General features: G+C 47.3%; 6 protein-coding genes across 7 annotated transcripts; all 6 read right to left on the bottom strand.

The window, feature by feature from the left end:
• Window positions 1-11,383: 11,383 nt before the first annotated feature.
• On the bottom strand, window positions 11,384-14,952 carry LOC123128958 (alcohol dehydrogenase class-3). Its single transcript, XM_044549081.1, has 9 exons — window positions 14,821-14,952; window positions 14,574-14,710; window positions 14,035-14,081; window positions 13,618-13,943; window positions 13,211-13,293; window positions 13,058-13,133; window positions 12,290-12,447; window positions 11,795-11,956; window positions 11,384-11,697 (listed from the first exon to the last, which is right to left on the bottom strand). Exons 1-9 carry the CDS (start codon window positions 14,858-14,860, stop codon window positions 11,581-11,583), a joined length of 1,146 nt encoding a protein of 381 aa, XP_044405016.1. The 5' UTR covers window positions 14,861-14,952; the 3' UTR covers window positions 11,384-11,580.
• A 668-nt stretch (window positions 14,953-15,620) lies between these two features.
• LOC123128956 (uncharacterized) lies at window positions 15,621-18,485 on the bottom strand. 2 transcript variants are annotated; one of them, XM_044549079.1, is made up of 9 exons: window positions 18,199-18,485; window positions 18,028-18,087; window positions 17,649-17,696; window positions 17,417-17,549; window positions 17,241-17,317; window positions 16,743-16,838; window positions 16,585-16,655; window positions 16,009-16,063; window positions 15,621-15,935 (listed from the first exon to the last, which is right to left on the bottom strand). In XM_044549079.1, the coding sequence occupies exons 1-9, from the start codon at window positions 18,436-18,438 to the stop codon at window positions 15,795-15,797; spliced, it is 921 nt and encodes a 306-aa protein (XP_044405014.1). In that variant the 5' UTR covers window positions 18,439-18,485; the 3' UTR covers window positions 15,621-15,794. The 2 variants fall into 2 exon arrangements, with proteins under 2 accessions (XP_044405014.1, XP_044405015.1); XM_044549080.1 differs by having other exon boundaries at window positions 15,621-15,911.
• A 2,858-nt stretch (window positions 18,486-21,343) lies between these two features.
• LOC123131326 (uncharacterized) lies at window positions 21,344-22,192 on the bottom strand. The gene has a single exon (XM_044551023.1). The coding sequence runs from the start codon at window positions 22,043-22,045 to the stop codon at window positions 21,587-21,589; it is 459 nt and encodes a 152-aa protein (XP_044406958.1). The 5' UTR covers window positions 22,046-22,192; the 3' UTR covers window positions 21,344-21,586.
• A 3,289-nt stretch (window positions 22,193-25,481) lies between these two features.
• Window positions 25,482-27,375, bottom strand: LOC123128955 (28 kDa ribonucleoprotein, chloroplastic). Its single transcript, XM_044549078.1, has 4 exons — window positions 26,798-27,375; window positions 26,547-26,648; window positions 26,184-26,456; window positions 25,482-25,901 (listed from the first exon to the last, which is right to left on the bottom strand). The coding sequence occupies exons 1-4, from the start codon at window positions 27,281-27,283 to the stop codon at window positions 25,848-25,850; spliced, it is 915 nt and encodes a 304-aa protein (XP_044405013.1). The 5' UTR covers window positions 27,284-27,375; the 3' UTR covers window positions 25,482-25,847.
• A 16,364-nt stretch (window positions 27,376-43,739) lies between these two features.
• LOC123131325 (probable nicotianamine synthase 4) lies at window positions 43,740-44,732 on the bottom strand. Its single transcript, XM_044551021.1, has one exon. It carries the CDS (start codon window positions 44,730-44,732, stop codon window positions 43,740-43,742), a length of 993 nt encoding a protein of 330 aa, XP_044406956.1.
• A 5,344-nt stretch (window positions 44,733-50,076) lies between these two features.
• On the bottom strand, window positions 50,077-51,172 carry LOC123131324 (uncharacterized). Its single transcript, XM_044551020.1, has one exon. It carries the CDS (start codon window positions 51,103-51,105, stop codon window positions 50,257-50,259), a length of 849 nt encoding a protein of 282 aa, XP_044406955.1. The 5' UTR covers window positions 51,106-51,172; the 3' UTR covers window positions 50,077-50,256.
• Between the last annotated feature and the right edge of the window lie 19,511 nt (window positions 51,173-70,683).

Here is a 70,683-nt window from a genome sequence, read left to right as displayed (position 1 = left end):
CCACGGCTGTCAGCATAGCAAACGGCAACAAGCGTGTCGCCGTAAAGTATGTTCCGCTCATGCTCCAGGGCACGGCCCGGACATGGCTGAATAGCCTAAAGCCCCGCAGCATCAACAGCTGGGTCGACTTCACCGAAGCATTCGTCTGCAACTTCACCAGCACGTACAAGCGCCCTCCCAAACCTCGTCAGCTCTCCTTGTGCGTGCAAGGCCCCGACGAGTCGACTCGTGACTACCTCACGCATTGGGCCGAGCTTCGGAACTCCTGCAAGGGCGTGCACGAGGTGCAGGCCATCGAGTACTTCACAGCTGGGTGCAGAGAAGGCACCCTCCTCAAGCACAAACTCTTTTGCGACGAGCCAGAAACCCTCGACGAGCTGCTGATCATAGCGGACAAGTACGCCACGGCCGACTCCTCCATGAAGGCGGAGATTCAAATTAGCACAACTGGCAAAGTGGTCCCTCAAGCTCCAAGAACTCCAGCGGCAGACGCCGGCTGGCGACAACAGCAGGGCGACCACAAGCGCAAGGCCCCGGAGCCGGCAGGTCGCGACCGTTGAAGCCCAACAGGCAGATGAGCAGCCCCCGCCCAAGCGACAGAAAGGCGGCAAGCCAAACTGGTTGCCGGCCTTCTCCTATGAGCAGACCTTGGATGGACCTTGCAAGTTCCACAGTGGCGCAAAGCCATCGAATCACACCACCCAGAAGTGCCACTGGCTCACCAGGATCGCCAAGGGAGACGGCCTCCTGCCTCCCCCGCCTGCTGGGCAGCCGCCTCCGCCGCCGCCCCAGTAGCCGGCTGTCAGGCCAGTCGGCGCAGTACAAGACGAATACCCTGAAGAGCACGAAGCCTACGTGGTGTTTACCAGTGTGGCTGATGATCGACGCAGCAGGCGGCTGCAGCGACAAGAGGTGAACGCAGTAGCGTCGGAGACGCCAGAGTTAATGCACTGGTCTGAGAAGCCCATCAGCTGGAGCAGGGCTGACCACCCAGAAGTGATGCCGAGTTCGGGCTCCTATGCCTTGGTCCTGGATGCCACCTTTGCTACAGAAAGACGAGCCGCGCGTTTCTCGCGAGTTCTGATAGACGGTGGCAGCAGCATCAATATCCTGTACAAGGACACCATGGAGAAGTTAGAAATCAAGCAAAGACAGCTTCAGAACAGCCGAACTGCGTTCCATGGCATAGTTCCTGGGCTTTCCTGCTCGCCGATCGGCAAGATCCTGATGGACGTCCTCTTTGGGGACAAAGATCACTTCCGTAGAGAGTCTGTTTGGTTTAAGGTGGTGGACCTTGAGAGCCCATACCATGCGCTGCTTGGCCGACCCGCCTTGGCCAAGTTCATGGCGGTCCCCCACTACGCCTACCTCAAGATGAAGATGCCCAGTTCCAGGGGAATTCTGACTGTGGTTGGCGACTACCGGAAGTCGTCTGCTTGCGCGGCTGAGAGCAGTCGGCTGGCCGAGTCCCTGGTAATCGCGGCCGAGAAGCGGCTCCTCGAGCGAGTTGTGGCGATGGCCGGCAAACAGCCTGAGGTATCGCCCAACCCAAAAGAGTCGGAGGCTGAGGGTTCGTTCAAGCCGGCCAAAGAGACAAAGAAGATACCCTTGGATCCGGAGCACCCAGAGAGGTACGCCGTCGTAGGTGCAAACCTCGACGGCAAATAGGAAGGCGAGCTCGTCGATTTCCTCCATGAGAATCGGGACATCTTCGCATGGCCCCCCAAAGACATGCCAGGTGTACCGATGGAATTCGCCGAGCACAAGTTACATGTCCAATCTGATGCAAAGCCGGCCAGGCAGCCCCTGCGCCGCCTATCAGAAGAGAAGAGAAGAGTTGTCGGGGAAGAGATGGCCCGACTCTTAGCAGCCAGCTTCATTATGGAAGTGTTCTTTCCAGAATGGCTAGCAAATCCGGTCCTGGTACTGAAGAAGAACAAGCAGTGGCGAATGTGTATTGACTACACAAGCCTCAACAAGGCCTGCCCCAAGGACCCATTTGCTCTACGAAGAATCGATCAGGTGATAGACTCCACAGCCGAATGCGAGCTGTTGAGTTTTTTGGATGCATACTCAGGATATCACCAGATCAAGCTGAACCCGGCTGACAGACTGAAGACCGCCTTCATCACGCCGTTTGGAGCCTTCTGCTACCTCACCATGACGTTCGGCTTAAGGAATGCCGGCGCCACCTTTCAGCGTTGCATGCAGAAGTGCCTCCTTAAGAAGCTCGGCATGAACGCCCAAGTCTACGTAGACGACGTGGTGGTGAAGACGGAAAAGCGTGGAACACTGCTGGAAGACCTCAAGGAGACCTTTGAGAACCTGCACCGATTCCAGATCAAGCTCAACGCCGAGAAGTGTGTCTTCGGAGTACCAGCCGGCCAGCTCCTAGGCTTCCTGGTCTCTGAACGCGGCATAGAATGCAACCCAGTAAAAATCAAGGCCATTGAGAGAATGGAGGTACCCAGCCGACTGCTGGATGTGCAGAAGTTCACCGGCTGCTTGGCGTCCATCAGCCGATTCATCAGCCAGCTGGGCGAGAAAGCTCTCCCCTTATACCAACTCATGAAGAAGACCACTTTTTTCGAGTGGAACCATAAGGCGGACGAAGCTTTTCTCCAGTTGAAGAAGATGCTGACTACTCCACTGGTCCTGGCGGCTCCGACTCCAAAGGAACCTATACTCCTGTACATCGCCGCCACCAGCCGAGTAGTCAGCACGGTCATTGTAGTGGAACGCAACGAGATAGGCAAGGCGCTACCTGTCCAGAGACCGGTATATTACCTGAGCGAGGTACTGTAGACCTCCAAGCAGAACTACCCCCACTACCAGAAGATGTGCTATGGCGTACACTTTGCTGCCAAGAAATTGAAGCCTTACTTTCAAGAGCATCCAATCACGGTGGTCTGCACGGCCCCACTTGCCGAGATCATCGGTAGCCGAGATGCTTCTGGTCGAGTGGCCAAGTGGGCCATAGAGCTGGCTCCTTACACCATCCACTACCAGCCCCGCACCGCTATCAAGTCACAAGCACTGGCCGACTTCCTCGTCGACTGGGCCGAGACCCAGTACCTACCTCCAGCACCTGACTCCACCCATTGGCGGATGCATTTCGACGGCCCCAAGATGCGCACCGGCTTGGGAGCCGGTGTCGTCCTCACCTCTCCCAAAGGCAATAAGCTCAAATACGCGCTGCAAATCCACTTTGCCGCCTCCAACAATGTCACCGAGTACGAGGCGCTCATTCACGGGCTCCGGCTTGCCAAAGAACTTGGCATCCGTCGGATCTTGTGTTATGGTGACTCGGATTTAGTGGTCCAGCAATCATCTAGCGACTGGGACGCTAAAGATGCAAACATGGCGAGTTACCGTTTCCTCGTGCAGCAACTCAGCGGGTACTTCGAAGGGTGCGAGTTTCTCCATGTGCCAAGAAACGACAACGACCAAGCAGATGCCTTGGCGCGAATCGGCTCTACCCGCCAAGCAATACCATCTGGCATCGCCCTTCAACGCCTCCTCAAGCCGTCTGTCAAGCCTTCATCAGAATCAGACTCCATTTTTGTGCCGGCTCCTCCCGAAGATGTCGGATCCGACTCCAGAGCTCCAGCAGTCGGTACGGGGATTTTGGCAGATGACTCCAAAGCCGCCACAGTCGAACCCGGCCCGGGGACTGCGGTGGAGGACTCGAAGACTCCAGAACTTGGCCCAAGGACCGCGCCAGTCGGCCTGGGGACTTCATCAACCTAGCAAGCGGCTGTTGAATCCAACCCGCCGCCTCCCAGCCCAACCGCCCTCGTCCAAGTCGTAGTTCTGGCAGTCGAAGAAATAGCAGCACCCTCATGGGCCCAGCCCATCCTCAAATTCCTGGTGAACAAAGAGCTGCCGACTGATGAAACCTCAGCTCGGCAAATACAAGCCGGGCGGCAGCCTACACCATAGTCAACAGAGAGCTGGTCAGGCGCAGCATCACTGGTGTCTACCAGCGCTGCGTAGAGCCAGAGCAAGGCCAAGCGATTCTCAAAGACATCCATCAAGGCGAGTGCGGCCACCATGCGGCTTCAAGAGCACTCGTCGCCAAAGCCCTTCGACACGGCTTCTTCTGGACAACTGCCTTGGAAGAGGCCAAGGAGTTGGTCCAAAAATGCAAAGGCTGCCAGAAGTTCAGCTCCAAGCCGCACCAGCCAGTTTCTGCACTCAAGACCATCCCCATTGCCTGGCCTTTCGTAGTTTGGGGTCTAGACATGGTGGGACCATTCAAGACAGCACGAGGTGGTTTAACTCACTTACTTGTCGCAGTGGACAAGTTCACCAACTGGATAGAAGCAAAGCCAATCAAGAAGCTGAACGGTCCAACTGCCGTGACTTTCATCGCCGATATCACAATTCGGTACGGCATACCACACAGCATCATCACCGACAACGGCACAAATTTTGCCAAAGGCGCCTTGGCCCGTTTCTGCGCAACACAGGGCATCCGACTGGACCTAGCGTCCGTCGCCCATCCGCAGTCAAACGGCCAAGTGGAGCGAGCAAACGGCCTCATCCTGTCCGGCATCAAGCCTCGGCTGATCGAACCTCTGGAGCGCTCGGCTGGCTACTGGCTCGACGAGCTGCCAGTCGTCCTCTGGAGTCTGCGCATGACTCCAAACAAGTCAACTGGCTTCACGCCCTTCTTCCTCATCTACGGTGCCGAAGCCGTCATCCCAACGGACATAGAGTTTGACTCCCCACGAGTCACCATGTACACCGAGGAGGAAGCAGAAGAAGCACGACAAGACGGCGTCGATCTGCTGGAAGAGGGCCGGCTGTTGGCACTCAGCCGGTCCAGCATCTACCAACAGAGCCTGCGCCGATACCACAACAGGAAGGTCAGGCCAAGATCTTTCCAAGAAGGCGACCTTGTGCTCCGGCTGATCCAGCGAACAGCCGGCCAGCACAAGCTGTCGGCGCCTTGGGAAGGCCCTTTCATCATCAGCAAAGTACCGGGCAACGACTCCTACTACCTGATTGACGCTCAGAAGCCCCGAGCACGCAAGAGGGACGACTCCGGCAAGGAGACAGAGCGGCCATGGAATGCAAATCTCCTCCAAATTTTTTACAGTTGATGCAGTATGTACCATGCTACCTTTTGTATTAAAGTACCAAGACTTCGGGCCCCCCGAGACGAGCTCGGGGACTGCCCTCTTTTGTCTGTATGATAAAAATTATGCCTACAAGTATGTTACTCTTTGTCATGCCATTTGGCACCGGGCTCGACAAGTCGGCCCGGGGACTTGCCACCTTGCACTATGAAATGCTTCCTGCAGTCGGACAAGTAGTGTGTAAACGCCTAAACCGTCTCCTGTCAGAAGCCGCAGCTCGCAGAGCGACTGTACGGTGGGCAGCAGTAAGGTAGAATGGGCATTCGCATGAAAAATGGCTAAGGACTTAAAGCATAAAACATAGCTCAAGATAGCTTCTAGCCTTTTTCGCAAAACCGACTCTCGAATAGTCGGATTGCCGTCTTCTATCCAACTTGCTCAAAAAACTCTTGAAAACGGCTAAGTACTTGCTTTCCCAAAGTAGCCAAGCACTTGATCCAGCAACAGTCCGCAGAGCGGCTGTCCGATTGACAAGGAAGGCAACTAAGAGAAAGCGGCAAAGGAAAAAAGCCAAAAGAGCAATGAGCACGAAAAAGATAGAACTCGGATAAATATATTTACATAACATAGGCCCTTGGCCGAAATTTCGAGCAGAGGTTCAAAATACACCCCGCGGGTGGAATTGTGCGAATTAACGAGTTCTTCAAAGACTACTGAAGCAGACAAAACAAAGATACAGCGGTAGCTTAGGAAGCAGCAGACGGATTCGGAGGGTTGGAGGAGGCGCCAGCGCCAGGCGTCGGGGCAGCCGGCTGGCTAGTCTCGGCTTGATCGCCTCCGGCGGCAGTCGGGTCGGTCGCACGCGGCTCGTTGCTGGAGGCACGATCGAGCTAAGGCTGGCCGTCTGCTCCGTCTTCTGGTGCCTCCGCCTCGCCTCCGTCCTCCGCCTCGCCCTCTTCCTCGACGCTGGAGCCAATCACCTCTGCCGAGTCCTCGCCGTAGTCTGGGTTCATCCCAAACCACTCCGGCGGTACCTCCTCGCCGTCTTCAGACCGCTCGGGGACGAAGATGCTGGTGTCGGTGTACTCAGCGATCGCCGTAGCACGCTTGACGAGGGCATCTTTCGCGGCTGCCAGCTCCAGCTGGGCTCCCGACCGAAGCATGGCCAGCCGGTCTAGGTCCAACCCCGGATACCATGCCTTGACGAACTCCAAGGCCCGGCGCACTCCAGCTCGGGCCGAAGAGCCCTTCCAGGCCTCAAGACGACCAGCCGCGACCTCCAGCCAGTCGGCCGTCAGGCTGGGGGTGCGCGGAGCCTGCATATCCGGCCACAGGGCGGCAATCGCCTGGGCACCGACATGCTGAAGCCGGTGCAGCATCCGATGAGCCGGCCGAGGGCGAGCCTCGATGCTCAGGATGTGCTCGTCAAGAGTTCGGGGGGCGTCGGCGGCAATCTCTGCGACGTCCGACCTCCGACCTTCATGGTCAGCCTCGATGGCTTAGATGGCGGCCTGCGACTGCCCAGGAAAGAAGTCTGCAAAGACAGGAAGAAACAAAGAAGCAAGTCAAAAACTGGGAGTCGGCACGACTTAAATCGGAAGCCCGAAGAAAGAAAGTAAACAAACTCACCATCAACGATGTCTTCAATCTCGTGGAAGCCGGAGGCCAGGAGCGCCTCCTTGTCGGACCAGGAGGAGCGCTCGCTCGCGAATTCGGCCAGGAGGGCGGTCTCCGTGTCCTCCGCCTCCCTCTGCGTCTTCAGAAGCAGCTCCTTCTGCTATGCCAATTGAGTGGCCAGCAGATCGCGCTCCATGGCGAGCTTGCTGCACTCCTCCTCTTTGGCGCGCAAAGTGGAGTTGGTGTCGCTCAGCTGCTGCTGAAGAGCAGCGTTGGCCCCTAAGAAGAAGAAAGAAAGAAGGCGTCAAGTCATCAGTAAAGAAGGTCGCCAGGGAGATCCGGCCCGACTGCTCAGCAGTCGGCCCGAATCTCGTGGACTACAGCCCGCGGGTGCGCCAGCGCGCCCCCGCGAAGAAGGAAAAAGACTTACTCCGGCTCTCCGACAAATCGGCGGTCCGCTTTCCCAGCTCTTCAACGTTACGGTTGAAGGCAGTGACACGGAGGTTGTGGTAATCCTGTGACAAGCATTTCACACAAAAAGTCAATACCGAGAGTTCATCAATTGGAGTTCCGGGCCGCCTGCTCAGCAGCCCGCCCGAAACTCGGAGACTACACCCAATGGGTGCGCTGGCGCGCCCCGCCAGAGAGGAACAAGAAAACAAAGGCCAAAGGAGAAAAACATACCCGGACGGCTGCCCGTGACGGCAAGTACGCCTTGGTGCAATTCTGAAGAGCGTCGCCCTCGGCACGAAGCTTCGCCTGGATGTCCAGAAGCGCCTGGTTCAGCGGCCCTGTGTCGCCTCCTCGCACCCATCCAATGGGCGCAACGCTCGTCGCTTTGGCATCTGGGATCGCCGAGCTGGCGGTGCCGGCTTCCAGGGGGCGGGGTGTCGAAGTCGCCTTCTCCAAACGGCGGCGCGTTGGCGAGCCGACTTGGAGGAGTAGCCTCGCCACGGCCTCGTCTTCGGTCGGCGGCACCGGAGGGTCCGCTGGCTGCCTGCCTTGCGCACCTTCAGACGGCGGCGGAGGCGGCGGCGGAACGTTCACGTCCGGCGTGGAGGGGTCGCCGCCTTCCTTCTCCACGACGGGGTTCTCCCCGCCGGCCTCCCCAGTCTGCCCCGTGAACTCCGGAGGCGGCGGTGCAGAGTTCAGCGGGGTGACGAACACCGCCGACTGGCGGCACGCGGCTTCCTCAGCCTTTCGCTTCGTCGCGGCGGCGGCTTCGGCCTCCGCCAGTTTTTTCTTGGCGGAGGCCTCCGCCCTGTCGGCCTCCGCCTTCTTCAGGCGGAGGGCCTCTTCTTCGTTGCGCTTCTCCTGCGCATTCCGCTCCGTCGCCTCCCGGAGGTCAGCAGCGGGGTCAATCCACCAAGTGGTGGCGGACGTCTCCGCTGACCCCATAACGGAGGCGGTGGTGACCCTCTCAAGAGAGAGGGGAGCCTGAAGCAAGAGGGGCAAGCAGAGACTCGGACAAAGTCACAAAGAAAGAACAAAGTGTTAAGACAGAATACTTACGCGGAGACCAATGGCGGCTTCTTCACTTCCTTACGGAAGCGGATGGCCTTCGCGGCCGGGTCGCCGCAGCCGAACCCTTGGGCTTCTTCGGCCGACTGCCGAACAAGGTCGGCACGGCCCTGCGCTTCTTCCCGCCGCCTGGAGCGCCCGGCGCGGTAGAAGAGCCCGCGCCAGGCTGGCTGGCTCCTGGCCGATGGCGAGGGGCGACTTCTCCCTCGGCATCGTCGTCAGGCCAGTCGGCGAAAGTGGACGAAGGCCTGAAGTCGCCTGCTGTTCCTCCTCCTCCCTTGGCGTCGTCTTCCAGAGCCGCCACCCCCAGATCGGGGTCGTCGACGTCGATCTTCGCCCGGTCGGCGAGGAACTTGCGAGCCGGCCCCGAGGTGTCGGCTGGCGGGTGGAGGAGGGGATTCTAACCAAAGCCGACTGGTCAAAACAAAACTCGGCAAGAAAGAAGACAATCCAAAGAAAGAAAGGAAAGGCGACTCACCACGGGCGGGGGGTTGGCGCGGGAGTACGGCTCCTTGCCGAACCGCCAATCCTCCAGGAGCCTGCTGTCCGAGAGGTAGTTCACCATGAAGGCCACCTCTTCGTGAGTCATGTCCTTGGTGCACATCCGACTCGGGTCGCGGTGCCCGCTCATCTGGCATATCATATGGGGGCGGCCTTGGAGTGGGAGAACTCGGCGCGCCACGAAGATGGCCAGCAGGTCCGGACCGGTCAGACCCTCCGACCGCGTCAGCACTCGGAGTCGCGTGATGGCGTCGGCTCCCGCAGGCGTCAGCGACTTGGCCCGGTACGACCAGTTGGGCAGTCGCCCAGCCGGCGGGCCGGCTTCGAAAACCGGCAGGTTGACCCAGTCCCCCCTCGCGGAGGCGTTCCTGACGTAGAAGTAGGATCTCTGCCACATCTTCACCAACTTTATCAGCGAGATGGAGGGGAAGGGATTGTCGGCCCCCGACCTTCGCACGACGATGAAGGCGCCGCATTGAGCCGGCACGCTCGCAGCCTGGGTGCCGAGCTTGGAGAAGAAGAACTCCCCCCAGAGCTCGAGGGTGGGGAGGACTCCGAGGAAGCCTTCGCACATGGCCACGAAGGCGGACAGCAGCACCACTGCGTTGGGGGTGAGGTGGTGCGACTGGAGGCCGTAGAACTCCAGGAAGGATCGGAAGAAACTGCTCGCCGGCAGCCCTAGCCCGCGCAGGCAGTGCGAGCGGAAGATAACCCGCTCGCCCTCCTGCGGCGCGGGAGAAATCTCCCGTTCGGCGCAAGACGCACCTGCACGCGGTCCTTGCTGGGGAGCCGACGAGTCCGGTGGAGGAACTCGATGTGGTCTTCATGAACTTCGGAGCCGTCCTAGGTGCCGGAGTGCACCGGGGGAGGCACGGCGGCGGAGGAAGAACTCATCACGAGCTGTCACCGCGGCGTTCGCCGGAGCTTGGGCGCGCGGCGAAGCGAAGAAGAAGAAGGAGGAGAGCGAGGAGAAGAGGAAGGAAGAGAGCGAGGAGTAGTGGGAAGGAGGGGCGCGCGTGCCCCCCTCTTCCCCCTACTTATAGCCTCGTGGGCTGCGAAGCCGAGGGGCGGACGTGGGGATTTACTGCGCCCATGGCCCCACGTCCCCCACGTTCCACGATAAAGTTACTGCGCGCAGTAACTCCACGGGAATCCCAACCGTCCACCGGGGCCGCAGCGGATCCGCTCGGGCGCCGAGGCGCGGTAGTGGCGGGCCCCGCCTATGGGCCTGTCCCGTCACGCGCGTAGGCTGGTAGGACGGCCCAGCCACGTGCCATCGCGTGACAGGCCTAGAACGGGCGGCGGCCTGGAGGCTTAGCTAGCACGCCACTTAAATCCCGCCGCGACGTTCGAAATACTGAGCGAGCCGGAATTGAGTGAGTCCGAATCGAGCGAGTCCGACTCCTTCTAGTCGGCCGGCAGAAGTCCATCAAAGACCATGTGTTGAGCACCCGGAAAGAGAAACTGCTGAGGCTTCTCGGCCGATCGTCCGCGGAGTACTGGGCCACGGGTAGGCCAACCCGAGCCCCAGAACCTTTCAAGACATTGGGGGAGGCTGCGCCCCTCAAGACCCCAGGACGAGGAACCGCCTTCAAGAAGTCAACGGCAAGATGGCCGACTGACCACTCACGGCCGAGTCCCAGGGACGACTTCAAGGAGAGCCGACTTCCAGAGAAGCCGGCTTCGGGGAGTCGGCCTGCGACTCCAACAAACCCCATGACTTCATCAAAGGGGACGGGGCATGGGCGTGGCTACAGCGAAGCCCACCCCCGCCCCTTACCAAGGACAGGCATGGCCACAGCACGCCGTACCCGGGAAGATCTCCGTGCGGCGTGGCACTGTTGACATGCCGGCCCTGACATCAGCACCACAGGGCCGAATCATGCACCCACGACGGCTTGTCTGTATGGCCTAGAGGTAGCAAGCCCCACCAGTCAGTGAGACATCGGGGACGGCAGGAGAACCACCAGTCGGACCCGTCGGGAGTCGGTCCAGGGAGGTCGGCCGAGCCCTCCCCCGGGGCCCACGCGCCATTAATCAAGATGTGATGAGGAGTGGCAACAGTGATCGCCCGCCAGGCGGCGGGGCTGTTGCCACGACCTCATGATCAAGCCTGCGTCATCAGAAACACGGCTACAGTAATCAGCAGCCGGCAAGACCCGTCCGCGACGAACACGGCCTGTCGGCTCCGTACCAGACCAGCCGGCGGGCCCCAGCGGTCGACAGAGAAGACGGAGGCCAGAGGCACTGACGGCTGGGCCCGCGACCAGCCGAATTACTATTGTACCCCTGGGGGATAGGCCTATATAAACCCCCCAGGGCACCCATGCAAAGGGCTGAAACCCATTAGCTCTAGACCAGATCATATAGAAGGGAGAGAGCTAGCCTTGCCCTCTCCTACCTCCAAAAAACAGCTCAAGGAGCAACCGTGTAAACACTTGGTCATAGTGATCATGCAAAGACCCCGCAAAACAGCAGTAGGGGTATTATCTCCTCGGAGAGCTCCGAAGCTAGGTAAGATTCGCCGGCGTGCATGTCTTCGCCTTATCCTGTTTCCAGGCACCGGCGACGTTCTACTTGCCCCCACCATGATAAGCCATCCTTTGGCATATATCGCACCAAACCCCCAACATGCAGCACATATTTGTGGAGTCAACAAGTAAAACACACTAGCAGTAATGACCCCAACCAGAGGCAACCATCCAACACAACATATTATTATAGCAGCGGTTCGTGTTCAAGAGTTTCTAGGCCAAACGAGTTCTATAGTCCCAGGGCGGAGGATAGATCTGCATTACAACTTCACACGACACAAACTGCTCCGCTTCGAGGCAGGGCGAGACACATAGCAGGATCCTCAGTGCTCCATGGCCAGCACGCACCGCAGGCAGCCGCCTTCGTGCAGCAGGTCGAACGCCTTGTTGATATCGGTAAGGTTCATGTTGTGGGTGATGTACTCGTCCACCTTGATTTCCTGTGGATGTGAATGATATGTGGTCAGGTTTTGTTTCAGATGGAAAAACTCCTCTTAGCTTGCGGATTATTTCTGTCCGAGAGAGTATGATTGATACCTTGTTCATGTACTTCTCGACGAGCCATGGAACCTGGCTCCGACTCTTGAAGCCACCAAAAGCTGTTCCCTTCCAGACACGGCCAGTGACAAGCTGGAATGGCCGTGTGGCAATCTCCTGGCCAGATGCAGCTACACCAACGACAACAGAGGTACCCCAGCCCTACAGTTAAGAACAAAAATCAGTCAAGGCAAGATATTGTACTTTGGGGTGCTGAAAATCATGAAAGGGATCTGTAAGAGAGAATTTTGAAACAGTAAGAAACATATTTCCATATAAAAACAGGTATATAACATATTACAACACATTTAAACTCTTTTCCCTTTTGGCTCAAACATCTTTCATTTATTTAGAAACAGATATTTGATGATAGCTTAAGTCAGGACTCTAAACTGGCCTAGGTAAGGTATCCTACGAAGAGTTGTGAATAATATGTGAGATGAGTCCACGAAGTTCATGAACATGCCATATACATAAGCTGCAACTCCAGCTTACCTTGTGGCAGCATTCGAGTGCAGCCCTCATGATAGAAACATTTCCGATGCACTCAAAACTGTAATCCACACCACCATCTGTAAGGTCAACTAGGACCTGCTGGATTGGTTTGTCATGGTCTTTTGGGTTCACAAACTCTGTGACTCCAAAGTTCTTAGCTGCAAACAGCAAGTAAAGAAGATAGAATTACAAATAGAAACTTCATTGCTAAATATTAACAAGTAGCATCCAGTTTGCAATCTGATCCAGTAATATTGTGATCAATATTTAACAAGTACAGCACATCAAGTTTGCAAGGATACATTTGTAATACATACTAGCATACTACCACGAGAGAACAAAAGTACACTCATGGTATATAGATCTGAATGAGCCTAGAAGCCAGTGTTATTCGTTAAGGAGCCCTGTGCGGCATAAAAAAGTCTAGGAAACTTCTGGTTTATATTAACTGAATTCTAGATATTATATATGGGATTTAACCCAAGCAACAACTATATTAAAGATTTCCGTTCGCCACACTAGTCGCAGAAGAACAGTTTCAGTTTCTATTCAAAGCAAGCAGAAGTTTTAAAAAGGCTTCCACAAACAGCATGCACAGCACAAGAAACTTTGGTCTTATAGCAGAGACACGAATGTGAATTACTCTCTTTCAGCAATTGAACAAAAAAGCATGCAGCTTAAGAGGAAAATTACGATACTATTAGTAGTTTCTAAGCCTTCAGGGGGCGGAATTTACAATGAAGGAAAGGACAGAAACTATAATCATACCAACATCAAACTTCTTGGCATCAATGTCAATGCCAATAATCCGAGAAGCACCAGCTGATTTTGCCCCCTCAGCAACCTAAATTGGAAGTTCAGGTGTCAAAGCTTAGTTTACACACTCAGGTATATAAGTATATCCAGATATATTTTACTTACTGCAAGTCCAACTGTGCCAAGCCCAAAAACAGCAACAACTGAACCTGCTTCAACCTTTGCAGTATTCCATACTGCTCCAAGACCTACATGATTGTAATTTGTAAGATATAAAGAAACTGAGACAATAACTAATTTTGGAAATTATCAAGAGGATAATGTCAAAGGTGCTACACATATTGTTGTCAGCACATAATAGGTGTAAACAACAGTATGGAATCAAGAATCATGTATCAACTCTCAGAACAAAAGTTTGCCAATAAAAGAGTGTGACGGCTAAAAATTTGTTTAAAAGCAGAAATTTGTTTAAAAGCATGTAAAATTACAGAAAAATCTTGTGTGACGGCTAAACTAGACTGCTGATGAATAAAACATCAGATCTGTACAAGGAAAGTGCGGTTAGAACCTACCAGTGGAAACACCACAGCCGAGCAGGCAGACCTTATCCAGGGGCGCCTGCGGGTTGATCTTCGCAACACTGACGTCATGCACAACAGTGTACTGACTGAACGTCGACGTCCCCATGAAATGGTAGATGGGCTTCCCATTCACCGAGAAGCGGCTCTTGCGGTCGCTCATCATGACCCCTACCCCTGTGGCGCCACGAACTTTGCCGCAGAGGTTGGTCTTCCCGCTGTTGCACATCTTGCAGTTCTTGCATTCCGCTTGGTAGCAAGGGATGACATGGTCCCCAGGCTGCACATCGGTCACCCCTTCGCCAACGCTCTCAACGATTCTATCAGCAGCGACAGAAGTAAACTTATCAGTGCCCAGTTATCTTGGCTATGCTTGATGATACATGAAATCTGACAAATTTATAGGCTTACCCAGCAGCCTCATGACCGAGAATGCAAGGAAAGAGACCCTCAGGATCCTGCATAGCAAATTAATAAAATCCTTTCATGACACGACTACAAATTCTAGTAAATCTCTACAGCATGCAGTAGGCTTTCAGGTTTGTACAAACATTTTCTTCTGTACACCAGGTCATGTCACTCTACAGCAATTCCCACACGTTGAGGAACGAATGACCCGTACAATGCTACACATAATTCAATCAATCCCCAATTATTCGGTCTCATTGCGACAATTCATAATAATAATCTAGAAGAAGGAAAAAAAGCAACAGCCTCAGTTGTCCCAGTCTAACTCGTCAAGACGCTACACAAGCGCACCCAGTGGACTAACACTGACGGGAGGAAAAATCCAAGTACCAGCACTGGATAAGTCGCTGGGGTTGGGGGCGGCGGTGACTACCAGCAGTGCCAGCGCTGGCGACGGGTCACCGGGAAACTGCGGCCAGCGAAACCTAGATTCGAGGAAGCGCAGAGCGAGGGAGAGAGGGGGAGGGAAGAGGGGACGAGACCTTGCCGCTCCAGGTGTAGTAGTCGGTGTGGCAGAGCGCGGTGGAGAGGATCTTGATGCGGACCTCGCCGGCCTGCGGCGGCGCCACCTGCACGTCCTCCACCACCAGCGGCTTGTTCGCCTCGTACGCCACCGCCGCTGCGCGCAAACCACGAAACCCCAGATCAGACCAAACAACAATACCAGAATTCAAGACACACTCTACGCACAGCAGCCGGCGCGGAGTGGAGGGGAGTGGACGGGGTTACCTTTGCAGGTGATGACCTGGCCCTGGGTGGAGGACGCCATTGCCGATCGCTTCTTCCCCTGTGCTGTGCTTGGGGCGCGGAGGTGGATGCGAATGCGATGGAGGGGCAGCGGAGGGGGGGGGGGGGGGGGGGGGGGGTTGTGGAGGCGGTGGGGATAGGGGGGGAGGTGGACTGGAAGAGGAGCAGCAGGAGGGCAAGCGGTGGTGGGGGTTTTCAGCTTTGTGAAATGGGCTGGGCCGGGCCGGGCGGGCTCGCTGTGGGTTTGGGATATCCAGAATTATTGCGAGGCCAGGCTGGCCGCTGGCGGATCGGCGGTCTGAGATCCTAACGGAAAATCCTCTGCGAAAACGGAGTAGAGGTCTCGTACCAAACAAAACAGAGCCAGGATTACAAGGCCGGCTGGAGCCTTGGAATTTCAGAGAAAAACTCATGTCCATTTCTTTCTTTTTTCCAAACAAAGAGCATTGGAATCTGGAATTACAGAGCGATGAAATCCCCCACTGGTCAGCTGATTTACCTAAGAAAAAAAAAAGACTAGGGTTCGGCTCCTATGAACGCGCCGTGTTTTCGGCCGCCCTCGCCAATTTCCTTGTAATGCATCATAATCTGACCATAATAACAGTCACACACAAAAAAATGCAGTAGAACAATTGATGGCATAAGCTGCAAGCAGCACAGTCCCAGGGTGTTTCACCCCCTTCACTTCAACAAGGCAACACTACCAGTCTACCAGTTTCACACGAACAAACGACACTTTAGCATTTGTACAAAATGCTCCATATGGCGACGAACGCAGCGAATCATTTGCCTTTTACACTCTGAGGGCAAACAGATTTTATAGTTAACTCAAGGTAGCATTGCAGGTTTTTACAGTCTTCCAGGGGGGGTTAAGGCGCCGCGCGAGCTCAGCGGTTTTCAGGAACTGAAAAAGGCAGTTCCAGCTCAAGAAAAAGAGAAACTAAAAGACAGTTCAGTTAGTCCGATTTGTCCTCGGGGTTCATCTGCAGGGCCAGCACCACGAGCCCCACCGCCGCGGCCGCGGACAGGGCCGTCGAAGTGTAGCCGAGAAGCAGCAGCGGGACCTTGAGCGGCTGCATCAGAAAGAAAAAGAAGAACTTTCAGAGAAGGTGGCAGGATGGATGGTGAAGCATACATGATTCAAATGGAACCTATGTAGCCTTCAGTTACCTGGCTGTCGTCTGGACTGCTTTGCACGCCTTGGGCCAGCTGCCAGGAGAAAAACCTGCAGCGGGGCATAGACATGGGATCTCAAATAAGCATTCAGTTGAATATTCGTGCCACCGGGAAAGAGCGTGCATGGCCAGATTATGTAATGAACACGCTTGAGTATCGACCGGTTTAATATGTGAAGCATGATGTGCATGTATCCTTGATTAACTGGACGCCATTAGAATCATATCCGTAGAATGATACTGTTGACCAACAGCTTGTCTGTTGTTAACATAATACTATTGGAGTATTGGATAAGATAAGGAATCACTTACATGAAATCAAATCCAATATAAAAATGTACTAGTATGAAATGCATGCAGCCCAAACATGAGAAGTATCCAGTAAAATATTCTGGGAAGCTGGTAACTATATTATTGATGTTGGTCAAAAGTGCACATGCGGCATGTTGCTTATGGAAATGTAGCACTATAATTCATGCACAACAGCTGACCAAGAAAATAAAACCAGTTATCTTTACAAGTTTTCTTAACTGAAAGAGATGCTGTACAGGCATAAGGGTCTGGAATTTACCCGAAAACCAGTCCAACTGCAGCACCGATGTATGCATTTTGCGCTGTCAATTCGAATTCAGCTCCTGCAAACTGAAAAAATAAGGGTATGAGATTAGACCGTGTCCGCAGTCCACCTGAAGGTGGATAGGTGATCAAGGTGCAGAGAGGCAAATTTACCTTTAGCTTTCGTTTTTCTTTCGTGGCCTCTACTTCAGCTTGAATCACTGGGCGTTTCGATAGAACCTTACCGATCTTGATCATTGTTTCAGAAATCTACAGAAATACGATAAAAGAATGTTACATACATTTGTAGATACGTGTGGATGAACTCAACCTTTTCGAAAACAAACCAGAACATGATGCAAGGTAATTTAGCAATGAGATAGAGCATGAAACCATGCTGAAGCATCGTGACATGATGAATTTAAGAGTTTTCTTCTGCCCAACAGGTTGGATTCCTGTCACTAATACACTAACATTCAGATGTTTTTATCCTGCTGCAACCAATCTTACACAAATGTTGGATATGAATTAGCCCGCTTACTGGCCCCAATTGTATGGTAACGACATGGACTCATGTTTGCCACATAATCAAATCGTAATCCAGCACTAAACAAATATACGTGTAACAATTTCAGAAGAACGGGATGGACAGACGGTCAGTGAGTTGCTAACCTTCTTGAACTCTCCATTGCCATACTGCCCCATGGTCTGAAACTTCTTTCCAGCTGATGCCAGCCGCTTGCCAAATGCTACGCTATGTAAGGAAAACAGCAAGCAACACAACCTTCAGTCAAGAAACCATGTCATGTAGAACACAAATCCTACCAAAATACAGATGAGATCCGTGCCTGATTTCGCGCTGGCAGTCAAGTAGGGCGCCATTGACGGCAGCTGCTTGGCAAGGTTATTTGATGCTTCTGTGTTAGCCATCTCCCATGCTTTTCCCAGGTCCAGCAGCAGATCACCGACTTCTTGGCCACACTGTCTCCCAGCAAACAAACAACAACAGTTGGACACGGTTGCACCAAAATAGAGCTCTGATGTTTATTAGATTGAATCGCTGAATTCTGAGGTACGTACCTCATTCAGAACAGGCCCGTTGGAGAGATCGAATGCCGCGTCATTCAGCTTCAAGAAAAATCAAGCAGAAATTGTTGGATGGATTAACCAGACTAGAAGTTGTAACTGTGGTTCAAACTCGCCATAGTGATGCAATTTCAGTATGTGTTGTTCAATAACTTGGCTAGGTATGTACCCAACCAAGTTCCACATTTGTTTAGCCACTAAGTAACAAAAGTAGTCAAAGAACAAATGGTGAGCCTCAACTTCAGCATAAGATAGGCAATTTTTTGCCAGCCACATTCTGACGCTTTACTGGGATTATCCTCAGTGAGTGTACATTTATTAACTGTGCAGAGGAGCTTGGATCGGAGCTGAGAAGGGGGTAGTGAATGCTTACATCGAGGCGAAGGTCGCGAGGCAGCAGGGACAGGAATTTGGGCGGGAGCACCAAGCAATCCTACCACCAGAACAACGGAATCAGAAGTTCAGAACCCATTGAATCCACAGGCCTCGCCAAAATTTAAACTGAATGTAGATACAAAGAGCCAGAGGAGAATAAGTGGCTTACTGCGAGTTCCTGGAGGAGGGGCAGGACGGGCTCCTCGTCGGGGTCGCCGCCGCCGCCGGTCGACGAGGAGGCGAGGGGCTTGGAGGAGTCGGAGGAGACGGCGAGCAGGGGGCTCGGGCACCTTCGCCGCCGGAGAAGGAAGCGCGTGGGGCGGGAGGAGCCGGAGCACGAGGCGGCGGCGCCGCCGCCGGCCGGGAGAGGCGAGGCGAGCAGCGGGCAGCGGAGCACGGCTGTGGCCATTGGTTCTGAAACAGTATTGTTTTTTCTCACTTCTTTTTTTCGTTTTGTTTTGCGCACGTCTTTGCCGACAAGGCTGTGGGCCCACGCTATCACTTCTCTTCCAATAGAGTTGGGCACAAATCTGCTTTCGTTTTTCTGAGTTGCCACGTCAGAAATATACGAGAGAATATGTGGTATACTGAACATGAATATTCGAGAGAAGAATGACGGAAAAACTATATACTCCCTCGGTTCACTTTGTTTTTTTTCTGATTCAGATGTATATAGATGCATTTTAATGTGTAGGTTCACACATTTTAGTTTGTTTGTAGTCCATATTAAAATATTAAAAAATATATTTTTGAACAAAGTGGCATTAAACTGTGTTATGGTCTTTATCATGGTAAACACCAGACTGTATTTAACAAGTAAAGTAGTTTTGTGAATTCAAGACATAGATGATGGACAAGGTCTTTTAGAACACCTAATGTTATTGTGACGGTCAATATTCCTTTTAGGAGCTCACTCGACAATTATAATATAAAGAAGGTACAATGCACCCTATTTGAAAGAAAAGCAAAAAAAAGTATTTACCCACCCTGTGTTCAATTATGAGATGAGTTGAGGTTTTTTGGTAGCTACCAAATGAGGACCATGTTGTGTGTGTTAGGCTTCTACACTTCTTGAAGAAACCATAATTTCTTTACTAGGTTTAGAAAGAAGTGATCCATACATCTTTTACAAATACTACAAAAAAGGTAGTGGGGATACTACGGTTTATAAAACCATTATATTTGTTCATGTATGTTGGAGTTATTTCTGGCAAATTCCTCGATAGGTTATATCGGCTAGGCGACTAGACCAGAGGGGAAACATGAGATGTGTTACACGATTCAGACCGTCAAGGTGAAGATAAAACCCTACTTCCTGCTCGTATTTATTAATTTTGGTCTATAGGTGTGTACAATGATGATCGAGGGATTGAAAATAATCTCTAAGGTTCTATCACTATCAACTAGTCCTACCCCATCTTATATGGATACCGGGCTCCAGGATTTACATGATCCTAGTTGGTTAGGCTTGCGGGAGGTCCTCCTGGATGCCAGCTTCCTTTTCGTACACTCCAAGCCTTTCGAATCCTTCTCTCCGTGGGGCCCATGGGGTGGGGTGTTAACCCAGGGCCTAAACCGACCTAAGGAGCCTGGGCTAGCCTACTCAGGCCGTCTTTCGGTAGATGAGGCACCCCTAAACCGTAACACTGTCAACGGCCGTTGAACCGATCTTCGATCTTGGTTGCATTTCGGACGGGGCCAACATGTAGACGTCAATTTTGTAAGCTTGTCGAGGTCGCAACCAGTTCATGAAGCTTTGTTAAAAGTAGTTATGCGTGGCTCAGTTCTTTAAAACAAGCAGTGCTTCTCGGCCCATCTTATTCGGCTATTATGCTTCCTGAATTCGGTTGGCCCATCTGAACGACAGCCGCATCCGATCATGAGTTTTTGCTGTAGATAGCCAATCCTCATGGAGAAGTTTCCCAGCGAAGCTAGTTTCTCGGGGGTCGATTTTCCACAAAACACTTACGAGGGCTAGGCTCCGGTCCAAGCTGGTTAAGCCAAATCAGTTCGGGCCTGTTGACTGCTGGTCAAGATGATGTGTGTGTCATGAGCCCCATCAAGGCCACATCCTGTCAGTCATGATGATGTGACTAGAATGCACGCCTCGGGCGCCAGCACCATTAACACATCAAATTATTTGAGACCATGCTTTCAAAAACACAATATTCTCCTAAAACTCCAGGAAAACTAAGTTTTTGAATGTAGCCTTAGACGTTTGAACCCAACGGGAATAAGTTCTATCAACCAGTTATCACCTTGTGAATCTTGTATCACACATGGTGGGGGACACAAAATAATGGCAAGTTAGTATGTTGGACACTACCCAAACTGAGTGCGCCAAGATAAATGTGGACAGGTCGTTCCTTCTATCTCCGGATGGACTGCTTTTAGAGGTGTGGGATAGGACGCATGTTCATCTTTGCGACTATTCATGATGCATGTTGTGATGCAGAAGAAGTGGAACTTCTCACTCGCCTGAAGAGCCTTCGAAGGGTGAGAAATGTTATTGTTCTACCATTATCACCTATATGTTGGCATACCGAGCTCTTGATATGTAAGACCTTTCTGGATTGCGTCATGGTTTTCTTTTTTTCAACATGTTAAGAAGGCGGCATTTGAGCTAGAAGGGTTGCGATTACTCATTGTCAAAGAGATGGAAGATGGGCTAGCTAATTGTCATTTTGGAACGATGGTGTCCTACCCAATGTAGCATCTACTATCACTGTAGATTGTAAACCTATATGATTAATATATCCCACATTTTCCTCAAAAAAGCTCCACTTGGTTCATTTCCATTACAATTGTTATCAAACCATCACAAGTTGTTCTGTTTTCAGAGTGTCTAATCATACTCTTAGGACCTATTCGGCAACTGCCCATCTCCTGGCTTCTCTAAGTCAGCAGACGAAGCTGGGCCAAACATGTCAGCTCCGTGAAGTTAGCTTTACAAATCTAAGATGGTTTGTAGTGCAAAAATGAGGAGCTGGTGTTTTGGCGATTCCATGAGTTGCAAAATAAGGAATTCACATTATTTATGGAGAGCTACCACCGCGAAGTGAAAGAAAACGATTCGTACCAGGGAAGAAAAGAACGAAGCAAGTACCTTTCCTCCCTACCATGCTAGAATCGAGCTTAAGTGCTTAACATGTTAAGCGGCTACCAGCCCAAGACTAGCGATCGTGGATCTGGGAGTTCTGTTGCCGAATGGTTCTTTCGAACCACGAGTTTCGTCGGGAAGATGGAAGCGAATCGAGGAGCTGGATTTGAGGATTTCTGGCGTTGGGCAGTTGCCGAACAGGTACTTAGCATCATGAAACAATGTAAGTTTTATACATTAATGTAGCGCAAATTCCCTACAAAGCAAATTGTATGATCTTGTTGCATACTACATAACATTGTTGAACTATGAGCATCCATCACTCTATAAAATCATACTAAAATATACCACACCACAAAGTCATGAACAAATAATGATAGCCAGTTCCTTCTGTAAGCACTAAACCCAAACACCGGATGGGCCAGCAAAAACACTACGGACCGAGCCGACCAACCCTCTAGGCCTCGGGCTTGAGGATGCCGTTGACGACGGACAAGCCGACGAGGACCCCGAGCGCCTCTGCGCCGGCGACCACGCCGGCCTGCACGAGCGCGTCGCCGGCGAGCCCCGCCTCGGCGGCCAGCTGCATGCCCTCCCCGGCGACCTCCTTCCCGGCCTCCGCCACCGCCTCCCCGCCGGCCTCCACGGCCTCCACCGCGGCCTCGCCCACCTCCCGCGCGGCCTCCTCCGCCCGCTCCAGCTTCTTCCGGATGCCGAAGAGCCCGATGCTGCCGGCAGCGTTCGCAGACGGCGCCACCGCCGCCAACGACGACCCGGCACCCGCGGCCGACAGCAGGAGGAGCACGGCCGAGCGCCGGTCGAACCGCGTTGCGGAGGCGACGACGCTGCGCATGCGGCGCCGGGCGGCGGACGGGGCCGCGTGGAGCGCGAGGCTGGAGGTGGCGGAGATGGCCATGGCCGGCGGCGAGGTGTGTGGGGCTCGCGCGCGTCTGCTCGATCGGCTCAGGCGTGCGTGCGTGCGGTGAGGAGTGGTGGTGTGTGGCAGGGAGGAGGCTGCCCCTCCTCTCGTAGTCGGGCTGGGAGGATGTGGTGGTCTGGTGGACACCGGTGGTTTGGTTGTCCCTCGTCGCGCCAACGAGGAGACATGTCACGCTCAAACCACGCCAGTGGCTCCCGCTTGATTTGTTTTTATTTTTGTTTTTTTGTGGACAAAAATAAAAATATCTCTGTTTTCTTTCATGTTACCAACACTTTTTGTGGGAAATTCTCACGCTTTCTTTGTGCCACTTTGGATGTTGTGGGCAATGGTGGCTTTGGTTGCTCCTCGTCGCGCCAACGAAGAGGAGACATGTCACTCACACCAGTGGCTCCGGCTTGATTTGGTAATCTTTTAGTTGTTTTTCTTTTTTTATCTCTATTGTTGTATTTCTGTTACCAATACTTTTAGTAAAAAAAAGCTTTTGTAGCTTCTCGATGACTCCTTTGGATTGTAGGATTTTTTATAAGGTTAGAATTAAAAAAACTATATAATATCCCTTGGGATTACAAGGCACAGGTTGAATTTATATAGATGGCCAAATATACATGGGCTCAAACAATATTTTCACTTCGTGAGTGTGACGGATTTTGCTCTATCACGTTCAGATCTTTTTGTTCCTCTAAAGTTCCTTATTTATCCCATGGGTACCATTCGAGTACACCATTTGAAGTATTCATACATTTTTAAACCATACGTTAATCCACACACATAAGCCCAGTCACATGTTTTGGATATTCTCATGTTTTGAAATTTAGCCATCCAAGATGACCTTAGCTTATGTGCATCTCTCGTGGCTTGGTGAGTATGGTCACCAACTCACCATCGTATTGGAAATAAAGTTTTGTTAAACAGGTTTTCTTTAGTTTTCACCGAACGGAAGATCGTTCGTTATGATGTATATCACACAATCAAGATCTAAGCTAGTCAAAATAGTGTGACATAACCTCGTGTCGACAAATTTGGGTCAGCTTCGCCCACGAGATCCATGTTTATGTCCTGATTGTTCGTGCCATCTGTCTACTCCATGAAGCGTGCGCACACTAACTCATGGAATTGACACCCAATTTTGTAGGTTTTCCATGAAAAAAATGTAAATTTTAACATTTTGATAAAAGATATGACTAGCAAAACACCGGTAGGCGTGACCCTCATGGATAATAAATAAAATTTTAAAATGTCATATGATGATGTGCGAGTAGTTAAAAGAATTGTTTTATTTGCTTTTTGATGTAATATGATATATTAAAAGTTTAGTATCACAATGGCATAAGCAATCTGTGAACATTATTGTGTTTAGTAATTTAACAAATAATAGTCTAAATTTCGTAAAATTATGAAATGATTGGAGTATATTGAGTAAAGTCTTGATTCATCATGTCCACTCAATATAGTATATGTTTAGCCAACCCATCGTTTAATAAGAACAAAATAAGTTGTAAGGAGATCAAAACAATGTCGTACGGAGAGAATGAGGCAATAGAATCTAATTCCGCAGCATTAGACATATATCAATTGGTACATCCGTCGACCATGTTATAACTTTGAATGAACATATCGTCCCCGTTGTGGCTCTTGCAGTGTGCTCAAACAAGAAATGAATGTCTAGTCTACTGGCCTGTAATTCACAAGAATAATTGTATCACCTAAGTTGTGATTTTTATGGTATAAAAGCATCGCAGAAACCTTTTGAAAGGTTTTTCTATGTGAAGAAACAACTAATCTCTAATGTCTTTTTTATCAAAGACTAAGTTGTGCAGGATATCCCTAACTATGATTTCCTACAACATGTGTTATTTAGTTATGTTCTTATTTTGTCTGTGAGATGTGATATTACTAGTTCAGAAAGTATATTTCAACTTGGAAAATAGATCCAAAATTGTCCATTGCTGCATTTTTTTTTGCATTAGAAAAGGTTTGAATATGCATGGTTGTTATGTTAATGTTAGTAGTATAAAAGAAATTTAGAAGTTTTGCATCTAGCTTGCACATATGTAGTTTCTCATGTAGCAAACGAAATAGATATGGTAAGAATGTAGGACTGGTTTACCGTTCATTTGAGCGTGTCGATATCATTCGTTTAAATTCTATGGCACACCATCTTAATTCATAGGGGTTCTGTCGGCGGATCATTTGATGGCCTCCAGCACTACATTTCTCAACTATGGATACATGTATGCACAACATAAATTATGCATTGACAAGCTGACAAGGCATAGCGACGGGACTGGTCGGTCTTACCGTCAGAGCACTCGGACACCAATTATGTTTTTGGCACCATTGGAACTCAATGGTGAGCATCTCCAGGGAAACGGTCTTGGACAGATTGGCTACTAAGGCCTTCCACTATGTATCTGGTGCCAAAACTCTGAAAAATATGCCACATACACATAGATGTCAGATGAAAATAATTTAGCACCGATCACACAATGTCGAAGAATCTGGCATCGATTGGAACTCAAGCCCACTCATATAAACTAGTATAAATCAGCCTTGGCCACCCCACTGCCAGCGTCCCTTCCTGGCTGTTGCATGGGCTGACATGGTTTACTTTATTGCATGGAAGGATTTGGCATCAAAGCAAGTAGGTGCTCCGGTGCCCAGAAATTTTTGTTTGGCATCGCTTGGGCAATGTAGGGCATCGGTGCCAAATACCCAAAAAACAAATTTAGCACCGCTTTTGGCCTATATAGTGGAAGGCCTAAGAGCTTGTGTCCCATCTGTTGGGGCGGCATCGTCTTTGACTTGTCCCTGATGTTCACCCCCGTCGTGCATGCATTGTACAACACCAACGACAAAAAACAATCAAAACATAAAAGCAGCTATGAGCTAATTTCACTTCATTTGTTCTTTTATTTCTTTCCTTTTTGTGAAGTTGTCTTTTCCCCCAAATTCCCCTTAATATGCCAATGAAAAGAAAACTTTGCTACTTTGTTAGCCTCTATCCGCGTGGTGTGGTCGCCATCAAACCAAGAAAAGGTGGAAGAAAATTGTCACCGTCATAAATGATCTGTCACAATACTTACAACTTACGAGCTTCATGGTGCTCTGATGTTTGTGTATGTGTCTTTGTACTCTTGCCTCTAATGTATTATATCATCTCTCAGAAAATTAGTATTGCAGTGTATATTACATTTGCAGCTGCAATATGCATTGACAATGTTGAATTGGAAAAAAAAACTCTGAGTTGATTCTCCAAACAACAGCTTAGTGTTCACATGAATCTGGCATAACTGCTAGTAGAAAGAATGGTAACGGATCCATCTCGGACAAATATGTACACTTAATTAGGTACTCTATCATCCTCAGCCCAATAATTTGTGAGAAAAACATAAAACCAAGTTGCAAGCGGATCTAAAAGAATGTGGTTCCAAGATCATGGAACCATGGAAATATATGCTCACCAGCAACCCCAATAATTTTCAGTCACAATTTCACATCATTAAATACATATCAATCTTCCCTCGCAAAAAAATACATATCAAATTTTCTTTTAGAAAAGTAAGGCTTTCCCCCGCTCCACCTCGACGAACGAAGCCACCAAATATACACCATGTTGGCATATCAGATCAGGCGATGCAAGAACCATGTGTTACTGCTCTCGGAATGCGCTCCCACGAGCAATCGATGGCTTATTTGCTGCTCCGTGATCTGCATTGCGAGGAAGCATTGCATAAACCCCGATGCGAGTTTCTCCAATGTGAAGAAACAATCCAGCTCTCTAGTATCTCTTCCCCAGGGCCAAGTTGACCCGGATCTCCCTGCCTTCGATTTCCTGCAAGACGCGTTGTTATTCAGTTAACTTCAGTTATGTCATGAAATCTGATTATTTTTATTGGACCTGTGAAAAATGAATTTCCAAGCAGAACCAAGTTAGTTAACAAAACAGAGTTCATCTTGCCACATTCTGCATTTGAAGGGTTTGCAGGTACTAGTGTCAGGTTAGTGATCATCACCACATTAGGAAACAATTCAGTAGCTTGTACCAAGACATGCACATCTGCAGCTTCTCATGTACCAAACATGAAGGGAGATGGTGCCAGGCAGTGTTTCTTACCGTTCCGTTGAGCGTCTCGATGGCCTGGTCCATCTCCTCCTTGGTGGAGTAGCAGACGAAGCCGTAGCCGCGGGAGCGGCCGGTCTCGCCGTCGTAGAGCACCCGGGCGCCGACCACGTTGCCGCAGCGCTGGAACGCGTCGGTCAGCATCTCCGGGGTGACCGTCCACGACAGGTTGCCCACGAAGAGCTTGTGCTCCGTCTCCGGGTACAGCGGCGCCTTCGGCTTCGGCCTGTCGGCCATGTTCACCCTCATCGTGCGCCCGCTGTACAGCTGAAAGAACAACCGAAACGTAAAATCGATCATGAATTCCATTGCAGCACTGTGCGGAGTGATGGTAGATAGATTGAGCAGAGTGCTCACGGTGCCGTCGAGGTTCTTGATGACCCGCTCGCAATCCTCGAGCGTGCTCATCGTCACGAAGGCGAAGCCCCGGCTCCTCCCCGTCGTCCGGTCGTACAGCACCTGAAAAATGCAATGCAGGCGTTTGAGATCAAGATCGATCATGCAGGTTAAGTAGGATGCCGGATGAGCTCTAGTCAAAATAGTGATCTGATCATGTATGTGGAATTAAGGTAACCATTTCAGCAAACAGCGTGCGTGCGCGCGCGTACCTCGACCATCTCCGGGACGGCGTGGTCCTGCACGATGCCGGCGAGCAGCGCGCTGTCGCAGTTGTACGGCAGGTTCCCGAAGTAGAGCTTGGTGGCGCTGCTCCCGGTGCTGGTGCTTCCATCGCCGCCGTCCGAGCTCGCCTCCGCGGCCGCACCCTGCTCCGCCTCCTCCGGCTGCGGCTCCTCGACCTCCCCTGCTGGCTCATCCTCTTCCAGCTGCCCCGGGGCTTCCTGTACTACTTCTTCCTCCTGCGCCTCCTCGACAGCCGTGGCTTCCTCCTGCGACGCCAACGCGACGACGGCGAGCGCGCGCCTGCTCCCCCGCGGCACCGGCACGACGGGCGCGGCGGCAATGAGCCGGTGCGCGTGCGGACGGGACGACGACGCGCGCGCCGGGCGGGGGAACGCGGACGCGGCGTGGTCGGCCTGGAACGGGAGGCGCAGCGCCGCCGCCATGCGCGCCGCGGAGAGGCAGGAGTGCGCCATGGCGCCCGGCCGCGAGCTTAGCGCTTGCGAGGGGGAGGTACGAAGCAAAAGCTCGAGGTGGTGATGTGGAGCGGCACAGGGCCAAGCAGCAGGGGACGGTGGAAGAGGGGATAAGGGGAGGTGGTTTAGTACGGGCCGCTGACACGTGGGCCCTTCGGCGTGGTTCCTGCTCTCCTTTCCACCTTTTTGAACTACCACTTGCATTTTTCTCTAGCAGAGGTGAAACAGACCATACACATCCAGAGCGAGAATTGGAATGAAAAGTATCTTGGCCTCCCGGTCCATGTGGGTTAATCAAAGAAGAAAGCCTTCGCTTATGTCAAAGGTTCAATGGCGGGGAAGGTTTATGGATGGCAAGAGCGGCTCATAGCGAAAGTAGGGAAGGAGACTCTAGCGAAAGCAGTTGCGCAGGCCATACCAACCTTCGCTATGTGGTGCTTCTATCTGACAAAGTCATTCTGCCAAGAATTAAGTTCGCCTATGGGGAAGTATTGGTGGAGCCAGCAAGAGAAGGAAAACACGCTTCACTGGATCAGTTGGGAAAACTTGACACGGTCTAAAGCTCAAGGAGGACTCGAGTTCAGGGATATGCATAGCTTCAACCTAGCTATGCTTTCTCGGCAGATCTGGCGTTTGATCTAAAACCTGGAGTCCCTATGCGCTCAAATTCTAAAGGCCCGATACTTTCCAAACACTCATGTTCTAGATGTCGTGGCTAAGGATGAAATCTCTTATTCATGGAGAAGTCTCCTTCATGGGCTGGATCTGTTTAAGGAGGGGTACGTTTGGCGTATTGGGGAGGGCACACAGGTGCAGATATGGTCTGATCCGTGGCTTCCTAGGCCTTGGTCACGGAAGGTTTTAACTCCAAGGGGGCCCAGCCTGCTTGAGTTTGTTTCTGACCTCATTAGTCCCATAACGGGGAGTTGGGATGAACAACTCGTCCGGGATACCTTTTGGCCAGTTGATGCAGCCTCTATTATGCAAATCCCTCTCCGCGAAGGAGTTGTTGATTTTATTGCCTGGCAATTCGAAGCAAAGGGAAACCACACAGTCAGGAGTGCATACAAATTGCATGTTCAGTTGGAGAAGAACGAGCGTGATGGCAATGCGGGCAGTAGCACGGGCCTACCGGGGAATCTCGATAACTGTCATGATGATTCATGGAAGAGACTCTGGAAGCTACCCTGCCTGAGAAATATTTAGATGTTTGCATGGCGCATAAAGCATGAGTCTCTGGCCTTGCGAACTAACCTTGTGAGAAGAGGTATGCAAGTTGAGGATAAAACATGCCTATTCTGTGGAAGAGTGGAGGAGGACGGGGCACACTTGTTCGTCAAATGCAAGGCAGTCAAGGAAGTCTGGAGGGACCTGTCGCTAGAGAAGGAAAGAATGGAGCTGGAACGTATCACGTCTGTGCATGTGATGTTGGACTTTCTTTGGGGGCTAGATGAGAAAAAGCGCATCCTAATCCTTACCTTCTGGTGGCTGTGGTGGAGCAACCGGAATAAGGTGAGGGAAGGAGAGATGCCGGAGTCATCCGCGGACGTGGCGCGGAGGACGAGGAGCTGCGCTATGGAATATTACCAGGTCTATGCACAAGCAAGGGCTGCTCCAGTCAAATCTGCGTGGATACCCCCACCGAATGACAAGATTAAGCTCAACATCGACGGGTCGCACATGCCAGGCGAGTCACATGCTGGATGGGGTGTGGTGGCGAGAGATGCGGCGGGTACTATCCTGGGAGCACGAGCTGGCAGGAAGGAACTTGTGGCTGATGCCTTTGCGGCTAAGGTTCATGCTATGGCCGAAGCTGTCTCTTTTGCTGCGGATATGGGTATGTTACAGGTGATCTTCGAAACGGACTGCCAATTGCTAGCGGAAGCCATGGACTTGGGGAAAGTAGACTCCTCGGCATACTCTGCAATCATTGAAGATACTAAGCTTCAACTTAAGCTGTGGTTCTCACACCATGAAATAATACTCTGTAAGAGACATGTAAACTCTGTAGCTGATGCGCTTGCCAAACTTGGGCGCTTATGTGATGTACACCACTCTGTGGAGTGGGAGTCGGATGTCCCATCCAACGTGGCTGTTTGTGCTTTGGGTGATCTGCCCGAGCACCAATAATATACAAGCTATGCTTGACCCTAAAAAAAGAGGTCATCCAGATTCTCTTAAAAAGGTGTCATGCAAAGTCTAAATCTCCACAATGAATCCTTGAGTGACAGATATTTAGGGTTGCCAACGGATGTTGGTCACTCCATGAAAGATCGTGGATGTCGCCTAGAGAGGGGGGGGGGTGAATAGGCGTTTTAAAATAATTACGGTTTAGGCTTGAATAAATGCGGAATAAACCTAGCGGTTAATTTGCCAAGCACAAAGCCTAAAGCAACTAGGCTCACCTATGTGCACCAACAACTTATGCTAAGAAAGATAAGCAACTATGTGATAGCAAGATATATGACAAGAAACAATATGGCTATCACAAAGTAAAGTGCATAAGTAAAAGGGGCTCGGGTAAGAGATAACCAAGGCACGCGGAGACGACGATGTATCCCGAAGTTCACACCCTTGCGGATGCTAATCTCCGTTTGGAGCGGTGTGGAGGCACAATGCTCCCCAAGAAGCCACTAGGGCCACCGTAATCTCCTCACGCTCTCGCATAATGCAAGATGCCGTGATTCCACTAAGGGACCCTTGAGGGCGGTCACCGAACCCGTACAAATGGCAACCCTTGGGGGCGGTCACCGAACCCGTACACTTTGGCAACCCTTGGGGGCGGTCACCGGTACCCGTCAAATTGCTCGGGGCGATCTCCACAACCTAATTGGAGACCCCGATGCTTACTCGGAGCTTTGCATCACAATGATTGAGCTCCGAACACCAACAACCGTCTAGGGCGCCCAAGCACCCAAGAGGAACAAGCTCAAGGGTACCAAGCACCCAAGAGTAATAAGCTTCTCAACTTGTAACTTCCACGTATCATGTGGAGAACTCAAACCGATGCACCAAATGCAATGACAAGGGCACACAGAGTGCCCAAGTCCTTCTCTCTCAAATCCCACCGAAGCAACTAATGCTAGGGAGGAAAATGAGAGGAAGAACAAGAAAGAGAACACCAAAAACTCCAAGATCTAGATCCAAGGGGTTCCCCTCACATAGAGGAGAAAGTGATTGGTGGAAATGTGGATCTAGATCTCCTCTCTCTTTTCCCTCAAAAACTAGCAAGAATCCATGGAGGTATTAAGAGTTAGCAAGCTCAAAGAAGGTCAACAATGGGGGAAGAACACGAGCTCAAAAGATAAGGTTCAAAGGGGAAGAAGACCCCCTTTTATAGGAGGGGGAAAATCCAACCGTTATCCCCCACTCAGCCCCGCAGAGAGCGGTACTACCGCGGAGGCAGGGCGGTACTACCACTCATAAGCGATACTACTGCTCCCCTTCAGCGGTACTGCCGCGCCAGAAGAAAAGGGGCTGGGGCTGGGACCCAGAGCGATACTACCGTGGAGGCAGGGCGGTAGTACCGCTTATTAGCGGTACTACCGCCACTACTACCGCAGCAAGTGCCGCAAAACCCGACACGAGAAAAAGCGCACTCGATTCGAGGCAGTAGGAGCATGGAGCCGCAATGGTACTACTGCTGAGACCATCAAGCGGTACTACCACGGAGGCAGGGCGGTACTGTTGGGGAACGTTGCAGAAAACAAAAAATTTCCTACGGTTTCACACTGATCCATCTATGAGTTCATCTAGCAACGAGTGATCGGATGCATCTACATACCTTTGTAGATCGCGAGCGGAAGCGTTCAAAGAACGGGGATGAGGTAGTCGAACATGACGTGATCCAAATCACCGGAGATCCTAGCACCGAACGGACGGCACCTCCGCGTTCAACACACGTACGGTCAGCGTAACGTCTCCTTCTTCTTGATCCAGCAAGAGGGAAGGAGAGGTTGAGGAAGATGGCTCCAGCAGCAGCACGACGGCGTGGTGGTGATGGAGCTGCAGTACTCCGTCAGGGCTTCGCCAAGCACTATGGAGGAGGAGGAGGTGTTGGAGAGGGAGAAGGAGGCAACCAAAGGCGTGGATGAAAAGCCCTCCTTCCCCCACTATATATAGGAGGGCCAAGGGGGGGGCGCCGGCCCTAGGAGATCCAATCTCCTAGGGGGGCGGCGGCCAAGGGAGGTTTCCCTCCCCCCCAAGGCACCTAGGAGGTGCCTTCCACTAGTGGGACTCTTCCCTTTTGTGAACCCTAGGCGCATGGGCCTCTTGGGGCTGGTGCCCTTGGCCCATGTAGGCCAAGGCGCACCCCCTACAGCCCATGTGGGCCCCGGGGGCAGGTGGACCCACCCGGTGGACCCCCGGGACCCTTCCGGTGGTCCCGGTACAATACCGATAACCCCGAAACTTGTCCCGATGGCCGAAATAGCACTTCCTATATATAATTCTTTACCTTCGGACCATTCCGGAACTCCTCGTGATGTCCGGGATCTCATCCGGGACTCCGAACAACATTCGGGTTACTGCATATACATATCCCTACAACCCTAGCGTCACCGAACCTTAAGTGTGTAGACCCTACGGGTTCGGGAGACATGCAGACATGACCGAGACGACTCTCCGGTCAATAACCAACAGCGGGATCTGGATACCCATGTTGGCTCCCACATGCTCCTCGATGATCTCATCGGATGAACCATGATGCCGAGGATTCAAGCAACCCCGTATACAATTCCCTTTGTCAATCGGTATGTTACTTGCCCGAGATTCGATCGTCGGTATCCCAATACCTCGTTCAATCTCGTTACCGGCAAGTCACTTTACTCGTACCGTAATGCATGATCCCGTGACCAGACACTTGGTCACTTTGAGCTCATAATGATGATGCATTACCGAGTGGGCCCAGTGATACCTCTCCGTCATACGGAGTGACAAATCCCAGTCTTGATCCGTGTCAACCCAACAGACACTTTCGGAGATACCCGTAGTATACCTTTATAGTCACCCAGTTACGTTGTGACGTTTGGTATACCCAAAGCACTCCTACGGTATCCGGGAGTTACACGATCTCATGGTCTAAGGAAAAGATACTTGACATTGGAAAAACTCTAGCAAACGAACTATACGATCTTTATGCTATGTTTAGGATTGGGTCTTGTCCATCACATCATTCTCCTAATGATGTGATCTCGTTATCAATGACATCCAATGTCCATAGTCAGGAAACTATGACTATCTGTTGATCAACGAGCTAGTCAACTAGAGGCTTACTAGGGACATGTTGGTGTCTGTTATTCACACATGTATTACGATTTCCGGATAACAATATTATAGCATGAATAAAGACAATTATCATGAACAAGGAAATATAATAATAATGCTTTTATTATTGCCTCTAGGGCATATTTCCAACAGTCTCCCACTTGCACTAGAGTCAATAATCTAGTTACAATGTGATGAATCGAACACCCATGGAATTCTGGTGTTGATCATGTTTTGCTCTAGGGAGAGGTTTAGTCAACGGATCTGCTACATTCAGGTCCGTATGCACTTTACAAATATCTATGTCTCCATCTTGAACATTTTCACGAATGGAGTTGAAACGACGCTTGATGTGCCTTGTCTTCTTGTGAAACCTGGGCTCCTTGGCAAGAGCAATAGCTCCAGTGTTGTCACAGAAGAGTTTGATTGGCCCCGACGCATTGGGTATGACTCCTAGGTCGGTGATGAACTCCTTCACCCAAATTGCTTCATGTGCTGCCTCCGAGGCTGCCATGTACTCCGCTTCACATGTAGATCCCGCCACGATGCTCTGCTTGCAACTGCACCAGCTTACTGCCCCACCATTCAAAATATACACGTATCCGGTTTGAGACTTAGAGTCATCCAGATCTGTGTCGAAGCTAGCGTCGACGTAACCCTTACGACGAGCTCTTCGTCACCTCCATAAACGAGAAACATTTCCTTAGTCCTTTTCAGGTACTTCAGGATATTCTTGACCGCTGTCCAGTGTTCCTTGCCGGGATTACTTTGGTACCTTCCTACCAAACTTACGGCAAGGTTTACATCAGGTCTGGTACACAGCATGGCATACATAATAGAACCTATGGCTGAGGCATAGGGGATGACACTCATCTCTTCTATATCTTCTGCCGTGGTCGGACATTGAGCTGAGCTCAATTTCACACCTTGCAGCACAGGCAAGAACCCCTTCTTAGACTGATCCATATTGAACTTCTTCAATATCTTATCAAGGTATGTGCTTTGTGAAAGACCTATGAGGCGTCTCGATCTATCTCTATAGATCTTGATTCCTAATATATAAGCAGCTTCTCCAAGGTCCTTCATTGAAAAACTCTTATTCAAGTAGGCCTTGATGCTGTCCAATAGTTCTATATCATTTCCCATCAAAAGTATGTCATCTACATATAGTATGAGAAATGCTACAGAGCTCCCACTCACTTTCTTGTAAACACAGGCTTCTCCATAAGTTTGTGTAAACCCAAACGCTTTGATCATCTCATCAAAGCGAATGTTCCAACTCCGAGATGCTTGCACCAGCCCATAAATCGAGCGTTGGAGCTTGCACACCTTGTCAGCATTCTTAGGATCGACAAAACCTACCGGCTGCATCATATACAATTCTTCCTTAAGGAAACCATTACGGAATGCCGTTTTGACGTCCATTTGCCATATCTCATAATCGAAGAATGCGGCAATTGCTAACATGATTCGGATGGACTTTAGCTTCGCTACCGGTGAGAAAGTCTCATTGTAGTCAACCCCTTGAACTTGTCGATAACCTTTAGCAACAAGCCGAGCTTTATAGATGGTCACATTACCATCCGCGTCTGTCTTCTTCTTAAAGATCCATTTATTTTCTATGGCTCGCCGTTCGACGGGCAAGTCAGTCAAAGTCCATACTTCGTTTTCATACATGGATCCTATCTCGGATTTCATGGCTTCTAGCAATTTGTCGAAATCTGGGCCTGCCATCGCTTCTTCATAGTTCGAAGGTTCACCGTTGTCTAACAACATGATTTCCAAGACAGGGTTGCCGTACCACTCTGGTGCGGAACGTGTCCTTGTGGACCTTCGAATTTCAGTAGGAGCTTGATCAGAAGTATCTTGATCATTATCATTAACTTCCTCTCTAGTCGGTGCAGGCACCTCAGGAACATTTTCTTGAGTTGCGCCATTTTCCGGTTCAAGAGGTAATACTTCATCAAGTTCTACTTTCCTCCCACTTACTTCTTTCGAGAGAAACTCCTTCTCTAGAAAGATCCATTCTTGGCAACAAAGATCTTGCCTTCGGATCTGAGGTAGAAGGTATACCCAACAGTTTCTTTAGGGTATCCTATGAAGACGCATTTTTCCGACTTGGGTTCGAGCTTTTCAGGTTGAAGTTTCTTGACATAAGCATCGCATCCCCAAACTTTTAGAAACGACAACTTAGGTTTCTTACCAAACCATAATTCAAACGGTGTCGTCTCAACGGATTTCGACGGAGCCCTATTTAAAGTGAATGCGGCAGTCTCTAAAGCATAGCCCCAAAAAGATAGCGGTAAATCGGTAAGAGACATCATAGATCGCACCATATCTAATAGAGTGCGATTACGACGTTCGGACACACCATTATGCTGAGGTGTTCCAGGCGGCGTGAGTTGTGAAACTATTCCACATTTTCTTAAGTGTGTGCCAAATTCGTAACTCAAGTATTCTCCTCCACGATCTGATCGTAGAAACTTGATTTTCTTGTCACGTTGATTCTCAACCTCACTCTGAAATTCCTTGAACTTTTTCAAAGGTTTCATACTTGTGTTTCATTAAGTAGATGTACCCATATCTACTCAAATCATCAGTGAGGGTGAGAACATAACGATAGCCACCGCGAGCCTCAACACTCATTGGACCGCACACATCAGTATGTATGATTTCCAATAAGTTGGTTGCTCGCTCCATTGTTCCTGAGAACGGAGTCTTGGTCATCTTACCCATGAGGCATGGTTCGCACTTGTCAAATGATTCGTAATCAAGAGACTCTAAAAGTCTATCTGCATGGAGCTTCTTCATGCGTTTGACACCTATGTGACCAAGGCGGCAGTGCCACAAGTATGTGGGACTATCATTATCAACTTTACATCTTTTGGTACTCACATTATGAATATGTGTAGCATTACGCTCGAGATTCATTAAGAATAAACCATTCACCATAGGAGCATGACCATAAAACATATCTCTCATATAAATAGAACAACCATTATTCTCGGATTTAAATGAGTAGCCATCTCGAATTAAATGAGATCCCGATACAATGTTCATGCTCAAAGCTGGCACTAAATAACAATTATTAAGGTTTAATACTAATCCCGAAGGTAAATGTAGAGGTAGCGTGCCGACGGCGATCACATTGACCTTGGAACCATTCCCGACGCGCATCGTCACCTCGTCCTTTGCCAGTCTCCGCTTATTCCGCAGCCCCTGCTTTGAGTTACAAGTATGAGCAACTGCACCGGTATCAAATACCCAGGAGCTACTACAGGTACTAGTAAGGTACACATCAATTACATGTATATCATATATACCTTTTGTTTTGCCGGCCTTCTTGTCTGCTAAGTATTTGGGGCAGTTTCGCTTCCAGTGACCACTTCCCTTGCAATAAAAGCACTCAGTCTCGGGCTTGGGTCCATTCTTTGGCTTCTTCCCAGCAGCTTGCTTGCCGGGCGCGGCAACTCCTTTGCGGTCCTTCTTGAAGTTCTTTTTACCCTTGCCCTTCTTGAACTTAGTGGTTTTATTCACCATCAACACTTGATGTTCCTTCTTGACTTCTACCTCTGCTGATTTCAACATTGAAAATACCTCAGGAATGGTCTTTTCCATCCCCTGCATATTGAAGTTCATCACAAAGCTCTTGTAGCTTGGTGGAAGCGACTGGAGGATTCTGTCAATGACCGCGTCATCCGGGAGATTAACTCCCAGCTGAGTCAAGCGGTTATTTAACCCAGACATAGTGAGTATGTGCTCACTGACAGAACTATTTTCCTCCATCTTACAGCTGAAGAACTTGTCGGAGACCTCATATCTCTCGATTCGGGCATGAGCTTGAAAAACCATTTTCAGCTCTTCGAACATCTCATATGCTCCATGTCTCTCAAAACGCTTTTGGAGCCCCGGCTCTAAGCTGTAAAGCATGCCGCACTGAACGAGGGAGTAGTCATCAGCACGTGTTTGCCAAGCGTTCATAACGTCTTGGTTCTGTGGGACGGGTGGATCACCTAGCGGTGCTTGTAGGACATAATCTTTCTTGGCAGCTATGAGGATGATCCTCAGGTTCCGGACCCAGTCCGTATAGTTGCTGCCATCGTCTTTCAGCTTGGTTTTCTCTAGGAACACGTTGAAGTTGAGGACTACGTTGGCCATTTGATCTACAAGACATATTGCAAAGATTTTTAGACTAAGTTCATGATAATAAAGTTCATCTGATCAAATTATTCAATGAACTCCCACTTAGATAGACATCCCTCTGCTAGTCATCTAAGTATAACATGATCCGAGTCGACTAGGCTGTGTCCGATCATCACGTGAGACGGACTAGTCAACGTCGGTGAACATCTTCATGTTGATCGTATATTCTATACGACTCATGCTCGACCTTTCGGTCTTCTGTGTTCCGAGGCCATGTCTATACACATGCTAGGCTCGTCAAGTCAACCTAAGTGTTTGCATGTGTAAATCTGTCTTACACCCGTTGTATGTGAACGTTTGAATCAAACACCCGATCATCACATGGTGCATTGAAACAACAAACTGTCGCAACGGTGCACAGTTAGGGGGAACACTTTCTTGAAATTATTATGAGGGATCATATTATTTACTACCGTCGTTCTAAGTAAACAAGATGCAAAACATGATAAACATCAAATGCAATCAAATAATAACAGTGACATGATATGGCCAATATCACATAGCTCCTTTGATCTCCATCTTGGGGCTCCATGATCATCTTGTCACTGGCATGACACCATGATCTCCATCATTGTGTCTCCATGAAGTTGCTCGCCAACTATTACTTTTACTACTATGGCTAACGCGTTTAGCAATAAAGTAAAGTAATTTACATGGCGTTTCTCAATGACACGCAGGTCATATAAAAATAAAGACAACTCCTATGGCTCCTGCCGGTTGTCATACTCATCGACATGCAAGTCGTGATTCCTATTACAATAGCATGAACATCTCATACATCACATATAGATCATTCATCATTCATCACAACTTTGGCCATATCATATCACAAAGCACTTGCTGCAAAAACAAGTTAGACGTCCTCTAATTGTTGTTGCAAGTTTTACGTGGCTGAAGTAGGGTTCTAGCAAGAACGTTTTCTTACCTACGTGAAAGCCACAACGTGATTTGTCAACTTCTATTTACCCTTCATAAGGACCCTTTTCATCGAATCCGCTCCAACTAAAGTAGGAGAGACAAACACCCGCCAGCCACCTTATGCAACTAGTGCATGTTAGTCGGTGGAACCAGTCTCACGTAAGCGTACGTGTAAGGTTGGTCCGGGCCGCTTCATCCCATAATACCGTTGAAGCAAGATAAGACTAGTAACGGCAAGAAAGTTGACAACATCTACGCCCACAACAAATTGTGTTCTACTCGCGCAAGAAGAACTACGCATAGACCTAGCTCTGATACCACTGTTGGGGAACGTTGCAGAAAACAAAAATTTTCCTACGATTTCACCAAGATCCATCTATGAGTTCATCTAGCAACGAGTGATCGGATGCATCTACATACCTTTGTAGATCGCGAGCGGAAGCGTTCAAAGAACGGGGATGAGGTAGTCGAACACGACGTGATCCAAATCACCGGAGATCCTAGCACCGAACGGACGGCACCTCCGCGTTCAACACACGTACGGTCAGCGTAACGTCTCCTTCTTCTTGATCCAGCAAGAGGGAAGGAGAGGTTGAGGAAGATGGCTCCAGCAGCAGCACGACGACGTGGTGGTGATGGAGCTGCAGTACTCCGTCAGGGCTTCGCCAAGCACTATGGAGGAGGAGGAGGTGTTGGAGAGGGAGAAGGAGGCAACCAAAGGCGTGGATGAAAAGCCCTCCTTCCCCCACTATATATAGGAGGGCCAAGGGGGGGCACCGGCCCTAGGAGATCCAATCTCCTAGGGGGGCGGCGGCCAAGGGAGGTTTCCCTCCCCCCCAAGGCACCTAGGAGGTGCCTTCCACTAGTGGGACTCTTCCCTTTTGTGAACCCTAGGCGCATGGGCCTCTTGGGGCTGGTGCCCTTGGCCCATGTAGGCCAAGGAGCACCCCCTACAGCCCATGTGGGTCCCGGGGGCAGGTGGACCCACCCGGTGGACCCCCGGGACCCTTCCGGTGGTCCCGGTACAATACCGATAACCCCGAAACTTGTCCCGATGGCCGAAATAGCACTTCCTATATATAATTCTTTACCTCCGGACCATTCCGGAACTCCTCGTGACGTCCGGGATCTCATCCGGGACTCCGAACAACATTCGGGTTACTGCATATACATATCCCTACAACCCTAGCGTCACCGAACCTTAAGTGTGTAGACCCTACGGGTTCGGGAGACATGCAGACATGATCGAGATGACTCTCCGGTCAATAACCAACAGCGGGATCTGGATACCCATGTTGGCTCCCACATGCTCCTCGATGATCTCATCGGATGAACCACGATGTCGAGGATTCAAGCAACCCCGTATACAATTCCCTTTGTCAATCGGTATGTTACTTGCCCGAGATTCGATCGTCGGTATCCCAATATCTCGTTCAATCTCGTTACCGGCAAGTCACTTTACTCGTACCGTAATGCATGATCCCGTGACCAGACACTTGGTCACTTTGAGCTCATAATGATGATGCATTACCGAGTGGGCCCAGTGATACCTCTCCGTCATACGGAGTGACAAATCCCAGTCTTGATCCGTGTCAATGCAACAGACACTTTCGGAGATACCCGTAGTATACCTTTATAGTCACCCAGTTACGTTGTGACGTTTGGTATACCCAAAGCACTCCTATGGTATCCGGGAGTTACACGATCTCATGGTCTAAGGAAAAGATACTTTGACATTGGAAAAACTCTAGCAAACGAACTATACGATCTTTAAGCTATGTTTAGGATTGGGTCTTGTCCATCACATCATTCTCCTAATGATGTGATCTCGTTATCAATGACATCCAATGTCCATAGTCAGGAAACTATGACCATCTGTTGATCAACGAGCTAGTCAACTAGAGGCTTACTAGGGACATGTTGGTGTCTGTTATTCACACATGTATTACGATTTCCGGATAACACAATTATAGCATGAATAAAGACAATTATCATGAACAAGGAAATATAATAATAATGCTTTTATTATTGCCTCTAGGGCATATTTCCTATAGGCGTTTTAAAATAATTATGGTTTAGGCTTGAACAAATGCGGAATAAACCTAGCGGTTAATTTTCCAAGCACAAAGCCTAAAGCAACTAGGCTCACCTATGTGCACCAACAACTTATGCTAAGAAAGATAAGCAACTATGTGATAGCAAGATATATGACAAGAAACAATATGGCTATCACAAAGTAAAGTGCATAAGTAAAAGGGGCTCGGGTAAGAGATAACCAAGGCACGCGGAGACGACTATGTATCCCGAAGTTCACACCCTTGCGGATGCTAATCTCCGTTTGGAGCGGTGTGGAGGCACAATGCTCCCCAAGAAGCCACTAGGTCCACCGTAATCTCCTCACCCTCTCGCACAATGCAAGATGCCGTGATTCCACTAAGGGACCCTTGAGGGCGGTCACCGAACCCGTACAAATGGCAACCCTTGGGGGCGGTCACCGAACCCGTACACTTTGGCAACCCTTGGGAGCGGTCACCGGTACCCGTCAAATTGCTCGGGGCGATCTCCACAACCTAATTGGAGACCCCGATGCTTACCCGGAGCTTTGCACCACAATGATTGAGCTCCGAACACCAACAACCGTCTAGGGAGCCCAAGCACCCAAGAGGAACAAGCTCAAGGGTACCAAGCACCCAAGAGTAATAAGCTTCTCAACTTGTAACTTCCACGTATCACGTGGAGAACTCAAACCGATGCACCAAATGCAATGACAAGGGCACACGGAGTGCCCAGGTCCTTCTCTCTCAAATTCCACCGAAGCAACTAATGCTAGGGAGGAAAATGAGAGGAAGAACAAGAAAGAGAACACCAAGAACTCCAAGATCTAGATCCAAGGGGTTCCCCTCACGTAGAGGAGAAAGTGATTGGTGGAAATGTGGATCTAGATCTCCTCTCTCTTTTCCCTCAAAAACTAGCAAGAATCCATGGAGGTATTGAGAGTTAGCAAGCTCGAAGAAGGTCAACAATGGGGGAAGAACACGAGCTCAAAAGATAAGGTTCAAAGGGGAAGAAGACCCCCTTTTATAGGAGGGGGAAAATCCAACCGTTATCCCCCACTCAGCCCCGTAGAGAGCGGTACTACCGCAGAGGCAGGGCGGTACTACCGCTCATAAGCGGTACTACCGCTCCCCTTCAGCGGTATTGCCGCGCCAGAAGAAAAGGGGCTGGGGCTGGGACCTAGAGCGATACTACTGTAGAGGCAGGGCGGTACTACCGCTAATAAGCGGTACTACCGCCACTACTACCGCAGCAAGTGCCGCAAAACCCGACACGAGAAAAAGCGCACTCGATTCGAGGCGGTAGGAGCACGGCGCCGCAACGGTACTACTGCTGAGACCATCAAGCGGTACTACCGCTGCGGAGCGGTACTGCCGCTTGTGACTCCTCAGCGGTACTACCGCTGGGTACCACGGTACTACCGCTGGGACCCTGACAAAAATCACACTCAAGAAAATCAGAACTGCCATAACTTCTGCATATGAGCTTCGAATTGAGCAAACTCAAGCTTGTTGAAAACAAGACGACGAGTAGCATCAAAACAGCGAGTGAAACCTCCAACCGAGAAGAACCGGCAAAACCTCCAACATCGAAAACATCATAGAAGAAGCATGCGAACTCCGTTTTCGATAAACTCAAGCTTGTCATCAAGATGACCATAAGCTCTAAGACTCACAAAGAGAACCAAACAAGAACCAAGAAAGATGATGCAAGGATGCAATGGTTTGAGCTCTTTACGAACGATACGACCGAGCTACTCATCGAGAGCCCCCCTTGATAGTACGGCAATCGATCCTATAACCCGGTCTCCCAACTACCATCATGAGACCGGTAAAATAGAAAACCTATCAAGGGCAAACCTTTGCCTTGCACATGGTCCACTTGAGCTAGATGATGACGATCTTGACTTCCTCAAGTTGGACCACCTTTCTTGATTGTGTTGGCACGATGAAGACTAGATGATTGCTCCCCCATAGACCACTATGGGTGAGCCACTCTTCGGCACATCTTCACAAGTCCATTGTCACCACAATGGCCGGCAAGCTTCAAGCACTTGATCTCTTCGCGATGATCCACTTGAACTTGCACACGGCAATCTTGATGACGATCACCACTTGATGTCATCCTCTCCATGGGTTGAGAGATATCTTCCTCTTGACACAAGCCCATGAACATGTACCTAACCCCATGTAGAACTCTCACATAGACCATGGATTAGTACACAAAGCACAATGGACAATGCTTACCAAACCATGGGATCACTTGATCCCTCTTGGTACATCTTCTATGCTTTGTGAGTTGATCAACTTGATTCACTCTTGACTTAGTCTTGATCAACCTTGAATCTTTCCAACTCTCTTCGTTTGGATGATGTCTTGAAGGTAAACATGAATGATCACACAATCTTCTTCTTCAAGACATGCTTGCAATAAGCTCAACTCTCAAATGACCAATCTTTGGATAATTCCTTGAATAGCACCTTGGTCGACACAAACTTTTCTTGAAACCAACACATGTACTCCAAGAAAAGCCTATGGACAAAACCTTCAAATATAACTCAAGGCAACCATTAGTCCATAGAGATTGTCATCAATTTCCAAAACCAAACATGGGGGCACCGCATGTTCTTTCACTCCAAGAACGGCACGTTCAAGTACCTTCGTGACAGAGTGTGGGAGAAAGTAAGAGGATGGATGCGAAAAATGCTTTCAGTTGGTGGAAAGGAAGTCCTCATCAAACCGGTCGCACAAGCGATCCCAGTTTTTTCAATGTCTTGCTTTCGGCTTCCTAGACGAGTTTGTGAGAGTGTAACCTCCATCATACGGCAATTTTGATGGGGAAGTAAACAAGGAAGAAGGAATCCATGTTGGGTCTCGTGGGATGTCATGACGAGGCCGAAGGACCTAGGAGGGCTGGGTTTTCATGATCTTGAGATCTTCAATGTTGCCCTACTGTCAAGGCAGGCTTGGCGACTTTTACAAGAACCGGACTCCCTAAGTGCTCGCATTCTTAAGTCCGTCTACTACCCAACGACGACCTTATTGGAGGCGGAGTTAGGCCCCCATCCATCGCAGGTCTGGCGAGCCATTATTGATGGAAGAAATGTTTTGAACCATGGGATCATCAGGCGCATTGGGGATGGAGCAACGACTAGAATTTGGCATCATAACTGGCTCTCAAGAAGTGGCCTCATGAAACCTTTTCCGCCTAGGGTGGCTGATCCTCTGCTGATGGTGAGCAATCTCATCGAACCAACCATGGTATGCTGGCGAGAGGAGGTAGTTCATCAAGTTTTTATTTCAGCCGATGCGGAGGCAATCCTGAAGATCTCCCTCTGTACAAGACATGTGGATGACGTTTGGGCATGGTCGGGCGATCCGAAGAGGCGTTTCTCAGTAAAATCAGCCTACAATTTGATCCACAAGATGAAGATGGGAAGGGAAGATTGGCTAGATGAGGCCGAGGAGATGTCCAGCGGTGAATCAAAAGGATGGTCATCAATTTGGGGCTTGCAAGTTCCTTCAAAACTGAAAATTTTCACATGGAGGCTGGCTCGTCACTCACTTCCTACTAGTGATGTTCTGCATCGTCGAAACATGTCACCGTCGCATGTGTGTGCGTTATGCGGAGCAGTGGACAACTGGCAATGAATAAGACAATGATTACATCGTACTCCCTCCATCCCACACTGTAAGGCGTTTTTGTGAGCTAACATTATGGGACCGGGGAGGGGGGGGGGGGGGGGTATTTGTGAACGAAAATCATCTTATTCCCAACTCATACACCTACAACAACACATAATGTTCCATTGCACACTATCCTGATCTACCCTGCCTTTCGGAGACTGAGTGTACAAGACATGCACGTGTAAACACCACACCGACATTATTGGGTACAAACAACACACTAATTGAAATGCATACATAGATAGCACTAGCGGGAGTAGGAAAATTACCACGTACTGTACGATTGCAAGCAATTTAGCAGCCGGGTACGGACGATGACCTCACAGCGATCAGAAGGCCAGTTCCGCGTTGGCAAACTCCTCTCTCTTCTGGGTCACGTCCGCCACCATCTCGCCGAACCTGCAGGGCGGGCTGACCACCGGCACCGTGCCCCGCGCGTACCGTCCACCACGCCCGTTGCCAAGTCCATACTCATGCACGTCGTTGGTCTTTTGCGCGATGATGACGGAGTTCACCACGTCGTCGTCTGGGTGACACACGGCGAGCACCTCGAACCCGCCTCGGCCGATGTCCTGGGGATCGACGATCGGGTACAGGAACCCACGCGCCCCGTGCGCGCTGCGCACGACGAGGGCCGCCCCGTCCGCCATGTGCGCGCCAAGGTGCGCGATCACCTTGGCCTTGTCCTCGGCCGCCATGCCCACGAGCGCGGCCAGGAAGACGACATCATACGTAGCGAGCACGTCGGTGAGGTCCGCGACGTCGGCGGTGTGGAACGACATGCGGGCGCCCACGTCCCTGTCCGCGCGGAACAGCCTGCTCGCGCGGGCGTTGGCCGCGCCGCACAGGTCGTAGTTGTCGAACACCGTGTCGGGCAGGTGGCGCGCGGCGAGGACGTAGGAGCTGAACGGCAGCGGGCCGGAGCCGATGAAGGCGACACGGGCCGGGGCGATGCCGCCGGGCACGTAGCGCGACAGGAGCTCGTACTCCAGCTTGCTGAGGTTGATGTAGTTGCTGTAGTAAGGGAAGACGCCGAGGTGGTCGAGCGGGTTGTCGAAGGCGGCGAGCATGTCGGAGTAGTGCGCCTCCAGCTTCCCCTCGGCCTCGGAGCAGAGGCGGATGAGGCCCTCGCGCATCGCCTGCGCCTCCGGGCCGAGCTCGGTCACGTCCACGGGGCTCGGGGGGACGCACGCGGTGACGAGGTCGGTGAAGAGCGCGTCGACGGCGGGGCACGGGCTGAGCGAGGGCAGCTTGGCGATGGCGGCGTGGAGGCCGGTGATCTTCTGGACCAGGGCGTCCACCTCCTTGTTCTGGGCGTCCATTTTAATGTGTTCTTAGTGGAGTGGCCGATCGAGTTGCTTGATGAGCTATGGAACGAGCGGTACGGGGTATATGTAGTGTAGCTGCCGTTAGAGCACTATACATAAATATTCTGGGAGAACAAACAAACAAACTCGACACTATACATAAGTTACTATTCATGCCTTTTGTAATCTCAAATTTGTTTTCTTGGCCGTGGAGTCGATCGAAGCTAGTCCTTCACAAAAAAATTCACAAGAGTGTAATGCTTGATCATGTTTGATTCCAAAAAGATTAAGGAATTTTTGACTCTTTTTGAACTTTCTAATATTTTCTTTCATTTTGGGTGTAATGGGACCCGAGGCCCATTGTCTATTTCCGGTACATAAATTGCTTTAACTAGATAATGCCCCACGCGTTGTTGCGGTAACTTTATTAAAAAAATGTATAAATGTTGCTAAAAATAACTATATCTAATGAAAAGAAAGTATAAGCTTGAAAATCAATAGAAGAAAGAGTCTAAAAGTAAAATAAAAACTTTTGAATTACAGTTAAAAATGTCATTTAAAAAAATGTGAAGAATGACTAATATGAATGTATGACGTGGCAGTGTTACATGCATAGACTAATGCAATTGAAAACAATTGTAATTTATAAGTTAAATGCATGACTTGCTTATGTGGTTGATTTTGCATGACTTAGTGGGGGAGAAGACTTAAATGCATGACTTAGTAGGACGTTGAAGTGAGCTTAAAAATTAATAAAAAAAGTGTTTAAAAGTAGAATAAAAACTTCGGAGTTACATGATAACATGAATGTAAGATGTGGCAGCTTACATGCATAGACTAATGCAATTAAAAATAATTGTAATTTATAAGTTAAATGCATGACTCGCTTATGTGGCTGATTTTAATTGGCTTAGTGGGACATAAGACTTAAATGCATGGCTTAGTGGGATGTTGAGGTGGACACTTTGCATGTTAAAAGAATTGGGATCAACTTTTTAAGAATGCACGATTATGATGATTACTACCCGGTAGATTGATCGATATTGCCGCCAAAGCTAAGCTCATATGTAACAAGAAAAATGCCGCCGTTAGAAACCAAATTCACTTCATTCTTTCAATATGCAATCGAACTTACTTCAAGCCAATGGTTGCGACCTCCGGATGTGACTTTAGGTGGCCTAGCCCACGTGGCGCTGATCTTGGGCATGGGATGTACGTAACTAAATGGTCCTATCATTTTATTTTACCGGGGAATTAAGAGACGAAAAGTATACTTTTCTCAGATATATAGGTACAACATTTTATAAAACCAGATGGTGCTCCGCACATTGTTGCAGGAATGTTTTGCAATATTTCAATGAAGTTTTGGTTATATGGAACATGAATATTTGAAATAATAGTTTTTGAAAGTATATAATAATTTCATTTAAATGTCATATTAGAATGGAATTGTACATGCATGCATGTTTGCATGTTGAAGTGGATTTTTAATATACATAGTTGCATGTTTTGTGAGCCTTTTTCTATGCATGTTGAATGATGAGATGACATGTTGTATGTTGAGAGAAATATGTTAGTGGGGGCTAGCTATTTAGATATGAAAGATATACATGTGCAAATTAAGATTCATTCTTTTTAAGTAAGAGGATAAGGGACATCGTCACTATGCACACATCTGTGAAAGGTCGTTGGCATAACAATTGGAGTGTACATAATACTTGATGTGGTTATTGCAAATGTTATGTTTTATATATAACTACAGTGAGGTGGTTCAGAGCCTTGGCACAATCTCTATTCATCATTGCCTAAGGGAAGTCAATAAAGTGGCGTATAAACTAGCTAGAAATGCTTTTGATTCTAGTTCCTTTTATGTTTGGGATGGAGATCCTCCCGTTTTTAATTTAAATGACATTCTGAATGAAGGATTTTCATAAAAGAACTATAGTGGGTGGATGGGGTCGGGAGTCGTAAGGCTAGTGGTGGAAGTAATATAGGAACATGAATGCCACATAAGCAAAAAAAGTGATGTTGCAAGTAATTAAAGAGGATGGAGAGACAAATAGAGTAACATAAGGCTGGTCATAGTGGGGAGTAACATATACTAGTATCATGCATATGATAGTAGTGTATGATACTATATCCATAGTGCATAGTATCATAAAGTAGTATCATAGATGGTCTCGTTTATTGCCATGCAAGACACATAGTAACATCATATTTATTATGTTACGGTATCTACCTATGTTACTATGATCTTCTCTCTCTTGTTTAATCCCCTGCCACGTAAGCATGTTACGAGTCCCAAGTATATGATACTACTTATGTTACCCCCACTATGGCCAGCCTAATATGTTACCATCACATAGCGGTTCCCAATGTAAAATACTAATACAAAGTAATAAATGAAGTGGTGCATGACACTACATATATGTTACTACCCACTATAGAGGTAGTAACACAGACTAGTAACATACTAGTATAAGTTACTCCCCACTAATGTACCCACTTAAGTGCCTTGAGCATCCAACTCCAATCTGATGGGCAGGGATTGTTTTCTCTCTATTTTTTGAACCATAGGCTCAACTTCTATCGTAGTCATCACTCTATGTACAGAGCAAAGAAGATATCTGCACGTAGTCTCACTAGCACAAGCATTGTTAATAAACATATAAGTATCACCATGTGCAATTGATTACCAGGTGCATTCACAACATGATAACAGACACATGGTTTGGTTTGGTGCTATTCCATCAACAGTGACCTCACACCTGAATAGCTTCTACAGTCAACTACATGTACAATGAACCACACAAAAATGATGATAGGCAATACTATAAAATGTAAATTTACCGAAATCTTGTGCAAAAGCAGCATGCACAATTTCTAAAACAATGAGACTAGGACACACATTCCTAAGATCAAGCATATTACAACCTTATTATATCAAAAGGGAGAAGACAATAAAACATGCACACGATTACCTTTGTCTTTATCTGATTCCCTCGACGGATAACAAATAATCCAAACTAAGATGAAGGATATGTTCAATTTCTAGCTCGCTGCAATCATCCAAGAATGGAGGCAGGCATACAAATGAATACATTGTTGGCTAAAGACAGGTGCAAGGTCAACATCTAAGAATTGGTGGATGTTGATGTTGTTCCCTTGATCCTATGGAGCGTTTAGAGGCCCTTCCCGTCCACGTAGAAGCATCTACTAGGGGGTACCCATCACGAGAACAATAGCTGGACAACACACTGAATGTGACACCACAGTTCGTGAGGTACCAAGGTCCCATGTTAATGATTATCGGCAGAGGAAGGAGTTTGACATTGAGGGAGAAAAGGGATGTGGTTGAATTGAATACCCAAGTCGCAATTGGTGGTGACGCAAGGCTGGGTTGGGCCGCCATGGTCAGTGAGCAGGACCAAGCTGCCTCCGTCTTCAGCCACTGATCGCCCTCCTCCGGCCTCACGTGCCACAAGCTGCACTCGGGAGGCCCTCATCGTGTGGAGATCCTCCATGGTAGGGGATAAGAGATGGATATAACACAAGTCCTTCCCTTTCTGGTTGCTGACAACAACAAAGAGCAAAGCGAGCAATGATTGATAGAATAGGGGGGCCATGGTGTAGAAGCAAAGCATTGAGGGCACGCGCCGACTCATAGACCGCGGGAATTCAGTTGACAATGACGCGGGCTCTGAGATTGAAAAACAAAGGAGCAAGAACCATGAGTGGTAGCAAGGTCAAGCACATCATGCGTGCCCAGTGTGTAGAAGCGTGTGGTGGCCTCGAGAGAAGCTAGTAGTCAGAATGACATAAAGTCCAGAGCGGCGACGACATATCAAGGGCTAGCTAGATGAGGTTGGTGGGCCGATGGCGTGCAACAGGCAGATGCAACGAAGCACGGGGTGCGCCATCCTCCTCGCTATTCGTGTAGCCGCCGCTGTCGTTGGTTATAGGAAGCTATTGGAGAGGATCGGATGGATAAGGCAGTGTGCGCACAAGAGTGTTTCAACCAGCATTTAGATGGGCCCATGATGTAGTCACCCACTCGTGGGAAAGGGCCTCAGACTGCTCCCAGCGAGCACCGCATAAACTTGGAGGAGATAGTCATGGTCTAATCCTAAGGATGGGATGAAGGGGTATTTATTGTCTATATCCTCATAACCTACGTTTAGTATGCCAAAGGCAACTTACAATCCAGTGGAGCCACATGGTGGTCGTACGCAGGCAACGAAGTCTGGTACTACCGAATGGTTAACCCCGATAGTCCTCAACGCATGTAGTCTCCGAGGCATGTTTTGTGTTTGGTAGTGTCAAGGACATGGTTCTTTCAAGTTCTAGAAGTAGCTTGCCATCGAGAGCACACTCTGCTCGGCTCAATGGTTTTGGGGGTGGGTCTTGTTGTTCTTGAGGCTTTGTTCGATAGTATCAAATGTGCTTGGCGCTTGAGAAGCATTGTGCCAAGTCTGGTAGTTCTGGACGCTTGATTGTGCATCTACGTGCCACCTCTATCATGCTTACTCCTATACACCTAAGCAAGAAAGGGTCCATGCATTTGGTAGCAAACTATCCTTGGTAATGTCAAGTGGAGAGGTCTAAGGAAAATAGGTGTTGGCAGGTTCATCGTGGGAGAACTTAGGGACTTGCATTGATATGGTGGGGCAGGGTTGTATCACATCCACATCATATTTAAAACGTGAAGGAGTTCGTCTATCATGAATAAGGCCCTATAATGGACAAATTTGCAAAAAATAAAAGAAAGGAGGCACCAACAAACATAGCTAAAAGAACCATGTTATTGGCATTCTCAACAAGAACCTCAAATGAATGTTAATGGAGCATAAGAACACAAGTCATGAATTTTTAATGGAAAAGATGGAATGGGTAGAGATGATGGCAATGGATGGTACCAAATCACCCCTATGAGTTAGAGAACTCACCACCATAATGGGCACAAGCTACCGGAATGGACGGCCGGATGTGCCTGAGCTCTGAGAGGGCTAGGAAGTTGTTGCGGTTCTTGTTTCAGGATGGTGAAGTTTCGGCGCCAGAACCTACTAAATTCTCATCTAATATGTAAGGCTAAACAAGGAGAGAGGAAAATGGACATATTATGTGGGAGGCTGAAGGGAGATGACCGAAACGGGTGGAAGGACTATAATCTAGTGTACCTTTCTAATTATTAGAGAACCAATATCAATTAAATAAACATATTGGCTTCTATAAGTTGGAGCCTACCTACAACGATCATGTCTTTCCCTGAACTATGTTGGCAAATCGATTCCGATTCGGAGAAGGGATGTGGGTGGTTTACTTTCTTTGTGGTCGAAAGTTAATTTGAAGTAATTCGAGGGTCTAAAATAAATTTCTTCCTCTTGCTATTTGTGCTACACGATGTGATAAGAATAAACCAACAAATTAAACTGTTCATAGCGAGCAAAAAAGAACTTATTTGGCAAGCAATCGACCTCTCTTGTACTACCCACATCCTGCCAGCCATGCCACCCGGCCGCTTTGATTGATTGATCACCGGTTACCTTTCCCAGCTCTCCTGGCGGCCGAAGCAGGAGGTCCTGCGCAGCCACCTCCCTGACTTGCCGCCGCCGCGACCGTCATGATCCCCGTGGTCCGGGGACAGATCCACCCTCCACTTCTCCAGCTTCATGGCCAGCTTGCTCTGCTCGATGGCGGCGCCCCTCGGGTCCAGCGGCCCGGAGTGCTCAACCAACGGCCGCTGGCGGCGCGCGTAGTACTCCAGACCCCTCTCCTCGGCCGCGCCCTCCTCCGTGATCTCGTACAGGAACGGCGCCGGCCTCATCGCCACGAGGTCCTTCATGGCGAACGCGTCCGGGGACCCCGGCATGTGGTAGATGGGCGCCACGGCGCGCGCCTGGGCGGCGCCCAGCAGCGTCACCGCCACGTTGAGCACGCCCTGCGGCCGGAGCGACCGCGGGCGCCTGAGCTGCAGCGCCGCCACCTGCCGGCCGGTGGGCGCCACCGCCACCGCAGGAGCAGCAGTGAGCCTGGACGAGTGCACGCGCACGAAGGTGCTCACCACGATCCCCGTGCGTCCAAGGACAACATCAGAGCCAAACCTCCGGGTCGCGCGCACCTCGACGACGACGGCGGCGGTCTCCGACTTGAGGAACCCGGCGTCCACGCGGAAGAGGAACCGGTCGTTCCACGTCGGGTCGGCCCCGCCGGCGAGGTCGACCTCCGTGCGCAGCTTCCGCGTGCCGTCGATCCACGCCACGGCGTACGCGCGCACCCGGTGGCTGAGCCGGTGGCGCCGGTGCAGGTCCTGCGCGGAGATGACCGTGACCTCCAGCAGGTGGAGCGGGGACGGCGGCGAGCCGTCGTCGTGCCCCACTATCGCCGACATCGGGCAGGAGATATATCAGGACGCCCAGACTATCATGGGAGAAACAATGGCAACGAGCGGAGCGAGGCTGGTTGGTCGGTGTGGGTTGCGGAGAGGAGGACGCGAGATTTAAGGGAGACACGTCCAAGTTTAGGGTGGATCCGTCGCGGGCAAGGGTTGGCTACAGCTACGGCGTTTAAATTTCGCATGTTTCTGGCGCGATCAAATTTGGAACGTGTGCTGTGATAGCGTTATTACCATTTAAAAATTTCCATTTCTATTTCTTTCTCTTTTTTTGAGTGGATTTCTATTTATTTTTCCTTCTCGGAGTGCCCGTTTCACGTTCGTCTATTTGGTGGCGTTTCAAAATTTCCAGGCCCATTGGATCGACAATCTGAGAAATGATAGTCTTTTTTTAGGGCAACAATAGGCGCACGCGCCGGTGCGCCGGCCGAATCGTTCGGCCGGTCAGCCCCTAGCCGCACGATGCGCGCATCTACACCGCATGATTCCTTCCCTCGTCTTCTCGTGCGCTCGTCTTCTTCTTCTTCTCGACAGCTCCCCCAGGTCTCCTGCTTCCTCCCCTTGCTGACTAGCCATGACTCCGCGCTTGCCCTTGCGCCCGTGGCGTCGCGCTCCTGTCGCCCTCGACTGGTTGCAGCTTTTTCGCCGGGCGTTTCCAGCATCCTTGATGGAAAGTTCCCGCACTACCGGTGGTGACCACCGCAACTCCGGGGAGTAGCGTCGCCGGCGCTCCGTCGGACTGGTTCCAGCACCAATCTCGCTCCGCCGGTCCACGGGTGCATCATCCCAAAAATCAAGAGGTCGCCCCCCTTCCTTTGCAGCTCCACTGCACCGCGGTTTCAGCTCGCCGGACAACAGTTGCAACATCCCAGCCGCAGGGGGTCGCCTTGCAGCTCCACTGGACCGCTGTTGCAGCTCCGCTAGGCTGCGGTTCCAGCTCTTGTGGCCATGGTTTGCAGCTCCCCTTGCCTGGTTCCAGCTCTTTTGGTGGATGGTTGTAGCTTTTTTGGTGGACGGTTGTAGCTTTTCTGTCCACCGTTTTCAGCTTCCCGGCGTGCTTCCTCCTTTGCCCCCATCCTCCCGTGTTGTCCTCGTCGGAGAAGCCGCGGCCCTCGCCGAATGCAGGACGAGGAGAGAGGTAGAGAGGTCCGCGGAGATAGAGACAGGGGAGAGAAATTGCAGCTCACGCGTAGCCGGATGTAGCTTTTCCATCCACCGATTTCAGCTCCCCAGCGTGCTACCTCCTTTGTCCCCGCCGTGCCGTGTTGTCCTCGCCAGAGAAGCCACGACGCTCGCCGGAGGCAGGACAAGGAGAAAGGCAGAGAAGTCCGCGGAGATGGAGATGGGGAAGAGAAATCCAGAGACAAAGCTTGCGTGGATGAGATGTGTGTGGAGGAGAGGATAGGGAAAAGACGATTGCGTGCGGGCCCTTGTGCTGCGTGGCGTCTGCGTGGGCGAGCGACCGACCGAATCGTTCGGCTGGCGCGCCGTTCTGAAACGTTTCCCTTTTTTAACACAGAAATGATAGTCTTATCATACATGCGTGAATCCACCATTCGTGGTTGCTTTACGATTCAACTTCTTTTTGTTAAATTTTGTCTTGATTTCAAATGTTACATTAGTTTCGCCCCTCCCCCCTCCCCACTTGTTTCAAAGTGTAACATAATATTACATTGTGAATCAGCAACTCCGATCTGACACAAATGCATTGTTTTTCACCGGTACACAATGAAATATGACGATACACTTTAAAACCAGGAAAGAAAAACCCGAACAAAACAATTTTTTGGGCGAGGAACCCGAACAAAACATTATGAAACAAGATAAATTTTGACAACAACCGAAAAGTAGTACCAATCTCAAAGCAACCACATGAGATGGATCCATGCACGAGATATGGTTGAAAAAACTATCTCTCGACAATTTAGATCTTGCTGGTTTTCTCTCCCTGCCTCTATCAAGGACCGCCTTGTTGCGAAACGCATCTCATGCACCTTTCTTATGATGCAACAATTGGACCATGCTCAACGTGTCAGGTGTGCCACTCTTGATCAACAACTAGTTAAACAAAAAAGTCAAATCTTGTTAAGGATAGCATATTCCTATTGGACCATAACTTTAGCATATAAACATGATAATATTTTTAAACTAGCTTCAAAATTTTGGATTTGATATTTTTGAAGGAAATATGCCCTAGAGGCAATAATAAAGTTATTATTTATTTCCTTATATCATGATAAATGTTTATTATTCATGCTAGAATTGTATTAACCAGAAACATAATACTTGTGTGAATACATAGACAAACAGAGTGTCACTAGTATGCCTCTACTTGACTAGCTCGTTGATCAAAGATGGTTATGTTTCCTAGCCATTGACATGAGTTGTCATTTGATTAACGGAATCACATCATTAGGAGAATGATGTGATTGACTTGACCCATTCCGTTAGCTTAGCACTCGATCGTTTAGTATGTTGCTATTGCTTTCTTCATGACTTATACATGTTCCTATGACTATGAGATTATGCAACTCCCGTTTACCGGAGGAACACTTTATGTGCTACTGCTACCTCTTGAGCACTGCGTTGGATTTCCCCTAAGAGGAGACGATGATGTAGCAAAGTAGCGTAAGTATTTCCCTCAGTTTTTGAGAACCAAGGTATCAATCCAGTAGGAGGCTATGCGCGAGTCCCTCATACCTACACATAAACAATAGCTCAATGCAACCAATGCGCTTAGGGGTTGTCAATCCCTTCACGGTCACTTACGAAAGTGAGATCTGATAGAGATGATAAATAATATTTTTGGTATTTTTGGTATAAAGATGCAAAGTGAAAAGTAAAAGCCAAAGTAAAAAGGCAAAGTGATAATAAAGTGATGGAGATTGATATGATGAGAAAGAGACCCGGGGGCCATAGGTTTCACTAGTGGCTTCTCTCAAGAGCATAAGTTCTACGGTGGGTGAACAAATTACTGTTGAGCAATTGACAGAATTGAGCATAGTTATGAGAATATCTAGGTATGATCATGTATATAGGCATCACGTCCGAGACAAGTAGACCACTATCCAGCATGCATCTAGAGTATTAAGTTAAAAACAGAGTAACACCTTAAGAAAGATGACATGATGTAGAGGGATAATTTCATGCAATATGATAAAAACCCCATCTTGTTATCCTCGATGGCAACAATACAATACGTGCCTTGCTGCCCCTTCTGTCACTAGGAAAGGACACCGCAAGATCGAACCCAAGCACTTCTCTCATGGCAAGAAAAACCAATCTAGTAGTCCAAACCAAACTGATAATTCGAAGAGACTTGCAAAGATAACCAATCATACATAAAAGAATTCAGAGAAGATTCAAATATTATTCATAGATAGACTGGATCATAAACCCACAATTCATCGGTCTCAACAAACACACCGCAAAAAGAAGATTACATCAAATAGATCTCCACGAGAGAGGGGGAGAACATTGTATTGAGATCCAAAAAGAGAGAAGAAGCCATCTAGCTACTAACTATGGACCCGTAGGTCTGAAGTAAACTACTCACACTTCATCGGAGGGGCTTGGATGATGATGTAGAAGCCCTCCGTGATTGATGCCCCCTCCGGCGGAGCTCCGGAACAGGCCCCAAGATGTGATCTCGTGGATACAGAAAGTTGTGGCGGTGGAATTAGGTTTTTGGCTCCGTATCTGATCGTTTGGGGGTACGTGGATATATATAGGAGGAAGAAGTACGTCGGTGGAGCAACAGGGGGCCCACGAGGGTGGAGGGCGCGCCTGGGGGGGGGGGGGCAGGCGCGCCCCCTACCTCGTGGCCTCCTGTTAATTGGCTTGATGTAGGGTCCAAGTCTCCTGAGTTGTATTCAGTGAGAAAATCACGTTCCCGAAGGTTTCATTCCGTTTGGACTCCGTTTGATATTCCTTTTCTTCGAAACCCTAAAACAGGCAGAAAATAGCAATTCCGGGCTGGGCCTTCGGTTAATAGGTTAGTCCAAAAATAATATAAAAGTGGATAATAAAGCCCAATAATGTCCAAAACAGTAGATAATATAGCATGGAGCAATCAAAAATTATAGATACGTTGGAGACATATCAAGCATCCCCAAGCTTAATTCCTGCTCGTCCTCGAGTAGGTAAATGATAAAAACAGAATTTTTGATGCGGAGTGCTACTTGGCATAATTTCAATGTAAATCTTCTTAATTGTGATATGAATATTCAGATTCAAAAGATTCAAGACAAAAGTTCATGTTGACATAAAAATAATAATACTTCAAGCATACTAACAAAGCAATTATGTCTTCTCAAAATAACATGGTCAAAGAAAGCTATCCCTACAAAATCATATAGTCTGGCTATGCTCTATCTTCACCACACAAAGTATTTAAATCATGCACAACCCCGATGACAAGCCAAGCAATTGTTTCATACCTTTGACATTTTCAAAACTTTTTCGATCTTCACGCAATACATGAGCGTGAGCCATGGATATATCACTATATGTGGAATAGAATGGTGGTTGTGGAGAAGACAAAAAGAGGGGAAGATAGTCTCACATCAACTAGGCGTATCAACGAGCTATGGAGATTCCCATCAATAGATATCAATGTGAGTGAGTAGGGATTGACATGCAACAGATGCACTAGATCTATAAGTATATGAAAGATCAACAAAAAAAACTAAGTGGGTGTGCATCCAACTCGCTTGCTCACGAAGACCTAGGGCATTTTGAGGAAGTCCATCATTGGAATATACAAGCCAAGTTCTATAATGAAAAATTCCCACTAGTATATGAAAGTGACAGAATGAGAGACTCTCTATCATGAAGATCATGGTGCTACTTTGAAGCACAAGTGTGGTAAAAGGATAGTAACATTGTCCCTTCTCTCTTTTTCTCTCATTTTTTTGGGCCTTCTCTTTTTTATGGCCTCTTTTTCTTCTTCTTTTTTTCGTCCGGAGTCTCATCCCGACTTGTGGGGGAATCATAGTCTCCATCATCCTTTCCTCACTTGGGACAATGCTCTAAAAATGATGATCATCACACTTTTTCTTTTTCTTACAACTCAACAATTACCACTCAATACTTAGAACAAAATATGACTCTATATGAATGCCTCCGGCGGTGTACCGGGATATGCAATGAATCAAGAGTGACATGTATGAAAGAATTATGAACGGTGGCTTTGCCACAAATACGATGTCAACTACATGATCATTCTAGCAATATGACAATGATGGAGCGTGTCATAATGAACGGGACGGTGGAAAGTTGCATGGCAATATATATCGGAATGGCTATGGAAATGCCATGATAGGTAGGTATGGTGGCTGTTTTGAGGAAGGTATTTGGTGGGTGTATGATACCGGCGAAAGTGCGCGGTATTAGAGAGGCTAGCAATGGTGGAAGGAAGGAAAGTGTGTATAATCCATGGACTCAACATTAGTCATAAAGAACTCATGTACTTATTGCAAAAATCTAGAAGTTATCAAAGCAAAGTATTACGCGCATGCTCCTAGGGGGATAGATTGGTAGGAAAAGACCATCGCTCGTCCCCGACCGCCACTCATAAGGAAGAAAATCAATAAATAAATCATGCTCCGACTTCATCACATAACGGTTCACCATACGTGCATGCTACGGGAATCACAAACTTTAACACAAGCATTTTTCAAATTCACAACTACTCAACTAGCATGACTCTAATATCACCATCCTCATATCTCAAAACAATTATCAAGCATCAATTTTTTTCTTAGTATTCAACGCACTCAAAATAAAGTTTTACAAATCTTGAATACCAAGCATATTATTATTAAGCAAATTACCATGCTATTAAGACTCTCAAAATAATCTAAGTGAAGCATGAGAGATCAATAGTTTCTATAAAACAAATCCACCACCGTGCTCTAAAAGATATAAGTGAAGCACCTGAGCAAAATTATATAACTCAAAAGATATAAGTGAAGCACATAGAGTATTCTATCAAATTCCAAATTATGTATGGCTCTCTCAAAAGGTGTGTACAGCAAGGATGATTGTGGTATACTAAAAAGCAAAGAATCAAATCATAAAAGACGCTCCAAGCAAAACGCATATCATGTGGTGAATAAAAATATAGCTCCAAGTAAAGTTACCAATAGAAGTAGACGAAAGAGGGGATGCCTTCCAGGGCATCACCAAGCTTTGGCTTTTAGGTGTCCTTAGATTATCTTGGGGGTTCCATGGGCATCCCAAAGCTTAGGATCTTGCCACTCCTTGTTCCATAATCCATCAAAAGAATTCACTCAAAACTTGAAAACTTCACAACACAAAACTTAAAGTAGAAAACTCGTGAGCTCCGTTAGAGAAAGAAAACAAAAGACCACTTCAAGGTACTGTAATGAACTCATTCTTTATTTATATGGGTGTTATACCTACTGTATTCCAACTTCTATATGGTTCATTAACTATTTTATTAGCCATAGATTCATCAAAATAAGCAAACAACACACGGAAAACAGAATCTGTCAAAAACAGAATAGTCTGTAGTAATCTGTAGCTAGCGCAAGATCTGGAACCCCAAAAATTCTAAAATAAATTGCTGGACGTGAGGAATTTATATATTAATCATCTTCAAAAAGAATTAACTAAATATCACTCTCCAAATAAAAATGACAGCAGTTCTCGTGATCGCTAAAGTTTCTGTCTTTTACAACAAGTTCAACAAGACTTTCCCCAAGTCTTCCCAACGGTTCTACTTGGCACAAACACTAATTAAGCACAAAAAACACAACCAAAACAGAGGATAAATAATTTATTAATTACTAAACAGGAGAAAAAAGCAAGGAATAAAAATAAAATTGGGTTGCCTCCCAACAAGCGATATCGTTTAACGCCCCTAGCTAGGCATAATAAGCAAGAATAGATCTAGGTATTGCCATCTTTGGTAGGCAATCCATAAGTGGCTCTCATGATAGATTCGTATGGTAATTTTATTTTCATTCTAGGGAAGTGTTCCATGCCCTTTTTTAATGGAAATTGGAATCTAATATTCCCTTCCTTCACATCAATAATTGCACCAACCGTTCTAAGGAAAGGTCTACCGAGAATAATAGGGAAAGAAGGATTGCAATCTATATCAAGAACGATAAAATCTACGGGCACATAATTCATATTTGCAACAATAAGAACATCATTAATTCTTCCCATAGGTTTCTTAATAGTGGAATCTGCAAGATGCAAGTTTAGAGAGCAATCATCAAAATTACGGAAATCTAGCAAATCACACAAAGTTTTGGGAATAGTAGAGACACTAGCACCGAAATCACACAAAGCATAAAACTCATAATCTTTAATTTTAATTTTAATAGTAGGTTCCCACTCATCATAAAGTTTTCTAGGGATATAAACTTTCAACTCAATTTTTTTTCATAAGATTGCATCAAGGCAACAACAATATGTTCGGTAAAGGCTTTATTTTGACTATAAGCATGAGGAGAATTTAGCACGGATTGCAACAAGGAAATACAAACAATCAAAGAGCAATTTTCATAATTAAATTCCTTGAAATCCAATACAGTGGGTCTAGCATCATCTAGGGTTTTATTTCTTTTAATCCCACTTTTATCAATTTCACCATCAAGATCTAAATACTCCGAATTTTTAGAACGCCTTCTAGGTGAAGGTGGATCATATTCAGTCCCATCATTATCAAGATTCATATTGCAAAACAAATATTTAATAGGGGACACATCAATAACTTTTAGATCTTCATCTTTATTTTCATAGGAACTAGAAGAACACGCTTTAATAAAGGCATCTTTCATAGCACGCGTCCTAGCGGTTCTTTCCTTGCACTTGTCAATGGAAATTATCATGGCTTTGAGAGACTCATTGATATCATGCTTAGGTGGAATAGATCTAAGTTTCAAAGAATCAATATCAAGAGCAATTCTATCAACGTTCCTAGCCAAATCATCAATCTTAAGCACTTTTTCTTCAATCAAAGCATTAAAATTCTTTTGCGAAGTAATAAATTATTTAATATTAAATTCAAAATTAGAGGGCATCTTATTATAATTTCCAAAAGAATTTTTTTAGGAATTACCATAATTATTAGAGGGATTACTAGGATAAGGCCTAGGGTTGAAATTTCCTCTATACGCGTTGTTACCAAAATTGTTCCTACCAACAAAATTCACATCCATAGGTTCATTATTATTCTCAATCAAAGTAGACAAGGGCACATCATTAGGATCAGAAGAAATAATCTTATTAGAAAATAATTTCATAAGTTCATCCATCTTTCCATTCAAAACATTAATTTCTTCTATCGCATGCACCTTTTTAGTAGATCTTTCAGTATTCCATTGAGAATAATTAACCATAATTATCTAGGAGTTTAGTAGCTTTTCCTAAAGTGATTTCCATAAAAGTGCCTCCCGCGGCCGAATCTAAAAGATTTCTAGAAGCAAAATTCAATCCGGCATAAATTTTTTGTATAATCATCCACAAATTTAAACCATGAGTAGGGCAATTACGTATCATTAATTTCATTCTATCCCAAGCTTGTGCAACATGTTCATGATCAAGTTGCTTAAAATTCATAATATCGTTTCTAAGAGAGATGACCTTAGCGGGAGGAAAATACTTAGAGATAAAAGCATCTTTGCACTTGTTCCATGAATCAATACTATTTTTAGGCAAAGACGAAAACCAAGCTTTAGCACGATCTCTAAGCGAAAAAGGAAATAGCTTCAATTTAACAATATCATTATCCACATCTTTCTTCTTTTGCATGTCACACAAATTAACGAAGCTATTTAGATGGGTAGCGGAATCTTCACTAGGAAGGCCGGAGAACGGATCTTTCATGACAAGATTCAGCAAAACAGTATGAATTTCACAAGATTCAGCATCAGTAAGAGGAGCAATCAGAGTGCTAAGGAAATCATTGTTGTTGGTATTGGTGAAGTCACACAATTTAGTATTACCTTGAGCCATCGCGATAAACAAGCAATCCAACACACGAGCAAACAAAAGGCAAACGGGCAAAAAGAGGCAAATAGAGAAAGAGAGGGAGGATAGAGAGAGAGAGGGCGAATAAAACGGCAAGGGTGAAGTGGGGGAGAGGAAAACGAGAGGCAAATGGCAAATAATGTAATGCGGGAGATAGGGATTGTGATGGGTACTTGGTATGTTGACTTTTGCGCAGACTCCCCGGCAACGGCGCCAGAAATTCTTCTTGCTACCTCGTGAGCACTGCGTTGGACTTCCCCGAAGAGGAGAGGATGATGCAGCAAAGTAGCGTAAGTATTTCCCTCAGTTTTTGAGAACCAAGGTATCAATCCAGTAGGAGGCTACGCGCGAGTCTCTCGTACCTACACAAAAACAATAGCTCAACGCAAACAACGCACTTAGGGGTTGTCAATCCCTTCACGGTCACTTACGAAAGTGAGATTTGATAGAGATGATAAATAATATTTTTGGTATTTTTGGTATAGAGATGCAAAGTGAAAAGTAAAAGGCAAAGTAAAAAAGCAAAGCAATAATAAAGTGATGGAGATTGATATGATGAGAAAGAGGCCCGGGGGCCATAGGTTTCACTAGTGGCTTCTCTCAAGAGCATAAGTATTCTACGGTGGGTGAACAAATTACTGTTGAGCAATTGACGGAATTGAGCATAGTTATGAGAATATCTAGGTATGATCATGTATATAGGCATCACGTCCGAGACAAGTAGACCGACTCCTGCCTGCATCTACTACTATTACTCCACTCATCGACCGCTATCCAGCATGCATCTAGAGTATTAAGTTAAAAACAGAGTAATGCCTTAAGCAAGATGACATGATGTAGAGGGATAGTTTCATGCAATATGATAAAAACCCCATCTTGTTATCCTCGATGGCAACAATAAAATACGTGCCTTGCTGCCCCTTCTGTCACTGGGAAAGGACACCGCAAGATCGAACCCAAAGCTAAGCACTTCTCTCATGGCAAGAAAAAGCAATCTAGTAGGCCAAACCAAACTGATAATTCGAAGAGACTTGCAAAGATAACCAATCATACATAAAAGAATTCAGAGAAGATTAAAATATTATTCATAGATAGGCTGGATCATAAACCCACAATTCATCGGTCTCAACAAACACACCGCAAAAAGAAGATTACATCGAATAGATCTCCATGAGAGAGGGTGGAGGGCGCGCCTGGAGATCTATTCGATGTAATCTTATTTTTGCGGTGTGTTTGTTGAGACCGATGAATTGTGGGTTTATGATCCAGTCTATCTATGAATAATATTTGAATCTTCTCTGAATTCTTTTATGTATGATTGGTTATCTTTGCAAGTCTCTTTGAATTATCCGTTTGGTTTGGCCAACTAGATTGGTAGTTCTTGCCATGGGAGAAGTGCTTAACTTTGGGTTCGATCTTGCGGTGTCCTTACCCAGTGACAGAAGGGGCAGCAAGGCACGTATTGTATCCTTGCCATCGAGGATAACAAGATTGGGTTTATTTCATATTGCATGAATTTATCTCTCTACATCATGTCATCTTGCTTAAAGCGTTACTCTGTTTTTAACTTAATACTCTAGATGCATGCTGGATAGCGGTCGATGAGTGGAGTAATAGTAGTAGATGCAGAATCGTTTCGATCTACTTGTCACGGACGTGATGCCTATATACATGATCATGCCTAGATATTCTTATAACTATGCCCAATTCCGTCAATTGCTCAACAGTAATTTGTTCACCCACCGTAGAATACTTATGCTCTTGAGAGAAGCCACTAGTGAAACCTATGGCCCCCGGGTCGATTCTCATCATATCAATCTCCATCACTTTAATATTTCTTTGCTTTTTTACTTTGCTCTTACTTTTTACTTTGCATCTTTATACCAAAAATATTATATCTATCAGATCTCACTCTCGTAAGTGACCGTGAAGGATTGACAACCCCTAATCGCGTTGGTTGCGAGTAGCTATCGTTTTGTGCAGGTACGAGGGACTTGAGCGTGGCCTCCTACTGGATTGATACCTTGGTTCTCAAAAAACTGAGGGAAATACTTACGCTACTCTGCTGCATCATCCCTTCCTCTTCGGGGAAAACCAACGCAAGCTCAAGACGTAGCACGCCCCTCCTGGCCGGCCGCACCTTCCCCCTTGCTCCTTTATATACAGGGGCAGGGGCACCCTAGAGACAACAATTGATCGTCTGATCTTTTAGCCGTGTGTGGTGCCCCCCTCCACCATAGTCCACCTCGATAATACTGTAGCGGTGCTTAGGCGAAGCCCTGCGTCGGTAGAACATCATCATCGTCACCATGCCGTCGTGCTGACGAAACTCTCCCTCAACACTCGGCTGGATCGGAGTTCGAGGGACGTCATCGGGCTGAACATGTGCTGAACTCGGAGGTGCCGTGCGTTCGGTACTTGATCGGTCGGATCGTGAAGACGTACGACTACATCAACCGCGTTGTGCTGATAACCCACAAGTATAGGGGATCGCAACAGTTTTCGATAAGTAAGAGTGTCGAACCCAACGAAGAGCTAAAGGTAAAACAAATATTCCCTCAAGTTCTATCGACCACCGATACAACTCTACGCACGCTTGACGTTCGCTTTACCTAGAACAAGTATGAAACTAGAAGTACTTTGTAGGTGTTGTTGGATAGGTTTGCAAGATAATAAAGAGTACGTAAATAAAAAGTAGGGGCTGGTTAGATAAAGAAACAATAAAGTAAATATAGCGGGTGTGAAAAAGTGGTGGTAGGAGTTGCGAAATTGCCCCTAAGCAATTGACTACTTTACTAGACCGATAGCAAGTATTATGTGGGAGAGGCCTCTGCTAGCATGTCATCCCTGACTTGGAATTCTATGCGCTTATGATTGGAACTATTAGCAAGCATCTGCAGCTACTAATGTTCATTAAGGTAAAACCCAACCATAGCATTAAGGTATATTGGCCCCCCTCAATCCCGTATGCATCAATTTCTATGCTAGGTTGAGCTTCTGTCACTCTTGCCCTCCAATACATAGTCCTATCAACATACAACTAACCCTAGGGTGTGATCCACGCGCGCAATCATATGATGGGCACCAAAGGACAACAACATAACCACAAGCAAATTAAATCAATCATAGCAATTCATCAACCACCGACAGGACAACGAAAATCTACTCAGACATCATAGGATGGCAACACATGATTGGATAATAATATGAAGCATAAATCACCATGTTCAAGTAGAGGGTATAGCGGGTTGCGGGAGAGTGGACCGTTGTATATAGAGGAGGGAAGGTGATGGAGATGTTGGTGAAGATGGCGGAGGTGTTGGTGTAGATCGCGGTGATGATGATGGCCCCCGGTGGCACTCCGGTGCCACCAGAAGCAAGGGGAGAGAGCCCCCTCCTTCTTCTTCTTCTTCCTTGACCTCCTCCCTAGATAGGAGAAGGGTTTCCCCTCTAGTCCATGGCCTCCATGGCATGGGAGGGGCGAGAGCCCCTCCGAGATTGGATCTGTCTCTTTGTCTCTCTCTGTTTCTGCGTTCTCTTCTGGCTCTGTTTCACCGTTTCGTATATATATGGAGATCCGTAACTCCGATTGACCTGAAACCTTCGCCGTGATTTTTTCCGAATATTAGCTTTCTTGCGGCAAAAGAAGAGCGTCAACCGCCTTACGGTGGGCTCACGAGGGTAGGGGGCGCGCCCTAGGGGGGGCCCGGTCTTATGACCACCTCGGGCACTGCTTCGCGTTGATTTTCCTTCCGAATTTTCCATATTTTCCAAAAATAAGCTCTGTCCATTTTTATCCCGTTTGGACTCCGTTTGATATGGATATTCTGCGAAACCAAAAACATGCAACAGATAGGAACTGGCACTAGGCACTGGATCAATATATTAGTCCCATAAATAATATAAAAAGTTGCCAAAAAGTGTATGAAAGTTGAATAATATTGGCATGGAACAATCAAAAATTATAGATACGACGGAGACGTATCAGGATCCCCAAGCTTAACTCCTGCTCGTCCTCGAGTAGGTAAATGATAGAAAAGATAATTTTTGATGTGGAATGCTACCTAGCATAATCTTGATCATATGTCTAATCATGGCATGAATATTAAGACACGAGTGATTCAAAGCAATAGTCTATCATTTGACATAAAAACAATAATACTTCAAGCCCACTAATAAAGCAATCATGTATTTTCAAAATAACAAGGCCAAAGAAAGTTATCCCTACAAAATCATATAGTCTGGCTATGCTCCATCTTCACCACACAAAATATTCACATCATGCACAACCCCGATGACAAGCCAAACAATTGTTTCATACTTTTGGCGTTCTCAAACCTTTTCAACTTTCACGCAATACATGAACGTGAGCCATGGACATAGCACTATAGGTGGAATAGAATATGATGGTGGAGGAGACAAAAAGGAGAAGATAGTCTCACATCAACTAGGCGTATCAACGGGCTATGGAGATGCCTATCAATAGATATCAATGTGAGTGAGTAGGGATTGCCATGCAACGGATGCACTAGAGCTATAAGTGTATGAAAGCTCTAACTGAAACTAAGTGGGTGTGCATCCAACTTGCTTGCTCATGAAGACCTCGGGCATTTGAGGAAGCCCATCATCGGAATATACAAGCCAAGTTCTATAATGAATATTCCCACTAGTATATGAAAGTGATAACTCAAGAGACTGTCTATATGAAGAACATGGTGCTACTTTGAAGCACAAGTGTGGAAAAAGGATAGTAGCATTGCCCCTTCTCTCTTTTTCTCTTTTCTGTTTTCTTTTCTCTTTTTTTCTCCTCTTTTTTTGGGCCTTCTCTTTTTTTGTCCTTTCTCTTTTTTTTCGTCCGGAGTCTCATCCCGACTTGTGGGGGAATCATAGTCTCCATCATCCTTTCCTCACTTGGGCAATGCTCTAATAATGATGATCATCACACTTTTATTTACTTACAACTCGATATCTAGAACAAAGATATGAGTCTATATGAATGCCTCGGGCGGTGTACCGGGATGTGCAATGATCTAGCGTAGCAATGACATCAAAAAACGGACAAGCCATGAAAATATCATGCTAGCTATCTTACGATCATGCAAAGCAATATGACAATGAATGCTCAAGTCATGTATATGATGATGATGAAAGTTGCATGGCAATATATCTCGGAATGGCTATGGAAATGCCATGATAGGTAGGTATGGTGGCTGTTTTGAGGAAGGTATATGGTGGGTTTATGGTACTGGCGAAAGTTGCGCAGTACTAGAGAGGCTAGCAATGGTGGAAGGGTGAGAGTGCGTATAATCCATGGACTCAACATTAGTCATAAAGAACTCACATACTTATTGAAAAAGTATATTGGCTATCGAAACAAAGTACTACGCACATGCTCCTAGGGGGATAAATTGGTAGGAAAAGACCATCGCTCGTCCCCGACCACCACTCATAAGGAAGACAATCAATAAATAAATCATGCTCCAACTTCGTTACATAACGGTTCACCATACGTGCATGCTACGGGAATCACAAACCTCAACACAAGTATTTCTACAATCCACAACTACCCACTAGCATGACTCTAATATTACCATCTTTATATCGCAAAACTATTGCAAGGAATCAAACATATCATATTCAGTGATCTACAAGTTTTATGTAGGATTTTATGACTAACCATATGAATGACCAATTCCTGTCATCTCTCTAAATAGATATAAGTGAAGCAAGAGAGTTTAATTCTTTCTACAAAAGATATGCCCATGCTCTAACAAATATAAGTGAAGCAAAAGAGCATTCTACAAATGGCGGTTGTCTATGTAAAGAGAAACATGCAATCCAAACTTCAAATGATATAAGTGAAGCACATGAAGCATTCTATAAAGCCATACTCAAAAGATATAAGTGAAGTGCAATGAACATTCTATAAATCAACCAAGGACCATCTCATACCAGCATGGTGCATAAAAGAAAAATGAAAACCTAAATGCAAAAAAAAACGCTCCAAGATTGCACATATGGCATGAACGAAACGAATCTGAAAACATACCGATATTTGTTGAAGAAAGAGGTAATGCCTTCCCAGCATCCCCAAGCTTAGATTCTTGAGTCTCCTTGAATATTTACTTGGGGTGCCTCGGGCATCCCCAAGCTTGAGCTCTTGCCTCTCTTCCTTCTTCTCACATCAAAACTTTCTCGATCATCGAACACTTCATCCACACAAAACTTCAACAGAAAACTCGGTAAGACCCGTTAGTATAATAAAGCAAATCACTACTCTAAGTACTGTTGCAAACCAATTCATATTTTGTTTTTGCATTGTGTCTACTGTAATATAACTTTTTCATGGATTAATCCACTGATATGAATCGATAGTTTCATCAAAATGAGCAAACTATGCATCAAAAACAGAATCTGTCTAAAACAGAACAGTCTGTAATAATCTGAACATTCACCATACTTATGATACTTGAAAAATTCTACCAAAATTAGAAAAAATAATAAATTTGTATAGGAAGACAGTGCAAAAAGAATCAGAACTATTTGACGTTCCAGCTAAAAATGTAAAATCACGCACTACAGCCAAAGTTTCTGTCCTGCACCATACAAACCATCAAGCAAATGTAAATATCCTAAAGGCAAACCTTGGCACATTATTTTTATAATAAAATGGAATTTTACAAGGGGATAATTATTTTTATTGAAAAGTTTCTGTAATCAAGATTCACAAAGTTGCCGTGAGCATGAACAAAGTTCAAGGAGCTCTCCCACTTCAACAATGCTTGTCTTTCTCACTTTCACTTTCCTTTTTGAGAAAGTTTTGGGTTCCCCTCTTTATTTTTGTTGTTTTTAAACTATATGAAAGCACTCAACAGAAATAAATGACTCTCTAAAGCTTCCGGGTTGTCTCCCTAGCAGCGCTTTCTTTAAAGCCATTAAGCTAGGCATATATTGCTCAAGTAGTGAATCCACCCGGATCCCAAGGTATATCAAAGCCAATTTTAATTAACAATGATTTGTAATTTAGTAGTGAGCACGAAGCAACATATATCAAGCAATGACGAAGTCTAACTCTCTTCCTATGCATTGGCATGTCATAAAAGAACAATTCATGCACACCTAGTAAAGGCCAATGCATATTATAAACAGTTTCTTGCAATTTTATCATGTTGGAAACATAGAGAGGTGGAGATATAGTTCCTCTCTCATAATAATTGCAAGTAGGAGCAGCAATCACATGCATATTATATTTATCAAAATCATCATGTGCAACGGTAAAAGGCAACCCATCAATATAATCCTTAATAAGTGCAAACTTCTCCGATATAGTATAATCGGGAGAATTCAAAAAGATAATAGGACTATCATGTGTGGGTGCAATAGCAACAATTTCATGTTTAACATAAGGAACTATAGCAAGTTCATCTCCATAAGCATAATTCATATTGGCATCTTGGCCACAAGTATAGCAAGCATCATCAAAAAGGGATATTTCAGGAGAATCAATGGGATCATAACAATCATCATAGCATTCATCCTTCGGTAAGCATGAAGGGGAATTAAACAATGTATTAGTTGAAGAGTTACTCTCATTAGAAGGTGGGCACAGATGATAAATCCACTCTTCCTCCTTTTGTTCTTCGCTCTTCTCATCATCTTTTTCATCCAATGAGCTCACAGTTTCATCAATTTCTTCTTCCATAGACTCCTGCAAAATATTAGTCTCTTCTTGGACAGCAGAGTATTCCTCAATATACTGTTTAACATAGGTATTAGAAGCATAATTATCATAGCAACATTTAAGTATAGCAAAATTTCAGATTTGTGAAAAGTAGCATCATACTTTTCAATCAAAGAAGCAATTTCATAAGCACCCTCAAAAGCAACAAATTCTTCAATTTGTTGAATATCATAGTAACTATAAACACCCTTAGCATAAGAGGATACGATTCCATTATCACTAAACAAACATTGGTAGGGAAGGTGCTTCTTAGGGTTTTCAGAACAACAAGTAAAATCATATAATTCACATAAATTCCAAGCATAGCATTGCAAATGTTGAATTTGACTCCATAATAATTTCCCTTTTTCAGATATACGGTGTCGCACATAACAAGCATGCTCATCTAAGGATTTGCCCTCAACTAAGCTAGTTGGGGCTTCAGCACGAGCCCATAGGGATCGAAGATGATCCAAGTAATAAGCTTCAGCAGTGTGATAGATTTTGATTGGTTCTTCAACCATTGGTTTAGTAGGTACAACTATTTTTTTGGTATTTTGCGTTTCCTACCCATAACTAAAGATAGAAAACAACTGAGAACAACAAATAAAATTTACTTAGTGATAAAGCAAACAAGCATACACGAGAATATTCACCCCACGCTATTGCTCCCCGGCAACGGCGCCAGAAAAAGGTCTTGATAACCCACAAGTATAGGGGATCGCAACAGTTTTCGATAAGTAAGAGTGTCGAACCCAACGAGGAGCTAAAGGTAGAACAAATATTCCCTCAAGTTCTATCGACCACCGATACAACTCTACGCACGCTTGACGTTCGCTTTACCTAGAATAAGTATGAAACTAGAAGTACTTTGTAGGTGTTGTTGGATAGGTTTGCAAGATAATAAAGAGTACGTAAATAAAAAGCAGGGGCTGGTTAGATAAAGAAACAATAAAGTAAATATAGCGGGTGTGGAAAAGTGGTGGTAGGATTTGCGAAATTGCCCTTAAGCAATTGACTACTTTACTAGACCGATAGCAAGTATTATGTGGGAGAGGCCTCTGCTAGCATGTCATCCCTGACTTGGAATTCTATGCACTTATGATTGGAACTATTAGCAAGCATCCGCAACCACTAATGTTCATTAAGGTAAAACACAACCATAGCATTAAGGTATATTGGCCCCCCTTCAATCCCGTATGCATCAATTTCTATGCTAGGTTGAAGCTTCTGTCACTCTTGCCCTCCAATACATAGTCCTATCAACATACAACTAACCCTAGGGTGTGATCCACGCGCGCAATCATATGATGGGCACCAAAGGACAGCAACATAACCACAAGCAAATTAAATCAATCATAGCAATTCATCAACCACCGACAGGACAACGAAAATCTACTCAAACATCATAGGATGGCAACACATGATTGGATAATAATATGAAGCATAAAGCACCATGTTCAAGTAGAGGGTACATCGGGTTGCGGGAGAGTGGACCGCTGTAGATAGAGGGGGAAGGTGATGGAGATGTTGGTGAAGATGGCGGAGGTGCTGGTGTAGATCGCGGTGATGATGATGGCCCCCGGTGGCACTCCGGTGCCACCGAAAGCAAGGGGGAGAGAGCCCCCCTCCTTCTTCTTCCTTGACCTCCTCCCTAGATGGGAGAAGGGTTTCCCCTCTGGTCCATGGCCTCCATGGCACAGGAGGGGCGAGAGCCCCTCCGAGATTGTATCTGTCTCTCTGTCTCTCTCTGTTTCTGCGTTCTCTTCTGGCTCTGTTTCACCGTTTCGTATATATATGGAGATCCGTAACTCCGATTGACCTAAAACCTTCGCAGTGATTTTTTTTCCGAATATTAGCTTTCTTGCGGCAAAAGAAGAGCGTCAACCGCCTTATGGTGGGCTCACGAGGGTAGGGAGCGCGCCCTAGGGGGGGGGGGGCGCCCCCCTGTCTCGTGACCACCTCGGGCACTGGTTCGCGTTGATTTTCCTTCCGAATTTTCCATATTTTCCAAAAATAAGCTCCGTCCGTTTTTATCCCGTTTGGACTCCGTTTGATATGGATATTCTGTGAAACCAAAAACATGCAACAGACAGGAACTGGCACTGGGCACTGGATCAATATGTTAGTCCCAAAAATAATATAAAAAGTTGCCAAAAAGTGTATGAAAGTTGAATAATATTGGCATGGAATAATCAAAAATTATAGATACGACGGAGACGTATCATGTGCTAACGCTTCCATTTTCGGTCTACGATGGTACGTGGACAATACTCTCCCCTCTCGTTGCTATGCATCACCATGATCTTGCGTGTGCATAGGATTTTTTTTTGAAATTACTACGTTCCCCAACAGTGGCATCCGAGCCAGGTTTTATGCGTTGATGTTATATGCACGAGTAGAACACAAGCGAGTTGTGGGTGATATAAGTCATACTGCTTACCAGCATGTCATACTTTGGTTCGGCAGTATTGTTGGATGAAGCGGCCCAGACCGACATTACGCGTACGCTTACGCGAGACTGGTTCTACCGATGTGCTTTGCACACAGGTGGCTGGCGGGTGTCAGTTTCTCCAACTTTAGTTGAACCGAGTGTGACTACGACCGGTCCTTGCGAAGGTTAAAACATCATCAACTTGATAAACTATCGTTGTGGTTTTTGATGCATAGGTAAGAACGGTTCTTGCTAAGCCTGTAGCAGCCACGTAAAACTTGCAACAACAAAGTAGAGGATGTCTAACTTGTTTTTGCAGGGCATGTTGTGATGTGATATGGTCAAGACATGATGCTAAATTTTATTGTATGAGATGATCATGTTTTGTAACCGAGTTATCGGCAACTGGCAGGAG

Source organism: Triticum aestivum, chromosome 6A (assembly GCF_018294505.1).
Source record: "Triticum aestivum cultivar Chinese Spring chromosome 6A, IWGSC CS RefSeq v2.1, whole genome shotgun sequence".
Lineage (NCBI taxonomy): Eukaryota > Viridiplantae > Streptophyta > Magnoliopsida > Poales > Poaceae > Triticum > Triticum aestivum.
This window is presented reverse-complemented; position numbering and strand designations above follow the sequence as displayed.

Coding starts and splice junctions, on each gene's coding strand:
- LOC123128958 (XM_044549081.1), bottom strand. CDS start 14,860: ATGGCGTCCTCCACCCAGGGCCAGGTCATCACCTGCAAAG. Junction 13,944..14,034: donor CTCGGTCATGAGGCTGCTGG/GTAAGCCTATAA, acceptor CGCTGCTGATAG/AATCGTTGAGAGCGTTGGCG. Junction 11,698..11,794: donor TCGAGAAGTACATGAACAAG/GTATCAATCATA, acceptor TCACATCCACAG/GAAATCAAGGTGGACGAGTA.
- LOC123128956 (XM_044549079.1), bottom strand. CDS start 18,438: ATGGCCACAGCCGTGCTCCGCTGCCCGCTGCTCGCCTCGCCTCTCCCG. Junction 17,550..17,648: donor ACGGGCCTGTTCTGAATGAG/GTACGTACCTCA, acceptor GCTGGGAGACAG/TGTGGCCAAGAAGTCGGTGA. Junction 15,936..16,008: donor GCAGTCCAGACGACAGCCAG/GTAACTGAAGGC, acceptor CTTCTCTGAAAG/TTCTTCTTTTTCTTTCTGAT.
- LOC123131326 (XM_044551023.1), bottom strand. CDS start 22,045: ATGGCCATCTCCGCCACCTCCAGCCTCGCGCTCCACGCGGCCCCGTCC.
- LOC123128955 (XM_044549078.1), bottom strand. CDS start 27,283: ATGGCGCACTCCTGCCTCTCCGCGGCGCGCATGGCGGCGGCGCTGCGC. Junction 26,457..26,546: donor TCAAGAACCTCGACGGCACC/GTGAGCACTCTG, acceptor TTGTTCTTTCAG/CTGTACAGCGGGCGCACGAT. Junction 25,902..26,183: donor TCGAGACGCTCAACGGAACG/GTAAGAAACACT, acceptor CGCGTCTTGCAG/GAAATCGAAGGCAGGGAGAT.
- LOC123131325 (XM_044551021.1), bottom strand. CDS start 44,732: ATGGACGCCCAGAACAAGGAGGTGGACGCCCTGGTCCAGAAGATCACC.
- LOC123131324 (XM_044551020.1), bottom strand. CDS start 51,105: ATGTCGGCGATAGTGGGGCACGACGACGGCTCGCCGCCGTCCCCGCTC.